At 51.1% G+C, this 70,849-nt stretch overlaps 5 gene segments (V, D, J or C); 3 read left to right on the top strand and 2 right to left on the bottom strand.

The window, feature by feature from the left end:
- Positions 1-2,823, top strand: part of LOC128933593 (Ig heavy chain V region 914-like) — a gene marked incomplete at its 5' end in the record, with an annotated part of 8,629 nt that extends 5,806 nt beyond the window's left edge. The window contains 1 exon segment of the V gene segment in view: positions 2,804-2,823. Coding sequence covers positions 2,804-2,823 — 20 coding nt within the window.
- A 2,954-nt stretch (positions 2,824-5,777) lies between these two features.
- LOC128933592 (immunoglobulin heavy variable 3-23-like) lies at positions 5,778-6,134 on the top strand (the record flags this gene model as incomplete). The annotated part of the segment is given in 1 exon segment: positions 5,778-6,134. A coding segment is annotated over 1 exon segment (357 nt), but the record flags the coding sequence as incomplete, so codon positions are not given.
- A 10,450-nt stretch (positions 6,135-16,584) lies between these two features.
- Positions 16,585-25,317, top strand: LOC128933591 (Ig heavy chain V region 914-like). The segment is given in 4 exon segments: positions 16,585-16,617; positions 17,001-17,128; positions 18,426-18,601; positions 25,286-25,317. Coding segments are annotated over 4 exon segments (369 nt in total).
- Positions 25,318-39,862: 14,545 nt separating this feature from the next.
- On the bottom strand, positions 39,863-42,232 carry LOC128933590 (Ig heavy chain V region 6.96-like; the record flags this gene model as incomplete). The annotated part of the segment is given in 3 exon segments: positions 39,863-39,904; positions 40,588-40,659; positions 41,876-42,232. Coding segments are annotated over 3 exon segments (471 nt in total), but the record flags the coding sequence as incomplete, so codon positions are not given.
- Positions 42,233-43,226: 994 nt separating this feature from the next.
- On the bottom strand, positions 43,227-47,719 carry LOC128933589 (immunoglobulin heavy variable 3-21-like). The segment is given in 5 exon segments: positions 43,227-43,255; positions 43,384-43,712; positions 43,827-43,849; positions 46,239-46,355; positions 47,600-47,719. Coding segments are annotated over 5 exon segments (618 nt in total).
- Positions 47,720-70,849: the final 23,130 nt, after the last annotated feature.

Genomic DNA, 70,849 nt, shown 5'->3' with positions numbered 1-70,849 from the left:
GGGCTGAAAGTGCTCATCGTATTGACGATGGCCTTGCTGTCCCCATCCCCATCTCCGTGTCCCCACCCTGTCCCCATTGCCCAGACCCTTCCCCCACACCTCCAGCCCACACCCAGCCCTTGACCATTGATCCCAACCTTGCTCTGCCTCGGCCCCAATTCTCACCCGCTGACTCCAAACCACAACTCCCGACCCCAAATCTCCTCTTTCTGCCTCAAACCTTTGCTCTGAAGGTCAGGGATTGAGGCCAAGGGTCCCGATTTTGGGACAAAGGTTGAGGATTCGTGTCAGCAGCTGTGGCTGGGAGCGCAAAGTGGGGTTTTGGGGCAGAATTGGGCGATTTTGGTGCAAACTTAGTTGGATTTGGGGCAGAACCAGTTTGGGGGTTTGGCTTAATGGTTGGTGTCGTGGAACTGGGGGAGATCTGGGACAAGGGGTCAAGAATGCGGTGAAGGGCTCAGACCCAGGGGAAGGGTCGTGGGACTGGGGAGAGGAGGGGACAATGAAATGGGGGCTTGGATCCACCATGGATGCCATCCAAATTAGCACCAGGACCCAAATAACCAGCATAAGCACGTTTGGCACAGAAATAGGATCCGGAACCCTCGTCCTTGAGGTTGTTCATGGTCAGCGCCACCGACTCTGCCCGTTGTCCCTGGAGATCGTGAAGCGGCCCTGCACCGATGGCCCGTAGTAGGCGCTGCCACAGTGTTGATCCGCGCGAGCAAATCCAGCGCCTGCCCGGGTCTCTGGCGGATCCAGTTCATGTCGTAGCTCCCGAATCTGAACCCGGCCCCTCGGCAGAAGAGGCACAGGGACCCCCCGGGGGGCTGGAGGTGCCCCCCGCACTCCAGCAGGGTCACGGCCACCCGGAGCCCTGCGGGACAAAGGGGAGATGGGGATGGGGCCAAATCTCAACCCTTGACCGAAATTCTGATTATTGGCCCCAAATTCTGACCCCTGGGCCTTCTCATCCTTCTCCACTGTGGGTCCCGACTCTTTTCCAACTGGCCAAACACACTTTGAAGCCCTGGACCAATCAGGTTTCTCATCCCCATCTCCCCTTTGTCCCGCAGGGCTCCGGGCGGCCGTGACCCTGCTGGAGTACGGGGGGGACCTCTAGCCCCCCGGGGGTTCCCTGCGCCTCCTCTGCCGATGGTTCGGGTTCTGTTTTGGGGGTTTTGGCAAGCACTGGGTGCGCCAGAGACCCGGGCAGGGGCTGGAATGGCTTGCAGGGATCAGCAGTGGCGCTTACACCGACTACGCGCCATTGGTGCAGGGTCGGTTCAGGATCTCCAGGGACAACGGGCAGAGCTCGGTGACGCTGACCATGAAAAACCTCAAGGACGAGGATTCCGGATCCCATTTCTGTGCCAAGGGTTCTGGTGCAACTGCTCCTGATAATGATGCCTATGCTATTGGGCCCGCCCCCATCGCTGTGTCACCACTTGCCCTCACTTGTCCCAGACCCTTTCTCAAACCCCAGCCGCTGACCCAATTCCTGTCCCCGTGCCCCAACCCTGCCCTGGCTCTGCCCCGCATTCTCAGCTCCTGGCCCCACACCTCAGCTCGCGGCCCACTCGGGGCCATTTTGGCTCCTGAACTCTTCTTTGCCATTCTGACCCTGCCCTCCACGGATGGAACGTTCCAGGTGACTCCACCCTTGCACCCCTCTGCTTCTCTGATCATGGAGCCCCTGGCTCGAGATCAATTTGAACAATTTAATTTCCCCAAAATTTCATGTGTAATTTGGGTAAAAAAAAGGGGGTTTTCTCCAGAGACAGGATTCCAGCCCAGCCCCAATGAGCAGCACCAGACACCGCGGCCGCTGAGGGAGAAGTGAAGCCCCAGGTGGGAGCGAGGGAGGGAGGGAGGGAGGAGAAGACGCCGCGATTTTGGGGCTCCGCAGCCTCCCCCCACTTCCTCCCTGGCGGGTGCCAGGGCCCGGCCGGGGCAGGAAAGGAAACAGAAAGTTCCTGGTTTTGGTCACTGTGAACATCTGTGTTTTCCAGAGGGCAGCTCAGCCTTGGGGCGCAGCGGCAGAGCGCCGGCTGCACAAAAAGCTTTGTGTGCAAAGGGCCCTGGAGCAATCCCCGTGCCACACTGGGACGGAGGGGAACTGAGGGAGATTGGGGAGAAATTGGCAAAACTGGGGGGAAATTGGGAATTGGGGAAGTGACGGTGGAGTTTGGGGGAAAGTGGTCAAGATTTGAGAAACTGGGGTGGGGATTTTGGGGAAGGATCAGAGAATTCTGAGCTATTTGGGAAGAGAGAGGAGAGGGCTTGGGACCACAACCACCATCAACACCATAAGCATAAGCGCCATTACCACAGCCACTGGTGTAACATTTGGCACAGAAATAGGATCCGGAATCCTCGTCCTTGAGGTTGTTCATGGTCAGCGTCACCGAGCTCTGCCCGTGGTCCCTGGAGATCGTGAGCCGGCCTTTGATCGACGGCGCGTACCAGGCACTGCCAGCAGTGTTGATCTCTGCAACGTACTCCAGTGCATTCCTTGGTGTCTGTTCATACCAGCCCATCCCAAAACTTTTGAAACTGAACCAGGACCCTTGGCACAGCAACGTCAGGGACCCCCCGGGAGGCTGGAGGTCCCCCCCCCTACTCCAGCAGGGTCACGGCCACCCGGAGCCCTGCGGGAAAAAGGGGAGATGGGGATGAGGCCAAAGCTGAACCCTTGACCCAAACCCTGACTCTGGGCCCGAAACTTGGACCTTTGGACCACCCCATCCTAGTTGTCCTGCTCCGGCTGCCCCTCTAAGCTGGGTCCCACCCGATTTTCCAGTTTTACACAAGCCACTTTGAGGCCCTCAGCCAATCAGGTTTCTCATCCCCATCTCCCCTTTGTCCCGCAGGGCTCTGGGCGGCCCTGACCCTGCTGGAGTACCGGGCGCACCTCCAGGCCCCCGGGGGGTCCCTGCGCCTCCTCTGCTGAGCGTCCGGGTTCACTTTCGGGAGCTACGACATGAACTGGGTGCGCCACAGACCCGGGCAGGGGCTGGAGTGGGTCGCGGGGATAAACACCGGTGGAGGCACCTGGTACGCGCCATCGTTCAGGGGCAGGTTCAGGATCTCCAGGGACAATGGGCAGAGATCAGTGACGCTGACCATGAACAACCTCAAGGACGAGGATTCCGGATCCTATTTCTGTGCCATATTTGCTGGTGCCAGTAATTGGTGTGCTGCTCCAGTTTATCCTTTTGGCCTTTTCCCCGTTCCCCACACCCTTCCCCCATACCCCAACCCCTGACGCCACTCCTCACTCTCTGTCCCAGTCCTGCTCTGGCTCTGCCCCTATGTCCTCTCTGGGCCACACTCAGCGCCCTCGATCCCAAAATGTCACCGAAATGCCTGGATTTGGGCCCAAAGTTTAAATCAGGGATCAAGAATTCAAATTTTAGCCCAAAATTCCCCATGTGAGGCCGACGGCGCAGATTTGGGTCGGTGGCTGTGACTCAGTACCTGCAGGGGAGATTTGGGGTAAAACTGGACAAGTCTGGGGGCAGTGGTTGGGATTGGAGGGCCGAGGCTCAGCTCAGAGTGAAACCGGCCCTGATTTGGGGCCAGGAGCTGAGATTTGGGGCCAAGAGCTGAGATTTGGGGCCAGGAGCTGAGATTTGGAGCCAAGAGCTGAGATTTGGAGCCAGGAGCGGAGATTTGGGGCCAGAGCAGGGCAGAGCTGGGACACGGAGACAGGAATGGGGTCAGGAGCTGGGGTTTGGGCAAAGAATCTGGAAAATGGGGACAAGTGGGAAAAGAGCAATGCGGATGGGGACAAAAGGATGCGCAGCAGGAGCCCAACCAGCACCAGCAGATTTGGCACAGAAATAGGATCCGGAATCCTCGTCCTTGAGGCTGTTCATGTTCAGCGTCACCGAGCTCTGCCCGTTGTCCCTGGAGATCGTGAACCGGCCCTTGAATGATGACGCGTATCTGGGAGTGGCGACATCACTGGTGACACTCGCCAAAAGCTCCAAACCCTGCCCGGGTCTCTGGCGATGCCAGCCCATCCCAAAATCCCCGAAATGGAACCCGAACCCTCGGCATAGGGGGCGCAGGGACCCCCCGGGGGGCTGGCGGTCCCCCCCCGACTCCAGCAGGGTCACGGTGGCCCGGAGCCCCGCGGGACAAAGGGAAGATGGGGATGGGAAACCTGATTGGTCGAGGGACTTAAAGCTGGTGTGGCCTGCTGGAAAATGGGGCAGGACCCACCTGGGATGAGGATGATGAACTCCCAGGGTCCCAGTTTGGGGCCAAGGGTCAGGATTTGGGTCAAGGGTTGAGCTTTAGCCTCATCCCCATCTCCCCTTTGTCCCGCAGGGCTCCGGGTGGCTGTGACCCTGCAGGAGTGCGGGGGGCACCTCCCGCCCCCCAGGGGGTCCCTGACGTTGCTGTGCCGAGGGTCCGAGTTCAGTTTGGGGGTTTTGCAATGTTCTGGGTGCGCCAGAGACCCGGGCAGGCGCTGGAATTCATAGCCAGCATCAACAGTGATGGTTCCAGCACCAGGTACGCAGATTCAGTGCAGGGCCGGTTCAGGAGCTCCAGGGACAACGGGCAGATCTCGGTGACGCTGACCATGAACAGCTTCAAGGACGAGGACTCCGGATCCTATTTCTGTGCCAAATATGCGGTTTGGGCTTTTGCTGCAAATCCTTTTGTCCCCATCCGCATGGGTTTTTCCCCACTTGTCCCCATTTTCCAGATTCTTTCCCCAAACCCAAATCCCTGACCCCATTCCTGTCCCCGTGTCCCAGCTCTGCCCTGCTCTGGCCCCAAATCTCAACTCTTGGCCCCAAATCTCAGCTCTTGGCACCAAATCTCAGCTCCTGTCCCCAAATCAGGGCCGGTTTCACCCTGAGCTCAGCCTCGTCCCTCCAAACCCGACCACTGCCCCCAGACTTTTCCAGTTTCAACCCAAATCTGCCCTGCGGGCACCGAGTCAGCCACAGACCAAAATCTGGCCAGGCTGGACTCACATTGGGAATTTTGGGCTAAAATTTGAATTCTTGATCCCTGATCTTAACTTTGGGCTCAAATCCAGACATTTCGGGGACATTTGGGAAAAAAGGGCACTGAGTGTGGCTCAGAGGGGACATTTGGGGCAGAGCCAGAGCAGGGCTGGGACAGAGGGACAGGAATGGGGTTTGGGGAAAGGGTCTGGGGCGTGGGGATGCAGAAAGGGATGCAGTGATTAGATCAGTTTAATCAAGATGAGCAGCAGCATTACAACAACCATCAGTACTGGTTTTGGCACAGAAATAGGATCCGGAATCCTCGTCCTTGAGGTTGTTCATGGTCAGCGTCACCGAGCTCTGCCCGTTGTCGCTCGTCAATGTGAACCGGCCCTTGACCGAGTCCGCGTAAAAGATGCTTCCACTTTGTCTGCTGATCCCCGCCACCACATCCAGCCCCTGCCCGGGTCTCTGATGGATCCACAGCATTGCAAATTTTTTGAAATCAAACCCAGAGGTGCGGAAGAGGAGGCGCAGGGACCCCCTGGGGTTCTGGCGGTCCCCCCCACACTCCAGCAGGGTCATGGCCGCCCGGAGCCCTGCGGGACAAAGGGGAGAAGGGGATGAGAAACCTGATTGGTCGAGGGACTCAAAGCAGGCGTGGCCAGATGGACAAAGGTGCAGGACTCTCCTGGGATGACAGTGATGAACTCCAAGGGTCCCAGTTTGGGGCCAAGGGTCAGGATATGGGTCAAGGGTTGAGCTTTGGCCTCATCCCCATCTCCCCTTTGTCCCGCTGGGCTCCGGGCGGCCGTGACCCTGCTGGAGTGTGGGGGGGACCTCCAGCCCCCCGGGTGGTCCCTGACATTGCTGTGCCGAGAGTCCGGGTTCAGTTTCGGTGGTTTCCACATGAGGTGGTATCGCCAGAGACCTGGGAAGGGGCTGGAGTGGCTCACGAGTATCAGCAACGATGGTGGCAGCACCGAGTACGCGGATTCCGTCAAGGGCCGGTTCAGGATCTCCAGGGACAACGGGCAGAGCTCGGTGATGCTGACCATTAACAACCTCAAGGACGAGGATTCCGGATCCTATTTCTGTGGCAGAAGTGTTGTTGGTAGTGCTGGTTGGAACGCTGCTGCAGGTATTGGTCACTCTCATGTTTAGGTTGCATTTGGCCCTGTTCCTGTTCCCCGGTCCCCACCTATCTCTATTCTCTGGACCCTTCCCCAAAACCCCAAGCCTGGACACCATTCCTGTCCCCATGTCCTAATCTTGGAGTGGTTCGGCCTGAAATCCGCTCTCTGCACCTTACCACAAAGTTTACTCAAACCTTAACCCTTGGCTTGAAGTATCCACTTTTATAACAAGGTTTTGGGGCACAAAGAGGAGATTTGGGTCAGGAGTTGTGGTTTGGGGTCAACGGGTGAGAATTGCGGCTAAGGCAGAGCAAGGTTCGGATCGATGGTCAAGGGCTGCGTGTGGGCTGGGGGTTTGGGGGAAGGGTCTGGGAAATGGGGACAGGGGGGACACACAGATGGGGATGGGGACAGCAAGGCCATCATCAATAGGATGAGAACTTTCAGCTCAACCAGCACCAGCAGTCTTGGCACAGAAATAGGTGGCGGAATCCTCGTCCTTGAGGTTGTTCATGGTCAGCGTCACCGAGTTCTGCCCGTTGTCCCTGGACATCCTGAACAGGCCCTTGACCGATGGATTGTAGTAGGTGGTGCCACCAGTGTTGTAGATGCCTGCGACGTATTCCAAACCCTGCCCGGGTCTCTGGCGGATCCAGAACATTCCATAACTCCCAAAATCAAACCCGGACCCTCGGCACAGCAACATCAGGGACCCCCTGGGGGCTGGAAATCCCCCCCGCACTCCAGCAGGGTCACGGCCGCCCGGAGCCCTGCGGGACAGAGGGGAGATGGGGATGAGGGCAAAGCTCAACATTGACCCAAATCCTGACTCTGGGCCCCAAATTGGGATCCTTGGAGTTCATCATCCTCCTCCCAGGAGTGTTCTACCCCTTTGTTCAGATGGCCACGCCCACTTAAAAGCCCTAGACCAATCAGACTTTCGATTTCCATCATCTCTCTTTTGTCTCGAAGGGCTCCAGGCGGCCGTGACCCTGCTGGAGTGCGGGGGGGACCTCCAGCCCCCCGGGGGGTCCCTGCGCCTCCTCTGCCGAGGGTCCGGGTTCAGTTTTGGACGAGCCAGTCTTATGTGGATCCGACAGTGGCCTGGGCAGGGCCTGGAATACATTGCAGGGATTGACTATGATGGATACACCAGATACCCGTCATCGTTCAGCGGCCGAGTCAGCATCTCCAGGGACAACGGGCAGAGCTCGGTGACGCTCACCATGAACAACCTCAAGGACGAGGATTCCGGATCCTATTTCTGTGCCAAAACTCCTGAGGGTTATAATGCTGTTGTTGATGATCGCAGTGACGCTGCTGGTGCTGGTTATGGAGCATTTAGCCCCGCCCCCTTGGTTGCATCCCTAATTGTCCTGAAACCCCAGACCCTCCCCCCAGATACCAGCCCTCGTCCCCGCTCTTGTTGGCTGAATTCGTGTCCCCAGCCCCGGGCCCAGCGCTGACCTTTGGGGCAGAGTTTGGGGGAATGTCAATGGCCAAGGGTTGGGGTTTGGGGCTGGAGAGGGGAAAGGGAAATGGAGAAATGCTCACGGGCCGGGTCAGGGGGTGGGAGCTGGGGAAGGGTCTGGGGAATGGGGACAGGTGGGGATGCAGTGATGGGGATGGGGTCAAACAGCAGCACCCAAACCAGCACCGAAAGTTTTTGTGCAGAAATAGGATCCGGAATCCTCGTACTGGAGGTTGTTCATGGTCAGTGTCACCGAGCTCTGCCCGTTGTCCCTGGAGATCGTGACCCGGCCCTTCACGAATGGTGCATAGTGGGTTCTGGAAAGATCGTAGCTGATCTCTGCCACGAACTCCAGCCCCTGCCCGGGTCTCTGGCGGATCCAGTACATGTTCACATTCCTGAAACTGAACCCGGACCCTCAGCAGAGGAGGGGCAGGGACCCCCCGGGGGCTGGAGGTCCCCCCCGCACTCCAGCAGGGTCACGGCCGCCCGGAGCCCTGCGGGACAAAGCGGAGATGATTAAAAATGAGAAATATGATTAGTCTAGATAGGGAAAAGGTTTGCGTGCTCCAGAAAAAAGGGGCGGAGCCCACCTGGGAGGGGCAGCAGGAGCAGCAGGGACAGGAGCCGGAGGGAGCTCAAGGCCAAGGCCGGGATTTGCTGGAGTTGGGGTCCCAGGGGGGTTTGCAGGTTCTTAACGTGGTATTGCGTTTGAAATCAATGTGGAACCCTGAGGAGAAGGTGTCCAATTAATTAATGAGATTGTTTAATTCCAGTTTTTGAGGAATCTCAGGATAACCAAAAAATCTGCTGGAGATTTGGGACCGAACGAGGGGAGTTATGAGTGAAATTGGTGAAGATTTGGAGATGGGCTCCAAGCGGCCGTGACCCTGCTGGAGTGCGGGGGGGACCTCCACTGACGTTGCTGTGCCGAGGGTCCAGGTTCGATTTCGGGAGTTTTGGGATGGGCTGGATGCGCCAGAGACCCGGGCAGGGGCTGGAATTTGATCGCAAGGATCAGTGACAGTGGAGGTTACACCGAGTATGTGCCATCGGTCAAGGGCCGGGTGACGATCTCCAGGGACAACGGGCAGAGTTCAGTGACACTGACCATGAACAACCTCAAGGACGATGATTCTGCCGTTTATTTCTGTGTCTCCTGGTGGTGGTGGTTCTGCTCCTGTTGATTATATTGACGGTGCTCGTGATGTCCCCATCTCCTCGTGTCCCCCCCCGTCCCCGTTGCCCAGACCCTTCCCCCAAACCCCCAGCCCACACCCAGCCTTTGGCCATTGATCCCAACCTTGTTCTGCCTCGGCCCCAATTCTCACCCGCTGACCCCAAACCACAACTCCTGACCCCAAATCTCCTCTTTGTGCCCCAAAACTTGATTCTGAAAGTGGATACTTCTGGTCATGGGTTAAGATTTCGGTCAAATTTCTGGTCAAGAGTGGAGAATTTGGGGCACAGCCAGGACAGGGTTGGGAGATGGGATCAGAAATGGGGTCATAGCAGAGTTTGGGAGAAGGGTCTGGGGAACCGGGACAGGTAGGGACACAGCCATGGGGATGGGGTGAATACCATCAGCAGCAGCACCCGAAGTATCATAGGCAGCTTTCCCGCAGAAATAGGATCCGGAACCCCCATCCTTGAGGTTGTTCATGGTCAGCGTCACCGAGCTCTGCCCGTTGTCCCTGGAGATCCTGAACCGGCCCTGCACTGATGGCGCATACCAGGCGTGGGCACCGCTAGCGTCGATCAGCGCCAGCCTTTCCAGCACCTGCCCGCGCCTCTGGCGGGTCCAGGTGATGGAGTGAGTCCCGAAACTGAACCCGGACCCTCAGCAGAGGAGGCGCAGGGACCCCCCAGGGGGCTGGAGGTCCCCCCGCAGTCGAGCAGGGTCACAGCCGCCCGGAGCCCATCCCCAAACCATCCTGGTTATTGCCAAACTCCCCTGGTTTGCTCCCAAATCTCTACCAGAGATCTCCTGTATAATAAGTTGCCTCAAATCATACAATTCTCCCCTATCCACTTGTTAGTAATTGGAAACCTCCTCCTGATTCTTCTCCACTGATGGTGCAATTTAAAACTCATTAATGACCGCCAAAATCCACCGGGACGCCAACCCCAGCACAACACGGCCACTGCCTCGAGTTCCCTGGAGCTCCTGGCCGTGCAGCTGCTGCTGCCCCTCCCAGGTGGGCCCCGCCCATTTTTCCAACAGCCACACCCCTTTCCCCTTCTGGAGCAATCATATTTCTCATTTTCAATCATCTCCCCTTTCTCCCGCAGGGCTCCGGGCTGCCGTGACCCTGCTGGAGTGCGGGGGGGAACTCCAGCCCCCCGGGGGCTCCCTGCGCCTCCTCTGCCGAGGGGCCGGGTTCGACTTCGGTGGTTCTGATCTGCACTGGATCTGCCAGAGCCCTGGGCAGGGGCTGCAGTGGGTGGCCGCCATCGACAGCCACGGTGGCACCGACTACGCGCCGTCACTGCGGGGCCGGGTCGCGATCTCCAGGGACAACGGGCAGAGCTCCATGTCCCTAACTGTGAACAACCTCAAGGACGAGGATCCCAGATCCTGTTTCTGCGCCAAGGAGTCCAGCACTAACATTGCTGCTGGTGCCCTTGAATTCATTGACCTGTGCCCATCCCTGTGTCCCCACCTGTCCCCATTGTTCAGGTCCTTCCGTCCGACCCATTACCCCATCCCTGACCCCCACCGACCCAAATCTGGCCCATTTTCCCAAATCTTCAGCATTTGCACCCAGGTTTGGTGACCTTGGCTGAGACTTGTAGCCAGGAGCTGAGGTTTGGGGTCAAGAGCTGAGATTGGGGCAGAGCCAGCTCAGAGCTGGGACACAGGGACAGGACTGGGGTCAGGGGCTGGGGATTGGGGGAAGGGTCTGGGGAACGGGGACAGGTGGGGACAAAGAGATGGGGAGGGGGTCAAAAGGATAACCAGCAGCAGCCCAACAACCAGCACCAGCACATTTGGCACAGAAATAGGTGGCGGAATCCTCGTCCTTGAGGTTGTTCATGGTCAGCGTCACCGACCTCTGCCCGTTGTCCCTGGAGATCGTGAACCGGCCCTTGACCGAATCCGCGTAGCCAGTCCAACCAGCATTGTTGGTGATCCCAGCGACGTACTCCAGCCCCTGCCCGGGTCTCTGTCGATACCAGCCCATCCCAAAACTGCCGAAACTGAACCCGGACCCTCGGCAGAGAAGGCGCAGGGACCCCCCGGGGGGCTGGAGGTCCCCCCCGCACTCCAGCAGGGTCACGGCTGCCCGGAGCCCTGCGGGACAAAGGGGAGATGGGGATGAGGCTGAAGCTCAACCCTTAACCCAAATCCTGACTCTGGGCCCCAGATTGGGACCCTTTGAGTTCATCATCCTCCTCCCAGGTGAGTCCCTTCCCTTTTTACAGCTGACACTGCCACCCAGTAATGCCCTCAGCCAATCAGGTTTCTCATCCCCATCTCCCCTTTGTCCCGCGGGGCTCCGGGCTGCCGTGACCCTGCTGGAGTGCGGGGGGGACCTCCAGCCCCCCGGGGGGTCCCTGACGTTGCTGTGCCAAGGGTCCGGGTTCAGTTTTGGGGGTCACTCCATGCAATGGATCCGCCAGAGCCCCGGGAAGGGGCTGGAATGGGTCGCAGGGATCCACAGCTCTGGGGGTTACACCTACTACGCGCCGTCGGTCAAGGGCTGGGTCAGGACCTCCAGGGACAATGGGAAGAGCTTCACAGCCCTGACCATGATCGACCTGCAGGACGAGGATTCCGGATCCTATTTCTGTGCCAAAGCCGCTGGGGCGGATGGGGATGACCATGATGCCAATGCTATTAACTCCACCCCTATTTTTGTATCCCCAAATGTCCCCAAACCGCAGACCCTTCCCCAATCCCTGGCCTCATCCCCACTCTCGGTGACTGAATTCGTGTCCACAGCCCCGGGCCCAGCGCTGATCTTTGGGGCAGAGTTTGGGGGAAGATCAGCGGCCAAGGGTTGGGGTTTGGGGCCGGAGAGGGGAAAGGGAAATGGAGAAATGGTCACGGGCTGGGTCAGGGGCTGGGAGCTTGGGAAGGGTCTGGGGAACTGGGACAGGGCGGACGCAGTGATGGGGAAGAGGTCAATACAGCAGGGATCGTTATCACCAGCACAACCAGCAAAACCCTTGGCACAGAAATAGGTGGCAGAATCCTCGTCCTTGAGGTTGTTCATGGTCAGCGTCACCGAGCTCTGCCCGTTGTCCCTGGAGATCGTGAACCGACCCTTGACCGATGGCGCGTAGGAGATGTAGGAACCATCGCTGTAGATGCCTGCGAGCCACTCCAGCCACTGCCCGGGTCTCTGGCGCACCCAGCTCAATGGGTAACTCCTGAAATCGAACCCGGACCCTCGGCAGAGGAGGCACAGGGACCCCCCGGTGGGCTGGAGGTCCCCCCCGCACTCCAGCAGGGTCACAGCCACCTGAATCCCTGCGGGACAAAGGGGAGATGGGGATGAGGAGACGCATTGTTTATGGACCCAAAGTGGGCACCGCCATGCCAGAAAAAGAGTGTGGGATCCACCTGGGAGGGCCAGCAGGAGCTGCAGGAGGAGGATGGGGAGGTCCCAGGGTCCCAATTTGGGGCCAACATCAGGGTCTGCAGGCAAGAATCAACATTTGGGTGGATTCGTTCCCTCATCCCCATCTCCCCTTTGTCCCGCAGGGCTCCGGGCGTCCGTGACCCTGCTGGAGTGGGGGGGGGACCTCCAGCCCCCCGGGGGTTCCCTGCACCTCCTCTGCCGAGGGTTGGGATTCAGTTTCGGGAGTCTTGCCCTACAATGGGCCTGACAGAGACCCGGGCAGGGGCTGGAGTTCGTCGCCTACATCCGCTGTGGTGGCAGCACCTGGTACGCGGATTCGGTCAAGGGCCGGTTCATGATCGCCAGGGACAACGGGCAGAGTCTGATGACGCCGACCATGACCAACCTCAAGGTCGAGGATTCCGCTCTTTATTTCTGTGCCAAAAATTGGGATGATTGTTGTGCTCCTGCTGCTGGTGAGGATATTGATTGTGGTGATGTTGGTCATGGTGGTTTTGGCCCTGCTCCCATTTGGACTCCCCCCTGTCCTCAAACCCAGACCCTTTCTCCAAAACCTCAGCCCTTGACACTTGTGACCATCGGCCTGAGAATCCCTCTGGGGCAGTCCAAAATCTGCAACCCTGTCCCCAAACCCAAGCTGCGGGCATTAAATCTTGAGGATTCAGCACAAAAATTGGCAACAAGGGTGAAGGGGTGGGGCCGAGAGATGGGAGTTTGGGGGAGAATGGGGGAGATTTGGGACAGAGCCAGTTCAGAGCTGGGACACGGGGACAGGAATGGGGTCAGGGGCTGGGGACTGGGGGAAGGGTCTGGGGAACGGGGACGGGGGGACATAGCAATGGGTGCAGGGTCAATACAATAGGCACCAGTATAACCAGCACAGCCCGCAGCACCCTTGGCACAGAAATAGGATCCGGAATCCTCGTCCTTGAGGTTGTTCATGGTCAGCGCCACCGAGCTCTGCCCATTGTCCCTGGAGATCCTGAACCGGCCCTGCACTGATGGCGCGTAGCCGGCGCTACGACCATTGTAGCTGATACTGGCAATGTATTCCAGCCCCTTCCCGGGCCTCTGGCGCATCCATCCCATTGCAACACTCCCAAAACTGAACCCAGACCCTCGGCAGAGGAGGCGCACGGAACCCCCGGGGGGTTGGAGTTCCCCCCCGCACTCCAGCAGGGTCACGGCCGCCCGGAGACCTGCGGGACAAAAGGGAGAGGGGGATGGGAAATCTGATCGGCTGCGGACCTGAAGTGAACATGGCCATGCCAGAAAAAGTGTGTGACACCCATCTGGGAGAGGCAGCAGGAGCAAAACAACCAGGATGGGATGGTACATGGTTCACAGTTTTGGGCCAAGGGTCAGGATTTGGGTCAAGGGTTGAGCTTTGGCCTCATCCCCATCTCCCCTTTGTCCCGCAGGGCTCCGGGCGGCTGTGACCCTGCTGGAGTGCGGGGGGAACCTCCAGCCCCCTGGGGGGTCCCTGACGTTGCTGTGCAAAACATCTGGCTTCAATTTCACAAAATCTGCAATGTTCTGGATCCACCAGAGACCCGGGCAGGGGCTGGAATTCATGACGGGGATCAACGGCGATGGTTCCACCCCCAGATACACACCATCGGTGCAGGGCCGGGTCAGGATCTCCAGGGACAACGGGCAGAGCTCGTTGACGCTGACCATGAACAGCCTGAAGGACGAGGATTCCGGATCCTATTGCTGTGCCAATGACGCCTATGATGGTTGGGGTTGGGAGGCTCATGCTGCTGGTTCTAATTTTGGTCCCGTCCCCATCCCCGTTCCCCAGGTCCTTCCGTCCTACCTTTGACCCCATTTTTGACCCCCACAGACCCAAATCTGGACCATTTTTCACAAATCTTGACCATTTGCACCCAGGGTTGAGAGCCTTGGTTGAGCCTTGGAGCCAAGAGCTGAGGTGTGGCGCCAAGAGCCAAGATTTGGGGCAGAACCAGCTGAGTTTGGAGCCAATGGTCACAAGTGAACCCTGCTGAGATCTGGGGCACACAGGGCAGAGTATTGGGGATGAACCTTTGAGAATTATTTCAAATTCTGAAAGCGCCATGGAAATGTGTGAGGTGAGACAATGATTGGGGAGATAGGGGAAAATGGTCAAGATTTGTTGCCAGCACTAAGGATTTGGGAGTAGAATGTGGGGTTTTGGGATGTTTGTGGGCACAGTATCGAGGAGGGGCCACCACTGGCATCGTCATCATAACCAGCAACAATATTAGGACCACAACCACTGCTGTAATATTTGGCACAGAAATAGGATCCGGAATCCTCGTCCTTGAGGTTGTTCATGGTCAGCGTCACCGAGCTCTGCCCATTGTCTCTGGAGATCGTGACTCGGCCCTTGACTGAATCCGCGTAGCCGGAGTTGCCACCATTGTTCCTGATCCACGCGAGCCATTCCAGCCCCTGCCCGGGTCTCTGGCGCACCCAGAACATGTCGTAGCTCCCAAAACTGAACCCGGACCCTCGGCAGAGGAGGCGAAGGGACCCCTCGGGGGGCTGGAGGTCCCCCCCCCTGCACTCCAGCAAGGTCACGGGCGCCCGGAGCCCTGTGGGACAAAGGGGAGATGGAGATGAGAAACCTGATTGGTCCAGAAGGGGAAAAGGGGCGTGGCTTGAGGAAAAAAGGTGTGGAACCCTCCTGGGATGGGCAGCAGGATCAGCAGGGTCACGAGCCGGAGGGAGCTCAAAGCCGTGGCTGGGATGTGCCCGGGTTGGGGTTCCGGGGGGAATTGGTGGTTGTTAACAGTGTATTAACTGTGTAATCAATGCAGAATGCTCAGGATGAGGTGTCTAAGTAATTAAAGAATTGATTGGGGTTAATTGCAGGGTTTGAGGCATGTTGAGATATGGAAATCTCTGGTGGGGTTTTGAGACCAAACCAGGGGAGTTTTAAGAGAAATTGGTGAAGGTTTCGGGATGGGCTCCGGGCTGCCGTGACCCTGCTGGAGTGCAGGGGGGACCTCCAGCCCCCCGGGGGGTCCCTGCGCCTCCTCTGGCGAGGGTTCGGGATCGATTTCGGGAGTAATGGAATGTTCTGGATGCGTCAGAGACCCGGGAATGCGCTGGAGTGGGTCGCGGGGATCTACGGTAATGGTGGTTACACGGCCTACACACCATCAGTCAAGGGCCAGTTCACGATCTCCAGGGACAACGGGCAGAGCTCGGTGACGCTGACCATGAACAACCTCAAGGAAGACGATTCCGCTGTTTATTTCTTTGCCAAATGTTACAGGAGTGGTTTTGGTGGTGATGCTGCTGCTCATGGTGTTGATGGTGGTTGTGGTCCCAAGCCCTCTCCTCTCTCTTCCCAAGTAACTCAGAATTCTCTGATCCTTCCCCAAAATCCTGGCTCTTTTTCTCACATCTCAGATATTTTCCCCCAAACTCCACCATCACTTCCCCAATTCCCAATTTCCCAACAATTTTGCCCATTTCTCCCCAGTCTGGCCCTTCCCCTCCGTCCCTGTCTGCAACAGGGATCACGCCAGGGCCCTTTGCACACAAAGCTTTTTGTGCAGCCGGCGCTCTGCCGCAGCGCCCAGAGGCTGAGCTGCCCTCTGCCAAACACAGATGTTCACAGTGACCAAAACCAGGAACTTTCTGTTTCCTTTCCTGCCCCGGCCGGGCCCCGGCAGCTGCCGGGGAGGAAGTGGGGGGAGGCTGCGGAGCCCCAAAATCGCGGCGTCTTCTCCTCCCTCCCTCCCTTTGTCCCACCTGGGGCTTCACTTCTCCCTCAGCGGCCTCGGTGTCTGGTGCTGCTCCTTGGGGCTTGGCTGGAATCCTCACTGGGAGTTCTGGTCATGGTGATGATGCTGGTGGTGGCACCAAACCGCCATTCCTGGCTCCCCAAATGTTCCAATATCTCCAAATCCTGCCCCAAATCCCAAACCTTGACCCCATTCTTGACCTTCTCCCCAGTGTCCACCATCATTGCCCCAACATTCAATTATCCCCCAGTTTTTCCCATTTCACCCAAATCTCCCCCAGCTCCCCAGGACCTGATTGGAGGAGGCCTAACCTGCAGGCCAAAGGTGAAGGTTTGGGGCCAATGGTTGAGTTTTGGGGCAGGAGCAGGGGAGGGTTTGGGGTCAGTGCTGACCATTGGGGCAAATGGGGGAGATTTGGGACAAAGGGTGAAGTGCTGAGGTTTGGGGGGAGGATCTGGGTTTGGGGACAGGGGGGGAACTTAAAGATGGCGACTCAGAAAAAACTACCATGACCAACATCACCACAAACAATATCGTCACCAGCAGCAGGAGCACAACAATCATCCCAATTTTTGGCACAGAAATAAACAGCGTAATCCTCGACCTTGTGGTTGGCGATTGTCAGCGTCATCAGACTCTGCCCGTTGTCCCTGGCGATCATGAACCGGCCCTTGACCGATGGCGCGTACCACGTGCTGCCACCGTTGCGGTGTAGGTGACGAATTCCAGCCCCTGCCCGGGTCTCTGACGGACCCATTGTAGGGCAAAACTCCCAAAACTGAACCCAGACCCTCGGCACAGCAACGTCAGGGATCCCCCGGGGGGCTGGACGTCCCCCCCGCACTCCAGTAGGGTCACGGCCGCCCGGAGCCTTGCGGGACAAAGGAGAGATGGGGATGAGAAACCTGATTGGTCGAGAGTCCCCAAGTCATCCTGGCCAGTTGGAAAAATCTATAGGATCCATTCTGGAGGGTGACCAGGATCAGGAAGAGAATTACAAAGGGTCGTCCCAGTTTGGGGCCAACAGTCAGGATTTGGGTCAATGTTGAGCTTTGGCCCGAACCCCATCTCCCCTTTGTCCCGCAGGGCTCCGGGTGGCCGTGACCCTGCTGGAGTGCGGGGGGGACCTCCAGCCCCCCGGGGGGGCCCTGACTGTGCAGTGCTGCACCTCTGGGATCGATTTTGGGTGTCAGCCCATGAGCTGGGTCCGTCAGAGACCCGGGCAGGGGCTGGAGTTGCTCGCGGGGATCAGCACTGGTGGCAGCACATGCTATGCGCCATCGGTCAAGGGCCGGGTCACGATCTCCAGGGACAACGGGCAGAGCGCGGTGACGCTGACCATGAACAACCTCAAGGACGAGAATTCCGGATCCTATTTCTGTGCCAAACGTGCTACTAGTGGTTGTTGTAGTCCTGGTGCTTACAGTGAAGGTGACAGTTGTGGATCCACCCCCCTCTCAGTGTCCCCCCCTGCCCCCAATCTGAGACCCGCCCCCCAAACGTCAGATCTTCACCCTTTGTTCCCATTTTGCCCCAATGATCAGCACTGACCCCAAACCCTCCTCTGCTCCTGCCCCAAAACTCAACCATTGGCCCCAAACCTTCACCCCTGGGCTCCAGGTCAGGCCTCCTCCAATGAGGGCCTCGGAAACTTGGAGATATTTGCATTAAATGGGCAAAATTGTGAGAAAGCCGCGAGTTGGGGCAGCAGGGGCCAAGTTTAGGGGAAAATATTGAGCATTTGAAGAGAAAAGCTGGACTCTGGAGGAAGGATCACTGGGAATGGAGACATCTGGTGACCATCATGGAGGGCGGGACCACTGCCGGAATTGTCGATAAAAGCAGCAGAACCATAAGTGTAACCACTCTAAGCATGTTTGGCACAGAAATAGGATCCGGAATCCTCGTCCTGGAGGTTGTTCATGGTCAGCGTCACCGAGCTCTGCCCGTTGTCCCTGGAGATCCTGAAACGACCCTTTACCGATGATGCGTATGCGGTCCAACCACCATTGTAGCTGATACTTGCAACCAACTCCAGCCCCTGCCCGGGTCTCTGGCGCCCCCAGAGCATGTCGTAGCTCCCAAAACTTAACCCAGACCGCCGGCAGAGGAGGCACAGTGACCCCATCGAGGGGCTGGAGGTCCCCCCCGCACTCCAGCAGGGTCACGGGCTGCCCAGAGCCCTGCGGGACAAAAGGGGAGATGGGGATGAGAAACCTGATTGGCTGAGGGCCTCAAAGTGGGCAAGGCCAGCTAGAAAAAGGAGCAGGACCCACCTGTGAGGAGGATGATGAGCTCCATGGGTCCCAATTTGGGGCCCAGAGTCAGGATTTGGGTCAAGGGTTGAGCTTTGGCCTCATCCCCATCTCTCCTTTGTCCTGCAGGGCTCCGGGCAGCTGTGACCCTGCTGGAGTGCGGGGGGGACCTCCAACCCCCAGGGGTTCCCTGACGTTTCTGTGCCGCGCATCTGGGTTTGATTTCGGGAATTTTGGAATGATCTGGATCCGTCAGAGACCCAGGCAGACACTGGAATACATCGCCAGCATCAGCAGCACTGGCGGCGGCATCGGCTACGCGCCGTCGGTCAAGGGCCGGTTCAGGATCTCCAGGGACAACGGGCAGAGCTCGGTGACGCTGACCATGAAAAACCTCAAGGACGAGGATTCCGCCGTTTATTTCTGCACAAAACGTGCCAGTAGTAGTTACGGTTCTGAGAGTGCTGCTGCTATTGGGAGCAGCACCGTCAGTGTTCCCACCGCCATGGTTGTGACCAACTGTCTCCACAGTGACCCTTCCACCAAATCCCAGCCCCTGACCCCATTCCTTTCCCCGTGCCCCAACCCTGCCCTGGCTCTGCCCCACATTCGCAGCTCCTGGCCCCACACCTCAGCTCGGGGCCCACTCGGGGCCATTTTGGCTGCTGGGCTGGCCCCGGCCCCTCTGCCAGGATCCCTGGGCTGAACTCGCCCAGCTCTGCCCAAATCTGCGCTGCTGGCCCCGAGCAGCCACCACTCACAAAAATCCCCAATTCTGATCCAAATCAGGGCCCCGGGCCTCAAACCCCAAACTTCAGAGCAAAGTTTTGGGGCACAAAGAGGAGATTTGGGGTCAGGAGTTGTAGTTTTGGGTCAGCGGGTGAGAACTGGGGCCGAGGCAGAGCAAGGTTGGAATCAATGGTCAAGGGCTGGGTGTGAGCTGGGGGTTTGGGGGAAGGGTCTGGGCAACGGGGACAGGGGGGGCCACGGGGATGGGGACACAACCATCATCATCATCTTAATTAGCAACAGCACCACCACCACCAGTACCAGCAGATTTTCCGCAAAAATAAACGGAGGAATCCTCGTCCTTGAGGTTATTCATGGTCAGCGTCACCGAGCTCTGCCCGTTGTCCCTGGAGATCATGAACCGGCCCTGCACCGACGGCACGTAGTCGGTGCTGCCAGCATTGATGTTGATACTGGCAATTTATTCCAGCATCTGCCATGGTGTCTGGCGCATCCAGCACATATCAAAACTGCCAAAATCAAACCCAGAGTAGAGGCACAGCAACGTCAGGGACCCCCCGGGGTACTGGAGGTCCCCCCCGCACTCCAGCAGGGTCACGGCTGCCTGGAGCCCTGCGGGACAAAGGGGAGATGGTGAGGAAAAAAAAAAACTACCCAAATTTTAATTCTTGCATGCAGACCCTGATGTTGGCCCCAAATTGGGACCCTTGGACCTCCCCATCCTCCTCCTACAGCACCTGCTGGCCCTCCCAGGTGGATCCCACACCCTTATTCTGGCATGGCGAGGCCCACTTTGGGTCCAAAAGCAATCCATGTCCTCATCCCCATCTCCCCTTTGTCCCACAGTGCTCCAGGCGACTGTGACCCTGCTGGAGTCCGGGGGGAACCTCCAGCCCCCCGGGGGGTCCCTGATGTTTCTGTGCCAAACATCTGGCTTCAATTTCACAAAATCTGCAATGTTCTGGATGCGCCAGAGACCCGGGATGGGGCTGGAATACGTCGCGGGGATCAACGGTCATGGTTCCACCCCCAGATACGTGCCATCGGTCAGGGGCCGGTTCAGGATCTCCAGGGACAACGGGCAGAGCTCGGTGACGCTGACCATGAACAACCTGAAGGACAAGGATTCCGGATCCTATTTCTTTGCCAAAAACGCCTATGATGGTTGGCGTTGGGAGGCTCATGCTGCTGGTTCTAATTTTGGTCCTGTCTCCATCCCCGTTCCCCAGATCCTTCCCTCCTACCCTTGACCCCATTGGTGACCCCCACAGACCCAAATCAGCCCGTTTTCCCCAAATCTCGACCATTTCCACCCAGGTTTGAGAATCTTGGTTGAGCCTTGGAGCCAAGAGCTGAGGTTTGGTGCCAAGAGCCGAGATTTGGGGCAGAACCAGCTGAGTTTGGCACCAATGGTCAGAAGTGAACCCTGCTGAGATCTGGGGCACACAGTGTAGGGTTTTGGGGATGAATCTTTGAGAATTATTTCAAATTCTGAAAGCGCCATGGAAATGTGTGAGGTTAGAATATGATTGGGGAGACTGGGGAAAAGGGTCAAGATTTGTGGCCAGCACTAAAGATTTGGAGGTAGAATGTGGGGTTTTGGGATGGGGGATGTTTGTGGGCACAGCATCGAGGAGGGGCCACCACTGGCATCGTCATCATAACCAGCAGCAATATTAGGACCACAACCACTGCTGTAACATTTGGCGCAGAGATAGGATCCGGAATCCTCTTCCTTGAGATTGTTCATGGTCAGCATCACCGAGCTCTGCCCGTTGTCCCTGGAGATCGTGACCCTGCCGTTCACTGAATCCGCGTAGCCGGAGTTGCCACCATCATTCCTGATCCACGCGAGCCATTCCAGGCCCTGCCTGAGTCTCTTGCGCACCGAGAACATGTCGTAGCTTCCGAAACTGAACCCAGACCCTCGGCAGAGGAGGCGCAGGGAGCCCCCGAGGGGCTGGAGGTCCCCCCGCACTCCAGCAGGGTCACAGCTGCCCGGAGCCCTGTGGGACAACGGGGAGATGGGGATGAGGTCAAAGCTCAACCCTTGACCCAAACCCTGACTCTGGGCCCGAAACTGGACCCTTTGGACCACCCCATCCTAGTTGTCCTGCTCCGGCTGCCCCTCTAAGGTGGGTCCCGCCCGATTTTCCAGTTTGACACATCCACTTTGAGGCCCTCAGCCAATCAGGTTTCCCATCCCCATCACTCCTTTGTCCCGCAGGGCTCCGGTCGGCCGTGACCCTGCTGGAGTGCGTGGGGGCCCTCCAGCCCCCCGGGGGGTCCCTGCTCCTCCTCTGCCGAGGGTCCGGGTTCATTTTCGGCAGTTTTGAAATGGAATGGATCCGCCAGAGACCCGGGTAGGGGCTGGAATGGGTCGCGGGGATCAGGTGCGATGGTGCTTACACCGAGTACGCGCCATCATTCAAGGGCCGGTTCACGATCTCCAGGGACAACGGGCAGAGCTCGGTGACGCTGACCATGAACAACCTCAAGGACGAGGATTCCGCTGTTTATTTCTGTGCCAAACGCACTTGGGCCTTTGCTGATGCTTATCATTTTGTCCCCGACCCCGTGCCCTTGCTCCCCTCCGGTCCCCATTCCCCTGGCCCTTCCCACAAACCCCAAGCCCTGACCCTGTTCCTGTCCCCTTGTCCCAACCCTGATAAGACCCAGATATCAGATTTGGGCTGATTCCTGTGCCTTGCAGGCCAATCTGGATAAATCTTGGAGACAGAGTGCCCCAAAACCCAATCTGCACAGAGATGCCACCATCTCAGCAAGCTCAGTGATTTCAGCTCTTTAGTGATTCTCAGCTCCCTCAGGATTTCAGCTATTTAGTGATTTCAGCTCTTTCGTGATTATCAACTTTCTCAAGATTTCAGCTCTTTCGTGATTCTCAGCTCTCAGGATTCCAGCTCTTTGCTCACTCGCTGGGGCGCCTTTGGCTGGGGCAGAACCAGACAGACAGAGAGGAGCAGGAGAGGTCCTGGTGGTTCCACAGCCATGGTTCATTGAGGGATCTGTGAGGGGTTGCAGTGACAGCTCTTCTCCTGTCAGATGGGCTAAACCAGCCCCTTTTATAGGGTACAGGGGGATCCAAACGTGTCCAACAGTGAGGGTCAGGGAGAAGTCACCAATGGGGTTACAGAGATAAGCTCTGGTGTGAGAGGCAGAAGACAGGAGATTATCGTGCTGTTCCATCATGACTGAACAGTTCCAGCTGTTACGTCTCAATCCTGCATGGAGCTCGGGCAATCTCTGTGGACTCTGCTAAAGGACATGGTGTCAACACGATAGGCAACAGTGTCCCAGCCAGTACCATCATCAACAGATTTGGCGCAGAAATACGAACCGGAATCCTCAAACTTGAGGTTGTTCATGGTCAGTGTCACCGATCTCTGCCTGTTGTCCCTGGAGATCGTGAACCGGCCCTTGACAGACGGCGCATAGGCAGTGGTGCCACCACTGGTGATCCCCGTAAGCCACTCCAGCGCCTGTCGGGGTCTCTGGCGGATCCAGAGCATGGTGGAACTGCCAAAACTGAACCCGGACCCTCGGCAGAGGAGGCGCAGGGATGCCCCTGGGGGCTGGAGGTCCCCCCCACACTCCAGCAGGTCACGGCCACCCGGAGCCCTGCGGGACAAAGGAGAGATGGGGACGGGAAACCTGATTGGTCAAGAGTGCCCAACTTCACATGGCATGCTTCAAAAATGGAGCAGGACTCACATGGGTGGAGGATTATGAACTCCATGGTTCCCAGTTTGGGGCCCAGAGTCAGGATTTGGGTCAAGGGTTGAGCTTTGGCCCCATCCCCATCTCCCCTTTGTCCCGCAGGGCTCCGGGCCGCCGTGACCCTGCTGGAGTGCGGGGGGACCTGCAGCCCCCTGGGGGGTCCCTGACGTTTCTGTGCCGCGCATCTGGGTTTGATTTTGGCAATTTTGGGGCGGGCTGGATGCGCCAGAGACCCGGGCAGACGCTGGAATACATCGCCAGTATCAGCAACACTGGTGGTTGCACCTACTACACGCCGTCGGTCAAGGGCCGGTTCAGGATCTCCAGGGACAACGGGCAGAGCTCGGTGACGCTGACCATGAACAACCTCAAGGACAAGGATTCCGCCGTTTATTTCTGCACTAAATGTGCTAGTAGTAGTTATGGTGCTCATGTTGCTGCTTTTAGTGAGAATTCCGGCAGTGGCCCCAGCCCTAGGATGGTCGCCAGATGTCTCCACTCCCTGTGATCCTTCCTCCAGAGCCCAGCTTTTCTCCTCAGTTGTTAAAGAGTTTTCCCCAAACTCGGCCCCTGCTGCCTCAACCCTACACTTTCCCCCTGTTTTGCCCCTTACACCCAAATCTCCCCCAGCTCCCTGGGCCCTGATTGGAGGAGGCTTGAACTGGAGGCCAGGGGTGAAGGTTTGGGGCCAATGGTTGAGTTTTGGGGCAGGAGCAGGGGAGGGTTTGGGGTCAGTGCTGACCATTGGTGCAAATGGGGACAAAGGGTGAAGATCTGAGTCAATGGGTGAGGTTTGGGAGAATGGTCAGAGGGTTGGGGACATCTGGGGACCCAACAACAAAGGCCGGCCTGAAACCAGCACCAATACCATAAGCCTGGTAATTACAACCAGCAAAATAACACTTCGCGCAGAAATAGATGGCAGAATCCTCATCCTTGAGGTTGTTCATGGTCAGCGTCACCGAGCTCTGGCCCTTGTCCCTGGAGATCGTGAACCGGTCCTGCACGCATGGCGCATAGTAGGGGTAAGCAGCACTGCTGATCCCCGCGAGCCACTCCAGCCCCTGCCTGGGTCTCTGTCAGACTCAGAGCAGGTCAGAACTGCCGAAACTGAACCCGGACCCTCGGCACAGCGACGTCAGGGACCCCCCGGGGGGCTGGAGGTCCCCCCCGCACTCCAGCAGGGTCACGGCCACCTGGAGCCCTGCAGGACAAAGGGGAGATGGGGATGAGGCCAAAGATCAAGCCCTTGACCCCAATGTCCCAACTATCCGCCCCAGGTTGTGACAATTTGTTTTTCTCCTCCTGCTCCTGTTCACCCTCCCAGGTGGGTCCCGTCCCTTTCTCCAGCTGGCCACACCCACTTAGGGTCCTCAGCCAATCAGGTTTCTCATCCCCATCTCCCCTTTGTCCTGCAGGGCTCCGGGTGGCCGTGACCCTGCTGGAGTGCAGGGGGGGACCTCCAGCCCCCCGGGGCGTACCTGCGCCTCCTCTGCCGAGGGTCTGGGTTCGATTTTTGGAGTTTTGGGATGGGCTGGTATCGACAGACGCCGAAGTGTGCACTGGAATGCCTCGCAAGTATCACCAGCAATGGTGGCAGCACCTGGTACGCGCCTTCGGTCAAGGGCCGGTTCACGATCTCCAGGGACAACGGGCAGAGCTCAGTGACGCTGACCATGAACAACCTCAAGGACGAGGATTCCGCCGTCTTCTTCTGCGGGAAATCTTACAATACTGGTGGTCCTGGTGCTGCTGCTCATGGGGACCTGCGAAGTCCTGGTCTCATCCTCATCACAGCATCACCTCCTGTCCCCATTCCCCAGACCCTTCCCCAGCTCCCAGCCCCTCACCCAGCCCATGACCATTTCTCCATTTCCCTTTCCCCTCTCCGGCCCCAAACCCCAACCCTTGGCCGTTGATCTTCCCCCAAACTCTGCCCCAAAGGTCAGCGCTGGGCCGGGGCTGGGGACACGAATTCAGTCACCGAGAGCGGGGACGAGGGCTGGGATCTGGGGGGAGGGTCTGGGGTTTGGGGACAATTAGGGACGCAACAAAGTGGGGGGGCTAAATGCTCCATAACCAGCACCAACAGCATCACTAAGATCAGCAACAACAGCATTATAACCCTCAGGAGTTTTGGCACAGAAATAGGATCCGGAATCCTCGTCCTTGTGGTTCATGGTCAGCGTCAACGAGCTCTGCCCGTTGTCCCTGGAGATGCTGACTCGGCCGCTGAACGATGATGGGTATCTGGTGTATCCATCATAGTCAATCCCTGCAATGTATTCCAGGCCCTGCCCAGGCCGCTGGCGGATCCACATCTGACTTGTTCGTCCAAAACTGAACCCGGACCCTCAGCAGAGGAGGTGCAGGGAACCCCCGGGAGGCTGGAGGTCTGCCCCGCACTCCAGCAGGGTCACGGCCGCCCGGAGCCCTGTGGGACAAAGGGGAGATGACTGAAATCGAAAGTCTGATTGGTGTAGGGCTTTTAAGTGGGCGTGGCCAGCTGGACAAAGGGGTAGAACACTCCTGGGAGGTGGATGATGAACTCCAAGAATTCCATTTTGGGGCCCAGAGTCAGGATTTGGGTCAATGTTTAGCTTTGTCCTCATCCCCATCTCCCCTTTGTCCCGCAGGGCTCCAAGCGGCCATGACCCTGTTGGAGTGAGGGGGGGAACTCCAGCCCCCAGGGGGTTCCCTGACGTTGCTGTGCCTAGGGTCCGGGTTCAATTTTGGGGATTATGGAATGTACTGGATCCGCCAGAGACCCAGGCAGGGTTTGGAATACGTTGCATGCATCTACAACACTGGTGGCACCACCTTCTACAATCCATCGGTCAAGGGCCTGTTCAGGATCTCCAGGGACAACGGGCAGAGCTCGGTGACGCTGACCATGAACAACCTCAAGGACGAGGATTCCGCCACCTATTTCTGTGCCAAGAGTGCTCGTGGTGGTTGGGCTGAAAGTGCTCATCGTGTTGACGATGGCCTTGCTGTCCCCATCCCCATCTCTGTGTCCGCCCTGTCTCCGTTGCCCAGACCCTTCCCCCAAACCCCCAGCCCACACCCAGCCCTTGACCATTGATCCCAAACTTGCTCTGCCTCGGCCCCAATTCTCATCCGCTGACCCCAAACCACAACTCCTGACCCAAATCTCCTCTTTGTGCCCCAAAACCTTGTTATAAAAGTGGATACTTCAAGCCAAGGGTTAAGGTTTGAGTCAACTTTTTGGTAAGGTGCAGAGAGCGGATTTCAGGCCGAACCACTCCAAGATTAGGATATGGGGACAGGAATGGTGTCCAGGCTTGGGGTTTTGGGGAAGGGTCCAGAGAACGGAGATAGGTGGGGACCGGGGAACAGGAACACAGCCAAATGCAACCGAAACATGAGAATGACCAATACCTGCTGCAGCATTCCAACCAGCACTACCAACAACACTTCTGCCACAGAAATAGTATCCGGAATCCTCGTCCTTGAGGTTGTTCATGGTCAGCGTCACCGAGTTCTGCCCGTTGTCCCTGGAGATCCTGAACCGGCCCTTGACGGAATCCGAGAAACTGGCACTGCCACCATACTTGCTGATACTTGCGACTGCTTCCAGCCCCTGCCCGGGTCTCTGTTGATACCAGCTCATGTGGAAACCACGGAAACTGAACCCGGACCCTCGGCAGAGGAGGCGCAGGGACCCCCCGGGGGGCTGGAGGTCCCCCCCGAACTCCAGCAGGGTCACGGCGGCCCAGAGCCCTGCGGGGCAACTGGGAGATGATGGAAATGACAATTCTGATTGGTCCAGAACGAGAAAAGGGGCATGGCTTGCAGAAAAAAGGGGCAGGACCCACGTGAGATGGCAGTCAGGATGAGGATGTGGTGCCAGAAGTGTCAAAATTTGGGGCCAAGAGTCAGGATTTGGGTCAAGGGTTGAGCTCTGGCCTCATCCCCATCTCCCCTTTGTCCCGCAGGGCTCTGGGCGCCCGTGACCCTGCTGGAGTGCGGGGGGCACCTCCAGCCCCCCGGGGGGTCCCTCCGCCTCCTCTGCCGAGGGTCCGGGTTCAGTTTTGGGAGTTTTGACATGGAATGGATTGGCCAGAGACCCGGTCACGGGCTGGAATTTGTTGCCTACTTCAGCAACACTGGTGGTTACACCTACTACGCGCCATCGGTGCAGGGCCGGTTCAGGATCTCCAGGGACAACAGGCAGAGCTCGGTGACGCTGACCATGAACAACCTCAAGGACGAGGATTCCACCGTTTATTTCTGTGCCAAATCTGCTTATGCTGGTGCAGCTGCTGCTTATATTGACCATGCCGGTTTTGGCATCACCCCTGTCTGAGCGTTTTGGCATCATCCCTGTCAAAGGGGAGATGGAGAACAGAAACCTGATTGGTCAAGAGCGCCCAAGTTGGCATGGCACACATGAAAAAGTGGTGGGACGCCTGTGAGAGGAGGATGATGAACTCCAAGGGTCCCAGTTTGGGGCCAAGAGTCAGGATTTGGGTCAAGGGTTGAGCTTTGGCCTCATCCCCATCTCCCCTTTGTCCTGCAGGGCTCGGGGCAGCTTTGACCCTGCTGGAGTGCGGGGGGGACCTCCAGCCCCCCGGGGGGTCCCTGTGCCTCCTCGGCCGAGGGTCGGGCTTCGATTTTGGACAAACCAGTTTTATTTGGGTTCACCAGAGGCCTGGGCAGGCGCTGGAAGGGGTTGCGCGGATTGACTACGAAGGGGACACCTACTGTGGGGATACAGTCAAGGGCTGGGTCGCGATCTCCAGGGACAACGGGCAGAGCCCGGTGACGCTGACCATGAACAACCTCAAGGACGAGGATTCTGGATCCTATTTCTTTGGCAAAACTCCAGAAGGGAAATATGCTCTCGCTGCTGTTGATGGTTTTGACCCCTTTCCCATGGCTGTGTCCCCACCTGTACCTGTTCCCCCGACCCTTCTCCCAAACTCTGCCCCTGACCCCATTTCTGACCCCATCTCCCAACCCTGTCCTGGCTCTGCCCCAAATTCTCCACTCTTGGCCACAAACTTGACTGAAATCTTAACCCACGACCAGAAGTATCCACTTTCAGAATGAAGTTTTGGGACACAAGGAGGAGATTTGGGGTCAGGAGTTGTGGTTTGGTGTCAGCGGGTGAGAATTGGGGCCGAAGCAGAGCAAGGTTGGGATGAATGGTCAAGGGCTGGGTGTGGGCTGGGGGTTTGGGGGAAGGGTCTGGGGAACGGGGACAGGGGGGGACACCGAGATGGGAAGAGCACGAGCACCATCAATATAATCAGCACGAGCAGCACCACCACCACCAGGAGCTTTGACACAGAAATAAGTGGCGGAATCCTCGAACTTGAGGTTGTTCAGGGTCAGCGTCACCAAGCTCTGCCCGTTGTCCCTGGAGATCGTGACCCGGCCCTTGACCGATGGCGCATACTCGGTGTAACCTCCACTGTCACTGATCCTTGCAACGTACTCCAGCCCTTGTCCAGGCCCCTGTCGATACCAGCCCATCCCAAAACTGCCGAAACTGAACCCAGACCCTTGGCAGAGGAGGCGCAGGGACCCCTCGGGGGGCTGGAGGTCCCCCCCGCACTCCAGCAGGGTCACGGCCGCCCGGAGCCCATCTCCAAAACCTCACCAATTTCCCTCATAACTCCCCTGGTTCGGTCCCAAATCTCCACCAGAGGTCTTGGGTATCCTGAAGTTCCTCAAAACCTGGAATTAAACTGAATATTCTCCTTAATTAATTGGAAACCTTCTCCTCAGGGTTCCAAATTGATTTCAAAAGTAATACCACGTTAACAACGCCCAAATCCCCCCGGGAACCCAACCCCGGCACATCCCGGACTTGGCTTCGAGCTCCCCCTGGCTCCAGGTCCTGCTGCTCCTGCTGGCCCTCCCAGGTGGGCTCCGCCCCTTTTTACACAAGCCACGTCCCTTTCCCCCTTCTGGACAAATCATAATTCTCATTTTTAATCATCTCCCCTTTGTCCCGCAGAGCTCCGGGCGGCCGTGACCCTGCTGGAGTGCGGGGGGGACCTCCAGCCCCCCGGGGGATCCCTGCGCCTCCTCTGCTGAGAGTCCGGGTTCAGCTTCAGGAGTTTTGAAATGGATTGGGTTCGTCAGAGACCCAGGCAGGGGCTGGAATGGGTCGCGGGGATAAGGTATGATGGGGGCAGCACCTGGTACGTGGATTCTGTCAAGGCCCGGTTCAGGATCTCCAGGGACAACGGGCAGAGCTCGGTGACGCTGACCATGAACAACCTCAAGGACGAGGATTCCGGATCCTATTTCTGTGCCAAATGTGCTTTTACTTCTGGTACTGGTTGGGGTGCTGCTGCTTTTGTTTATCATTTTCTTCCTGTCCCCGTGCCCCAGACCCTTCCCTCCAACCCCTGACCTCACTCCTGAGCCTTTGTCCCAACCTTGCCCTGGTCTAGCCCCAAATCTCAGCTCCTGGCCCCAAATCACGGCCGGTTTCACCCTGAGCTCAGCCTCGTCCCTCCAATCCCAACCACTGCCCCCAGACTTGTCCAATTTTACCCCAAATCTCCCCTGCAGGCACCAAGTAACAGCCACTGACCCAAATCTGGCCCATTAGCCTCACATAAGGAATTTCGGGCCAAAATTTGAATTTTAGACTCCTGACCTTAACTTTGGCCCCAAATTTTGAGAAACTGAATGCAATTTGAGAAACGAGGGCACTGAGTGTGGCCCAGAGGGGACATTTGGGGCAGAGTCAGAGCAGGGCTGGGACAGAGGGTCAGGAATGGGGTCAGGGGTTGGGGTTTGGGGGAAGGGTCTGGGGAATGGGGCACGACCATTGGGGAGGAGCCAATAGCATACGCAGTATTAGCACCAGCACCAGCACCCTTGGCACAGAAAAAGGTGGCGGAATCCTCGTCCCTGAGGTTGTTCATGGTCAGCGTCACCGAGCTCTGCCCGTTGTCCCTGGAGATCCTGAACCAGCCCTGCACCGATGGCGCTTAGGCGGTGCTGGAACCACTGCTGTAGATGCCTGCGAGCCATTCCAGCCCCTGCCCGGGTCTCTGGCAGATGCAGAGCATGTCAGAGCTGCCGAAACTGAACACGGACCCTCGACAGAGGAGGCGCAGGGACCCCCCGGGGGGCTGGAGGTGCCCCCCGCAGTCCAGCAGGGTCACGGCCGCCCGGAGCCCTGCGGGACAAAGGGGAGATGGGGAGGAGGAGCTGGATTGGCTGTGGACCCAAAGTGGGCACCGCCATGACAGAAGAAGGGTGTGGGATCCACCTGGGAGGATTGGTAGGTGCTGCAGGAGGAGGATGGTGAGGTCCAAGGGTCCCAGTTTGTGGCCAGCATCAGGATCTGCATGCAAGAATCAATATTTGGGTTGCTTTTTATCCCCATCCCCATCTCCCCTTTGTCCCGCAGGGCTCCGGGCGGCCGTGACCCTGCTGGAGTGCGGGGGGACCTCCAGCCCCCCGGGGGGTCCCTGCGCCTCCTCTGCCGAGAGTCCGGGTTCAATTTTGGGAAATTCGGGCTCGGCTGGGTTCGCCAGAGACCCGGGCAGGGGCTGGAGTGGGTCACAGCGATAGACAGTGATGGATACAACTGGTACCCACCCGTGTTCAAAGGCCGGGTCACGATCTCCAGGGACAATGGGCAGAGCTTAGTGACGCTGACCATGAACAACCTAAAGGACGAGGATTCCGGATCCTATTTCTGTGCCAAATGTGCTTATGGTGGTTGGATTGATGGTCCTGCTGCTGTTGAACCTTTAGATGGCATTGCCTGCCCCCTTTCCCCCCCGTCCCCATTCCCCAGAGCCTTCCCCCAAACCCCAACCCCTGACCCCATTCCTGACCTGTCACAGAGATTTTTTCATAAAATCCTTTCATTTAGGATTTGTCCTTTCTGGGATGCTGGGGCCCCAGAAGAAAAACTTAAACAATAATTATCTGCTGGTGTGGAATGTAATAGGAGCATCTGTGATTGGTCTTCTGTGAGTGTTTTGATTTGCTGACCACTCATGGGAGAGTTTGTCCTTGCTTTCTGCAGGACACAGAACTTTGTTATTTTCTTCTTTCCTATGCTATTCTTAGCTTAGCAGCTTCTGCAACTTCTCTCTTTATTCCTTTTAGTATAGTTATAATGTATTATATATCATATATCAATAAATCCAGCCATCTGATCATGAACCAAGATTCTCGTCCACTTCTCTCACCCTGAAGACCTTCATCAGGTCGCTGTAATAGCTGACCGTGAACAACCTCAAGGACGACGATTCCGGATCCTATTTCTGCGCCAAATGAGTTACTAGTAGTTTTGGCGGTGGTGTTGCTGCCTTTAGTGACAATTCTGGCAGTGGTCCCACCCCGCATGGTGGTCACCAAATGTCTGCAATCCCAACAGATCCTTCCCCAATTCACAGATCTTCTCCTCAAATCTTCACGATTTTCCCCCAAAGTCTGCACCAGCCGCACCAACTGTCCACTTTCCCCCAGTTTTGGGCATTTCAGCCAAACCTCCCTGTGAATGTCTGCCCGAAATGAACGGGTGACGAATGATTTTTGGGTGCAAAAATAATCAACAAAGGCACAGGGGTTCTGCCGTAACAAATCAACAAGGTGCAATTTTATTGATTATTACCACAGCTAAATATGCGTTTGGTTAAGGGATCCGGGGAAGAGAAGGGTAAGACAAGGAAAAAAGGAAGGAAAGAAGGTCAGGGAATGGGGTATAGCTACCAAAACGTGAGGTCTTCGAGGTCCCGCCGCCGAAACTCGCTGGTACACATCTTGGGGAGTACTCAAAGGACAGTCTGACCGAACCCCAATATATATACTGTTCTTGGTTGGGGGAAGGGTAGCTGAAATTAGGTTTCTATGGAGGGGAGAAGTCCATTGTTTTCATGGCCGAATGCTCACAGGTACATTAGGTTTTTCCCCCTCCCTGAGTTGGGAGGGGATACAGTCCCAGTCTCTGGAAGGAGGTTGCCATGGGGGTGCCATGGGGGTGCCAATAGGGTGCCAGAGGGGTTCTTGGTTCCTTGATGAGGGGATTCGCATCCCTGTTGGTCCATCACGGTGGTTGAAGACAGGCAAGAGGGGTCTTCTCATGGAGCGGGGGGGGGAGCCACCCCAGAGCTCAGTCCAGCCAGATAAGGGGTTTGGAAGAAAGTCCAGTTCAATTGTCCAGAAAAGGGCAGCATGCCCCCTTCGAGTACAGCATGGCGTGTTCTGCAAACATCACTTGTGAGCACACTAGATAAGCAGGAGACTTTCTTTCCCAACTGGCTCAGCAGTTTTAACCCTTCGGTAGTTCTCATGACAATTGTGAGGCAAAAAATGAAGGATTTTCGGATGGACTTCTACACAGGACCAGTAAAGTTAGGAGCAGCAAAACTGAAAACAGATAAGAAAAAGAAGGTAAGATAGGGAACAACCTCATCTAAATAAGGCTATTAGTGATTGCTAATTAGTTTTCTATGATTACGGCAATTTCACATCTGTGGGACTCTGCCTTGTGGGATGCTGTAGCTCCATGGGACCCTGCTTCGTGGCATGCTATAGGTGTTGAAGAAAAAGAACAGCGATTACAAGATAAGATACATTTTGTATTAAAGAAGGAGCTTGAATTGGTAGCTGTATATAGTAAGAAAGCTGAAGAGGCTTTGCAATCACCACCATTGAACTGGTTGGATTGGATCACACAGACAAATTTTAATACTGATCCTTTCCTATATACACTTCCTTGTTATGTTTGCAAAAAGAATAATAATAAGTGCTATGCTTGGGTAGCTTTGCATTGTGCTGATTGCAATAAGGTTTGTTGGTATTCACAGAGGACAGTAGGAATTTTATGGTGTCACCCTTGTTTTGGGAAGTGGATTCGATATTCTTCCTGGTATAGAGCTCTTGAGCAAAGTACTGGCCTGTCAGGAAGGACAGGATTACAACTTTATGAGAGTGCAGAACAAGTGGCCATAGCATATATAAGGTGGAAATTACAGCAAGTACTTAGAGAGCTTGAAATTACTACATCCTCACGCATCATAGCAGCTCGCTGTAAAGCTGATTTGCCTTTAAACTTACCTCACGCTATACCTATAAGCAAGGATGCTGATTTGGAATTAGACCAGTGTATTCAAAAATTGACTCAGCCTCACAATAGACATTCTAACAAACCAGCAACGAAGAAAGGAAAAACAGAGAAAGCAGAGAGAAAAATGAAGCTTGTTCTTATTATACTGCTCAATGCCGTAGCAAGTGAAGCAGTAGGAATAACGCATTTTAGTTAGCCAAGAGAGAATTTGTGGGTAACACTTGCTAATCAAATTAATCAATCATCGCTTTGTCTTAGTCTTGGAGGAATTACTAACCCATTTCGAACATGCCTGGTAGGACTTCCGGTGTGGTCTCCAGGAGAATTTTGTGGTTTGATAAATAATCAAACCTTATGTATGTCTAACATGTCAAACATCACATTGCCAGTGCAGCAAGGGTATACTGCAGGTCAGAGTGATGGCTATCGCCAATGCTTACTAATCCAATCACTTAACACCTTTTTGCATTCTCCTCCTGAGGAATTGGATCTTTTTGGAAGTGCAAATGCCAGTATGCCTAACACTACAGCTGGAGGATAGTTTAGTTTCAAACCCTTGGATGTTCAAAATTTAAATCAACCTAAAGAAACATGGGCCACCTTAGATTCATCCCTGAATTTGAGTGAATTCTCTCCACAGTATTACAGTCAATGTAACAGTACAAAAATCACGGCACCAATGAAATTACCTACAGGAATATTTTTAATTTGTGGAGACAGGGCGTGGAATGGTGTACCAGCTAAGCCACAGGGTGGACCCTGTTATTTGGGAAAATTGTCCTTGTTTCACCCTAATGTATCCTTGCTAATGCAGCTCAGTCAAACATCAAACAGGAAAAAGCGTAGTATACATGACTTGGACTGCAGCCAGATAGGAGATCCAAAGTTTTGGGGTACATTCAGGCAAGTAGTAGTTTCAACTATTTTACCAGGAGGATCTGCCAATAAGGCTATAAATTTAGCAAAGCAATTAGGGTGCTGGGCAAAAAAATGAGCTGAACAAGACATCCCAAATTCTAGCCATGCTAACCACAGATGTGCAGAGTGTTAACCATGCTGTTTTGCAAAAGAGCTGCTGTAGATTTTTTGCTCTTAGCACAAGGGCATGGATGTGAAGAGTTTGAGGGAATGTGTTGCATGAATCTGTCTGATCATTCGGTGTCCATTCACACTAAGATAAAAGAATTGCAACAAGGACTTCACAATCTCAAGGAAGAAGAAGGTTTAGGAATTGATGAGTGGCTTAAAAACTTAGGACTTGGGCCATGGCTGAGGAACCTTGTGATCTATGCTATAGGACTACTGGGTGTAGTTTTACTGTTTTTGCTTATTTTGCCTTGTGTCTTTAATTGCATTCAAAACATGGTCAGTCGTATGATAGCAAAAATGCAGACTAGTCTTCTTGCTCAAGAAGAAAACGGGGGAAATGTGGAGGATTTTATTAAGAGTTGGTTAGCTGAGAAAGGCCATACTGACATAATGCCACTGGTTAAGCTGAAAGAGGGAGGTCAGCAGTCTCTGATTCAGTGACTGCTGACAGGCAAGAATGCCGGATGGTCTTGCTGCAACATGAGGAAAGGGAGGTGAGATTAGTCCTGAATATCTGCAGAATGTAACAGAAGAATAAGCACAAGAATGTAGAAGTAGGTGTAGTTGCTGATATGTAACTAACCAATCCTGAGCTCAACTTTTGCAATATGTATGAAGCTTATTAAGAACCATATTTAACCCGCCGTATTCGATCAATAAATTGGACTTGGATGAACCAATTGGTGTCTGGGTCTCCTTCCTCCGACATGCCAGTAATCTCCCGGTTGTGGCCCGACTTGCAGCTTTCCCATTTGCATTTGTCTCCTAACTACTGGATTATTTTTCAAACATACCGGGCACATTGCATTAACTCTTTTTGCCATTGTTAACATCTGATTAGAGATTATCTCATTTTTCAAAAATTTTACCAATACTTCTGCCCCCCAATGACATTTGTTATGTTCTGATTCCAAAATAAATTTCATTATGCGAGTAGGTACCACTATTTGTCCCAGTGGTGTAACATACCACCCAAGTTGATTCCTCTGTGCCCCTAGCAAGTTTATTAGTTTTCCATCTTCCATTGACTATTTGGGCTCCTGATTCAGGTATGGGGTAGCCGGATTCGTTCTTACCGGTACCAATGCCATTTGAGTCCATATTTCCCGTGCCACTTGCCGTGCTGTAACATCAGCAAATCGGTTTCCTCTGTAAACGTCTCCTTCTGCAGTCTGATGTCCTCTAACATGCATAACTGCAACTGCTTTGGGACTATGTACTGCATCCAGTAGCTGTAGCACTTCTTCCCGGTGCTTGATGTTGGTTCCTTGTGAATTCAATAGCCCCCTTTCCTTCCATAACGCCCCATGTACATGAACCACACCAAAGGCATATTTAGAATCTGTCCAGATATTAACCCTTTTGTCCTTGCTCAAATACAGGGCTCTGGTGAGTCCAATCACCTCTGCCTTCTGGGCCGAAGTTCCAGGTAACAAAGCCTTTGCCTCTATTACCTGATCCAATGTTACCACTGCATACCCGGCATAGCGAGTGCCATTCTCGACAAAACTGGATCCATCAGTGTATAGTTCCCATTCAGGGTCTTCCAATGGTTCATCCTTTAAGTCGGGTCTGCTGGCATATACTTGTTCAATTACGTCTACGCAATCGTGCACCAGTCCCCCAGCCTCCTGGTCACTGCGTAAAAACTCTGCTGGATTAACATGATTAGTAGTCTTTATTTCAATATCATCCTGTTCTCTCAGGGTAGCCTGGTATTGCAACATTCGACTGGATGATAGCCAGTGACCCCCCTTTTGCTCCAAAACAGCCATGATCATATGGGGAACAAACACTTTAATTTTTGCCCCCAAAGTCAATTTCCGGGCCTCTTGAATAAGAATTATTGTTGCCGCCACAGCTCGTAAACACGAGGGCCACCCGGAACTTACCGAATCCAGTTGTTTAGAGAAGTATCCCACTGGCCTCTTCCAGGATCCCACCTTCTGGGTGAGGACCCCCAATGCCAGTTTTTGCCTCTCATTCACGTACAACTGGAATTCCTTGGTCAGGTCAGGGAGTCCTAGGGCTGGGGCCTCCTTTAGTGCCTGCTTCAATTCCTGGAAGGCCTTCTTTTGCTGTGTTGTCCACTCCAGCCGATGCTGCTTCAAGGCCTCATACAGCGGCTTGGCTAGGAGACCGAAATTCATGATCCACAGTCGACACCATCCCACCATTCCTAGAAAAGATCTCAATTCCTGATGGTTACGAGGCAAAGGAATAGCACATATTGCCTCTATTCGGTTTACTCCCAAACGTCTCTGCCCTTGTGTGATCTCACAACCGAGATAAATAACGCTATTTTTAACCAGTTGAGCTTTTTCCTTAGAAACCCGATACCCTGCTTGGCCCAGCATGTTGAGTAATTTAATTGTTAATTCCACACACATTTCCCTTTCCTTAGTAGCCAGAAAGATGTGGTCCACGTACTGCAGGACTACATACAAGGATGGGGATATTGTTACCTGGGTTATCTTCCATTCCTCCAGCTCCTTGGCCAGTTGATTTCAAAAAATAGTGGGGGACCATTTAAATCCTTGTGGGATTCTGGTCCATGTAAGCTGCTTCTTTCTCCCAGAATCAGGACTCTCCCACTCAAAGGCAAAATATTTCCTACTCTCTACTGCCAGTGGGATGCAGAAGAAGGCATCTTTGAGGTCAATCACTGAGAACCATTTAAACTCCTCCGATACAGATGTTAACAAGGTATAAGGATTAGCAACAACTGGATGTATGTCTTTCACTATTTCATTAATAGCCCTTAAGTCCTGTACCAAACGGTACTTACCATTAGGTTTCTTTACTGGAAAAATTGGAGTATTATACTCCGATTCACATTCCTGTAATATTCCTTGAGCCAAAAATTGTTTAATTAATGGGGCTACTCCCCTCCTTGCCTCAAGCTTCAAGGGGTATTGCTTTACCCTCACTGGTTGGGCCCCTTCCTTTAGTTCCACCTTTACTGGCTGCGCAGCTTTAGATTTTCCGGGAACCCCTGACTCCCATACCCAGGGTACTACAGCCTGCTCAATTTCTTCTGGAATAGGAGAGGCATCCACTTCCTTGATCACAAAAATGCCTGCTATTTGTTCCTCAGGTATTTCCAATTTCACCCTTCCCCCTTCAAATATTATTTTCACATTAAGTCGGGACAACAGGTCTCTGCCAAGAAGGGGTGTGGGGCAGTTTGGCATATACAAGAATTGGTGATCTAATTCCTTCCCCCCAAACCTAAGATTTAAAGGTTGTAAAAATGGTTGCTCCTCTAGCTTCCCTGTTGCCCCCACCACCTGTACTGTTGTGTCACTCAAAGGTCCCAATAGTCTATTAAGTACAGAATAGGTTGCTCCAGTGTCTACCATAAATTCTTGATCCTTTCCATCTATCTCTAAAACTACCCTAAGATCCTTTTCTAGTCAGCCTTGATTCTGATAGTTTCCCAAAACTAGTGCTTGAGCGACTTCTGCTGGTCCTCCCGTGAATCCTCCCACAGGAGCATTCCCCATTGGACCTGTCCTTAATCCTATGTTTCCCATGCCCATACCTCCTCTAACCGGGCATTCATTTTTCCAGTGTCCTAACTGTCGGCAAAACGCACACTGGTTTGGATCCAACCTCCCCGTATTAGGTGCAAACCCAAATCCTCCCCGACCTCTTGCCAGCCCCCTTTGTCCGTGATTAGCTCCTCCCCGACCTCGACCCCTAATGGGTCTTCCTCCTGCCCCTGTCTGTTGCATTACAGCCAGAATACTAGCTTGTTGTCTTTTTGCAGTTTCTTTTTCCCTGTCGTTGTATACCTTCCACGCTACCTCCAACATTTTGTCCAAACTTCGAGTGTCCTCTCCTTCCAACTTTTGTAACTTTTTCCTAATATCTTCTTGTGATTGCCCCATAAACAACAATGCCAATTGAAGTTTTCCTGATTGATCCTCTACATCTAAATTAGTAAACTTCCGAGCCATGTCTTTTAATCGTTCTAAAAAGGCAGACGGTGACTCATTCTTGTCCTGCTTGACCGAATACAGCTTAGACCAGTTCATAGTCTTAGGTATTCCTGTCCTAATTCCTTCCACCAACAATTCCTGATATCGTTTTACAGCCCTTATTCCTCCCGTAGAGTTTGGGTCCCACCTTGGTTCCTCACTAGGTACCAATTCATCAACTGTTTCATTTAGTTGTCTCAACTGTATCTCCTCACGAGCCTTTTCTCTAGTGGCTTTAATAACTATTTCCTTTTCTGTGGAATCCATTATAGTATCTAATAATACCTGTAAATCATTCCAGTCTGGATTCTGAGTCTTTATTACCATTTTAACCACCCTTGCCACCCTTTCAGGGTCCTCCCGATAACTCCCCGCTGATTGCTTCCATATTACCAAATCCCCGGGGGAGAAAGGCACCTTTATAAGTATCCTTTCTCCCTGTGGTCCCACAGCTTCCCTTAATGGCGCAATTAACTGTGGCCCCTTCTGCCCCTTCCTCCCCTTGCGAGTCCGCCCTGCTAACGGAGTTCTTTTAACACTCTCATTCCTTTCACCATCACCACCACCACTATCACTCTAACTAGATCCCGTTTTTATAGCTATATCCGCAGGGGGAGCAGGGGGCACATTAGGAGCAACCGGAGCCCTCAGGCGTGCTATACAATAAGACAAATCTTCCTCAACTGAAGGATACAAATTACGCTCCTTTCTTTCTTTACATCCCACACACTCCCTTTCATCATTCACTTCTAAAACGAAAATACCACACTCCTTTTGCCATTCATCTTTCCGGTACAAAACGAAAAACAAATCCAAATATGGTATTTCATCCCATTTCTCATTTCTCCTTAAAAATTGCATCAAAGATTCCATTATCTCCAATTCCAGTGTACCATTCACCGGCCATCCCGCTTGCCCAATCTCACATTCAGGCCAACAATGATTACAATAATCTATCATTTTACTTTTATCCAATTCTTGATAATACCCCTCACTTTTCCACCGTTTCAATATACAACCTAATGGTGTATTTCCAGGTATTTTACCATTGGCTTGCGCAAAGGTTTTAAAAGTTTTAAAAGACATCATATTACAGCCTTTAATTCCACCTTTAGTTCCAGTAAACCAATACACCTTAAACCAATATACCTTCTCGCCGTCCTTCCCAAACAAAAACAGGAGGCGAGTTCCGGTCCTGCATCCTTAGACGTCTTATGGCCGGAGCCTAGGCTTTTTACCAACCACCAAATCCAAATCCAATTATCACCTTTTTCCAATATAAAGCACCTTCAGGCTTACCTTGGCAGTTGCCCAACAGGCGCGGGGTCGGGCACAACCGATGTCTCCCCGAGAAATGCTCGGTGCCGGCTTGGAGTGGATCGGCACGCGGAACCGCCCCAGCTGCCTTTGGAGTCCTGCCACGGTCGCCAGAAAAACTGTTGACCGATTGATAAATGACACAAAACTCGGATAAGTTTTGTGGGTGCTTTATTACGGGCCCGGGGTGCTGAGGGACTCACGTCCCAAAAACCCAAGCCCCCGATTTCACATATGGGTGCTTCCCTCTTATATATGCGATTCACAACAAAGTCTCCAAGAAACAGTTCCCTTGTGATACATTCCTTAGTTCACAGGCAAGATCATAAATCTTCTGCTTATCTTATTCTAAGAGCATTGTATGCTGCCTTCAGACAAGTTAGCATTCTTACACTCCTGCACTAGTTTAATTATTTACTAAATTCCTAAGACTACCTGCTAAGTTACACACAAACCAAAAACACACACTATCAACGGCTGCAAAACTGCAAAACTGCTTTTAACAAACCAATTCACACACAACTCATAACTAAACTATAATTACACATTTTGCGCAATTTCATTTCTTTTCCAACACGGGCAGCCGTGACCCTGCTGGAGTGCGGGGGGGACCTCCAGCCCCCCGGGGGGTCCCTGCGCCTCCTCTGCCGAGGGTCTGGGTTCAGTTTTGGGAATTTTGGGATGGGCTGGATCCGCCAGAGACCCGGGCAGGGGCTAGAATACGTCGCAAGGATCAGTGACAGTGGAGGTTACACCGAGTACGCACCGTCAGCCAAGGGCCGGTTCAGGATCTCCAGGGACAAAGGGAAGAGCTTGGTGACGCTGACCATGAACAACCTCAAGGACGAGGATTCCGGATCCTATTTGTGTGTCAAAGCTCCTGGTGCTGGGGGTGCTGCTCCTGCTGATTATAGTGACGATGCCCTTGCTGTCCCCATCTCCTCGTCCCCCCCGTCCCCGTTGCCCAGACCCTTCCTCCAGACCCCCAGCCCACACCCAGCCCTTGGCCATTGATCCCAACCTTGCTCTGCCTTGGCACCAAATCTCACCCCCTGACATCAAACCACAACTCGCGACCCCAAATGTCCACTTTGTGCCCCAAAACTTGATTCTGAAAGTGGATACTTCAAGCCAAGGGTTAAGGTTTGAGTCAACTTTGTAGTAATGTGCAGAGAGCGGATTTCGGGCCGAACCACTCCAAGATTGGGACATGGGGACAGGAATGGGGTCCAGGCTTGGGGTTTTGGGGAAGGGTCCAGAGAATGGAGATAGGTGGGGACCGGGGAACAGGAACATGGCCAAATGCAACCTAAACATGAGAGTAACCAATACCTGCAGCAGCGTTCCAACCAGCACTACCAACAACACTTCTGCCACAGAAATAGGATCCGGAATCCTTGTCCTTGAGGTTGTTCATGGTCGGCGTCACCGATCTCTGCCTGTTGTCCCTGGAGATCGTGAACCGGCCCTTAACCGATGGCGCGTAGTCGGCGTAAGCACCACTGCTGTGGATCCTTGCGACATATTCCAGCCCCTGCCCGGGTTTCTGGCGAATCCAGAATATGTCATAGCTCCCGAAACTGAACCCGGACCCTCGGCAGAGGGAGCGCAGGAACTCCCCGGGGGGCTGGAGGTCCCCCCGCACCCAAGCAGGGTCACGGCCGCCTGGAGCCCTGCGGGACAAAGGGGAGATGGGGATGAGTCCAAAGCTCAACCCTTGACCCAAATCCTGACTCTGGGCCCCAGATTGTGGCACTTTGTCCTTCTCCTCCTCACACTGGTCACCCTACCGTGTGGGTGCAATTCCTTTTCCCAGCTGGACTTGCCCAATGCAGGCCCACAGCCAATCAGGTTTCTCATCCCCATCTCCCCTTTGTCCCGCAGGGCTCCGGGTGGCCGTGACCCTGCTGGAGTGCGGGGGGGACCTCCAGCCCCCCGGTGGGTCCCTGAAATTGCTGTGCCGAGGGTCCGGGTTCGATGTCGGCGGTATCACCATGTTCTGGGTCCGCCAGAGACCCGGGCAGGGGCTGGAATGGGTCGGGAGCATCAGGAAGGAGGGCTGGAGCTCCATGTACGCGCCTTCGGTGCAGGGCCGGTTCACGATCTCCAGGGACAACGGGCAGAGCTCGGTGACGCTGACCATGAACAACCTCATGGACGAGGATTCCGGATCCTATTTCTGTGCCAAATCTGCTGCTGCTGCTGTTGGTGGTTATAATGTTGGTGCTATTGGCCAGCTATTGGGACTCACCTGCCCCCGTTTCCCAGACAATTCCCTCCAACCCCTGACCCCACTCCTGCCCTTTGTCTCAACTTTGCCCTGCTCTGAACCCACATCTCAGCTCCTGGCCCCAAATCTCAGCTCCTGGCCCCAAATCTCAGCTCCTGGCCCCAAATCAGGGCCGGTTTCACTCTGAGCTCGGCCTCGTCCCTCCAATCCCAACCATTGCCCCCAGACTTGTCCAGTTTTCCCCCAAATCTCTCCTGCAGGCACCAAGTCACAGCCACAGATCCAAATCTGGCCCATTGGACTGACATCGGGAATTTCGGGCCAAAATTTGAATTTTTGACTCCTTACCTTAACTTTGGCCCCAAATTTTGAAAAATTAAACATAATTTGAGGAACGAGGGCACTGAGTGTGGCCCAGAGGGGACATTTGGGGCAGAGCCGGAGCAGGGCTGGGACAGAGGGTGAGGAAATGGGGTCAGGGGCTGCGGTTTGGGGGAAGGGCCAGGGGAACGGGGACAGGAGGGGGCCCAGCCATGGGGGAGGAGCTAATAGCATAGGCAGTATTAGCACCAGCACCAGCACGAACACTCTTGGCACAGAAATAGGTGGCGGAATCCTCGTCCTTGAGGTTGTTCATGGTCAGCGTCACCGAGCTCTGCCCGTTGTCCCTGGAGATCCTGAACCGGCCCTTGACCGATGGCGCATAGGCGGTGCTGGAACCACTGCTGTAGATGCCTGCGAGCCACTCCAGCCCCTGCCCGGGTCTCTGGCGGATCCAGTACATGTCAAAATTCCCAAAACTGAACCCGGACCCTCGGCAGAAGAGGCGCAGGGACCCCCCGGGGGGCTGGAGGTCCCCCCCACACTCCAGCAGGGTCACGGCCGCCCGGAGCCCTGCGGGACAAAGGGGAGATGGGGATGAGGCCAAAGCTCAACCCTTGACACAAATCCTGACCCTTGGCCCCAAACTGTGAACCATGGACCATCCCATCCTGGTTCTTTTGCTCCTGCTGCCTCTCCAAGTTGGGTCCCACACGCTTTTTCTGGCATGGCCATGTTCACTTCTGGTCAGAAGCCAATCAGGTTTCTCATTCCCATCTCCCCTTTGTCCCGCAGGGCTCTGGGCGGCCGTGACCCTGCTGGAGTGCGGGGGGGACCTCCAGCCCCCCGGGGGGTCCCTGCGCCTCCTCTGCCGAGGGTCCGGGTTCAGTTTTGGCAGTTTTGCCATGCACTGGATACGCCAGAGACCCGGGCAGGGTCTGGAGTGGGTCGCTGGGATCAGGAACGATGGTTCGAGCACCGGGTATGCGGATTCAGTCCAGGGACGGTTCAGGATCTCCAGGGACAACGGGCAGAGCTCGGTGACGCTGACCATGAACAACCTCAAGGACGAGGATTCCGGATCCTATTTCTGTGCCAAACGTGCTTATGCTGATAATTGGGGCCCTCCTGCAATTTGTAAATGCACCATTGGTGGATCCATCTCCATCGCTGTGTCCCCACCTGTCCCCAAAGCCGAAGACCCTTCCCCCACACCCCAGTCCCATCATCTGACCCTTTGTCCCAGATCTGCCCCATTTCCACCCATGGTGACCAAAGACGCCAAACCCCATCTGGCGGTGCCCCAAACCCAACTGAGTTGGTGCCAGAATTTGCCAAATTTCAACCAAAATCTCAGCCCTTTGGGCACTTTGAGGGGACCAGGGCGAGATTTGGGGCCGAGAGTTGAGTTTGGGGCCAGACCCAGGGGAGGGTTTGGGGCCAATGGGCAGCGTTGGGGTAACGGGGGCAGGGCAGGGACAAAGGGTCAGGGAGAAGGTTTGGGGCCAGTGGTTGAGTTTTGGGGCAGAACCAGGCGAGGGTTTGGTGTCAGTGCTGACCATTCATGCAAATAGGGACAAAGGGTCAAGATCTGAGACAAGAGGTGAGGTTTGGGACGAAAATCGAAAATTTGGAGATCCAATGATAGGACAGGAGCAAAAACTAGAAGTTTGATGCTATCAACAGCATTGTCACCATGATTAGCAAAAGCCCAACAACCAGCACAAAAAGCCCTGGCACAGAAATAGGATCCGGAATCCTCGTCCTTGAGGTTGTTCATGGTCAGCGTCACCGAGCTCTGCCCGTTGTCCCTGGAGATCCTGAACCGACCCTTGACCGATGGCGCGTAGCCGATGTTTCCACCAGTGTTGGTGATCCCCGCGAGCCACTCCAGCCCCTGCCCGGGTCTCTGGCGGATCCAGCCCAGCCCAAATTGGCCAAAACTGAACCCGGACCCTCGGCAGAGGAGGCGCAGGGACCCCCCGGGGCGCTGGAGGTCTCCCCCGCACTCCAGCAGGGTCACGGCCGCCCGGAGCCCATCCCCAAATCTTCACTGGTTTCACTCATAACTCCCCTGATTTGGTCCCAAAACTCCACCAGAGTTTTCCATATCTCAACATTCCTCAAACACTGCAATTAACCCCAATCCATTCTTTAATTACTTGGACACCTCATCCTGAGCATACTGCATTGATTACACAGTTAATACACTGTTAACGACCTCCAATTCCCCCCGGGACCCCAACCCGGGCACATCCTGGCCACGGCCTCGAGCTCCCTCCGGCTCCTGGCACTGCTGATCCTGCTGCCCCTCCCAGGTGGGCTCCGCCCCTTTTTTCCAGCTGGCCACGCCCCTTCTTGCCTGCTTGCTAAATCAGGTTTCCCATCCCCATCTCCCCTTTGTCCCGCAGGGCTCCGGGCGGCCTTGACCCTGCTGGAGTGCGGGGGGGACCTCCAGCCCCCCAGGGGGTCCCTGCGCCTCCTCTGCCGAGGGGCCGGGTTCAGTTTTGGACAATTTGGGATGGGCTGGATGCACCAGAGACCCGGGCAGGGGCTGGAATACATCGCGGGCGTTGACAGCGATGGATACACCAGATACCCGTCTGTATTCAAGGGCCAGGTCACGATTTCCAGGGACAACGGGCAGAGCTCGGTGATGCTGACCATGAACAACCTCAAGGACGAGGATTCCGGATCCTATTTCTGTGCCAAATGTGATGATGGTGGTTTTGCCAATAGTGATGGTTCTGTTGGTGTTGCATTTGTTGCTGGCTCTGGCCTTGGCTCCAAATCCCTCCACTTTGTTACCAAATGAACCAGAGTCCTGTGATCTCTCCTCCAAATCCCTCACATTTCCATGAAATCTCGGCCATTTTCCCCAAAACTCCACCCCTGCTGCCCCAATTTCCGACTTCCCCCAGTGTTTCCCATTTCACCCAAATCTCCCCCAGCTCCCAGGTCCTGATTGTAGGAGGCCAGATCTGGAGTTTAGGGGTGAAGATTTGGGGCCAATGGTTGAGTTTTGGGGCAGGAGCAGGGGAGGGTTTGGGGTCTGTGGCCACTGTTGTTGCAAATGGAGTGAAAAGGTCAAAGAGTGCATCAAGAAGAGACGTTTGGGATGAAAATCAGAGCTTTGGCAAAAAAATGAAGGGAGCGGGGCAAAAAGCATTGCCTGAAGGCTATCACCAACATCGTCACCATTGTGACCAGCAGCCCAGCAACAACTACAATTAGGAATGGCACAGAAATAGGATCCACAAACCTCGTCCTTGAGGTTGTTCGTGTTCAGCGTCACCGAGCTCTGCCCGTTGTCCCTGGAGATCCTGGACCGGCCCTTGACTGAATCCGCGTAGCCGGTGTTCCCACCAGTGTCGGCGATCCCTGCGACGAATTCCAGGCCCTGCCCGGGTCGTTGTCGCATCCAGCCCATCCCAAATAGCCCAAAATTGAACCCGGACCCTCGGCAGAGGAGGCTCAGGGACCCCCCGGGGGGCTGGAGGTCCCCCCCACACTCCAGCAGGGTCACAGCCGCCTGGAGCCCTGCAGGACAAAGGGGAGATGGGGATGAGGCGATGCAAAAGTCAGGAAGAGCTGTGCAATAAATTAACGGGTGGGTCGGAGATAATTGCAGTGTTGAAGGCACATAACAATACTGGAAACCTCTGTTGGAGAATTGAGGCCAGACAAAGGGAATTTGGGGCAAAACTGGTGAAGGTTTGGGGATGGGGGATCGGCCGTGACCCTGCTGGAGTGCGGGGGCGACCTCCAGCCCCACGAGGGGTCCCTTCGCCTCCTCTGCCGAGGGTCCGGGTTATGTTTTGGGGATTATGCCATGCACTGGATTCATCAGAGACCTGGGCAGGGGCTGGAATGGCTCGCGGGGATCAGCAGCCCAGCTGGTTCCAGCACCGCCTACGCCCCGTCGGTGCAGGGCCGGTTCACGATCTCCAGGGACAACGGGCAGAGCTCGGTGACGCTGACCATGAACAACCTCAAGGATGAGGATTCCGGATCCTATTTCTGTGCAAAGGAGAGTGGTGGTGGTAACCCTGCTGCTCCTTATATTGACCGTGCCAGTGGTGGCACCACCCCTGTCTGAGCCCCCCCTATCCCCAACCCCAGACCCTTCCCCCAAACCTCAGCCCTTGACCCTTTGTCCCCATCTGCACCAGTGGTCAGCACTGACCCCAAACCCTCCCCTGCTCCTGCCCCAACACTCAACCATTGGCCCCAAACCTTCACCCCTGGCCTCCAGTTCAGGCCTCCTCCAATCAGGGCCCGGGGAACTGGGGGAGATTTGGGTGAAATGGGCAAAATTTGGGGAAAGTCGAGAGTGGGGATAGCAGGGGCACAGTTTGGGGGAAAAGGGCTGATATTTCAGGAGAAGGGCTGGGATTTTGGGGAAGGAACAGAGAATTCTGTGATACCTGGGAGCACAGAAAAAAGGGCTTGGGACCACAACCAGCATGAACACCATGAGCATAAGCGCCATTACCAGAGCCACTGCTGTAACATTTGGCACAGAAATAGGATCCGGAATCCTCGTCCTTGAGGTTGTTCATGGTCAGCGTCACTGAGTTCTGCTCATTGTTCCTGGAGATCCTGACCCGGCCCTTGACTGATGGCGCATAGTCGGTGCTGACACCATTGCCGTAGATCCCAGAGAGCCACTCCAGCGTGTTCCCAGGGCTCTGACGCATCCAGAACATTCCATAACTCCCAAAACTGAACCCAGACCCTCGGCAGAGGAGGCGCAGGGACCCCCTGGGGGGCTGGAGGTCCCCCCGCACTCCAGCAGGGTCACGGCCGCTCCCCCATCCCCAAACCTTTAGTTTAGTTTTGCCACAAATTCCCTTTGTCTGGCCCCAAATCTCCAAGAGAGAAGCCCAGTATCATACAGTGTCTTCAAGCCTGCAATGAGCCCCAGTTCACCCATTAATTAATTGGACAGCTCTGCCTGAGTTTTGCATCACCTCATCACCATCTCCCCTTTGTCCCGCAGGGCTCCGGGCGGCCGTGACCCTGCTGGAGTGCGGGGGGGACCTCCAGCCCCCCGGGGCCTCCCTGCGCCTCCTCTGCCGAGGGTCCGGGTTCAGTGTTGGCAATTTTGGGATGGGCTGGATGCGCCAGAGATCCGGGCAGGGTTTGGAATTTGTTGCAAGGATCAGTGACAATGGAGGTTACACCGAGTACGCGCCGTCAGTCAAGGACCGGTTCAGGATCTCCAGGGACAACAGGCAGAGCTCGGTGACGCTGACCATGAACAACCTCAAGGACGCGGATTCCGGATCCTATTTCTGTGCCAAATCTGATGACGCTGCTGCTGCTCCTACTGCTGGTTATATTGACACTGCCGGTGCTGTCCCCATCCCCATCTCCATATCCCCCCAACGTCCCCGTTGCCCAGACCCTTTACCCAGACCCCCAGCCCACACCCAGCCCTTGACCATTGATCCCAACCTTGCTCTGCCTCAGCCCCAATTTTCACCCGCTGACCCCAAACCACAACTCCTGACCCCAAATATCCACTTTGTGCCCCAAAACTTTCCTCCGAAGTTGGCAGTCAAGATTTGGGTCAAAATTTTGGTCAACTTTGTTGTCAAGAGCAGAGAATTTGGGGCCGAGCCAGCGCAGGGTTGAGACATGGGGTCAGGAATGGGGTCAGGGGCTGATGTTTGGGAGAAGGGTCTGGGACAGTCGGTCTGGGTGGGCCAAGAGCATGGGTTGAACACGATCAGCGTTAGCAGCCCAATTGCTGTAGGCACCCTTGGCCTACAAATAGGATCCGGAATCCTCGTCCTTGAGGTTGTTCAGGGTCAGCGTCACCAAGCTCTGCCCGTTGTCCCTGGAGATTGTGAACCAACCCTTGACTGATGGCGCAAAGTAAATGTTGGAACCATCGCTCCTGATGTAGGCGACGAATTCCAGCCCCTACCCGGGTCTCTGTCGGTCCCACTGCATGGCAATACTTCCGAAACTGAACCCGAACCCTCGGCAGAGGAGGCGCAGGGACCCCCCGGCGGCTGGAGGTGACCCCGCACTCCAGCAGGGTCATGGCCGCCCGGACCACTGCGGGACAAAGGGGCGACGGGGATGAGGCCGAAGCTCAACCATTCACCCAAGTCCTCAATCTTGGTCACAAATCGGGACGCTTGGAGTTCATCATCCTCCACCCATGTGCGTCCTGCCCCATTTTTGAAGCATGTCATGCGAAATTGAGCACTCTTCACCAATCAGGTTTCTTATCACCATCTCCCCTTTGTCCCACAGGGCTCCGGGCGGCCGTGACCCTGCTGGAGTGCGGGGGTGAACTCCAGCCCCCCGGGGGATCCCTGCGCCTCCTCTGCCGAGGGTTCGGGTAAAGTTTCGGGGGTTTCTCCATGTTCTGGATGTGCCAGAGACCCGGGCAGGCTTTGGAATACGTCGCAAGCATCTACTACATTGGTGCCAACACCCACTACGCGCCATCGGTCAAGGGCCAGTTCACGATCTCCAGGGACAACGGGCAGAGCTCGGTGATGCTGACCATGAACAACCTCAAGGACGAGGATTCCGCCGTTTATTTCTGTGCCAAATGTTACAGCAGTGGTTGTGGTGGTGGTGGTGCTGGTTATGGTGTTGATGGTGGTTGTGGTCCCAAGCCCTCTCCTCTCTGTTCCCAAATATCTTAGAATTCTCTTATGCTTCCCTAAAATCCCCACCCCTGTTTCTCAAATCTTGACCATTTCCCCATAAATTCCACCCCTGCTGCCACAGCTTTTGGTTTCCCCCAATTTTGCCCATTTCTCTCGAATCTCCCCCAGTTCCCCTCCATCCCAGTGTGGAACGGGGATCGCTCCAGGGCCCTTTGCACACAAAGCTTTTTGTGCAGCCGGCGCTCTGCCGCAGCGCCCCGAGGCTGAGCTGCCCTCTGCCAAACACAGATGTTCAAAATTACCAAAACCAGGAACTTTCTGTTTCCTTTCCCGCCCCGGCCGCGCCCCGGCAGCTGCCGGGGAGGATGTGGGGGGAGGCTGCGGAGCCCCAAAATCGCGGCGTCTTCTCCTGCCTCCCTCCCTCCCTCGCTCCGACCTGGGGCTTCACTTCTCCCTCAGCGGCCTCGGTGTCTGGTGCTGCTCCTTGGGGTTGGGCTGGAATCCTCTCTGGGAGCTCTGGACATGGTGACGATGCTGGTGGTGGCACCAAAACCCCCATCCCTGGCTCCCCAAATGTCCCAAAATCACCAAATCCTGCCCCAAATCACAACCCTTGACCCCATTCTTGACCTTCACCCCCAGTGTCCACCATCTTTGCCCCAACTCTCGACTTTCCCCCAGTTTTGCCCATTTCACCGAAATCTCCCCCAGTTCCCGTGCCCAGATTGGAGGAGGCCTGAACTGGGGGCAAGGGGTGACGGTTTGGGGCCAATGGTTGCGTGTTGGGGCAGGAGCAGGGGAGGGTTTGGGGTCAGTGCTGACCATTGGGGCAAATGGGGACAAAGGGTCAAGGGCTGAGTCAATGGGTGAGGTTTGGGGGAAGGGTCTCGGTTTGGGGACAGGGGGAGACACTGAGAGGGGGCTGGATCCACAACTGTCACCTTCACTATAAGCACCAGGACTGCAACAACCATTATCAGCATGTTTGGCACAGAAATAGGATCCGGAATCCTCATCCTTGAGGTTGTTCATGGTCAGCGTCACCGAGCTCTGCCCGTTATCCCTGGAGATCGTGACCCGGCCCTTGACCGATGGCGCGCAGCCGGTGTAGACACCATTGCTGGTGATCCGTGCCACCCATTCCGCCCCTGCCCGGGTCTCTGGCGCATCCAGCACATGTTAAAACTGCCAAAATCAAACCCGGACCCTCGGCAGAGGAGGCGTAGGAACCCCTCAGGGGGCTGAGGTCCCCCCCGCACTCCAAGAGGGTCACGGCCATTCCCACATGCCCAAACCTTCACCGCTTTTGCCCCATACTCCATTTGTCTGGCTTTAAATATCTAACAGAGGTTTCCTGTATGGAGAAGTGCCTTCAACACTGCAATTAGCCCCAGTCCACCCATTAATTAATTGGGCAGTTCTGCCTGAGTTTTGCATCGCCTCATCCCCATTTCCCCTTTGTCCCACAGGGCTCTGGGCGGCCGTGACCCTGCTGGAGTGTGGGAGGGACCTCCAGCCCCCCGGGGGGTCCCTGACGTTGCTGTGCCGAGGGTCCGGGTTCGATTTTGGGAGTTTTGGAATGTTCTGGGTGCGCCAGAGACCCAGGCAGGCGCTGGAATTCGTTGCTGGGATCAATGCTGATGGTGTCAACACCTTCTACGTGCCGTCGGTCAAAGGCCGGGTCACGATCTCCAGTGACAATGGGCACAGCTCGGTGACGCTGACCATGAACAACCTCAAGGACGACGATTCAGGATCCTATTTCGGTGCCAAGCGTATTTCTGGTGGCAATGCTGATATTGCCGGTGCTTTTGGCCCTGTCCGCATATTTGTGTCCTCAGCTGTCCCCAGACCTCTCCCCTGTGCTCACACATGGCCAGCGTCACCGAGCTCAGCCCGCTGTCCCTGGCCGTGCTGACCCAGCCCTTCACCGATGGAACGTTCCAGGTGACTCCACCCTTGCACCCATCTGCTTCTCACAGCATGGAGTCCTTGGCTCGTGATCAGTTTAAACAGTTTCATCTCCCCTATGTTTCAGGTGTTTTTGGTTAAAAAAGGGTTTTTTCTCCAGAGCTCGCTGAGAGGATTCCAGCCCAGCCCCAAGGAGCAGCACCAGACACCGAGGCCGCTGAGGGAGAAGTGAAGCCCCAGGTGGGAGCGAGGGAGGGTGGGAGGAGAAGACGCCGCGATTTTGGGGCTCTGCAGCCTCCCCCCACTTCCTCCCCGGCAGCTGCCGGGGCCCAGGCGGGGCGGGAAAGGAAACAGAAATTTCCTGGTTTTGGTCATTGTGAACATCTGTGTTTGGCAGAGGGCAGCTCAGCCTCGGGGCGCTGCGGCAGAGCGCCGGCTGCACAAAAAGCTTTGTGTGCAAAGGGCCCTGGAGTGACCCCCGTTCCGCACTGGGACGGAGGGGAAGGGACAGACTGGGGAGAAATGGGCAAAATTGTGGGAAACCAAAAGCTGGGGCAGCAGGGCGGAGTTTCTGGTAAAAAGGTCAAGATTTGAGAAAGAGGAGTGGGGATTTTAGGGAAGGATCAGAGAATTCTGAGATATTTGGGAAGAGAGAGGAGAGGGCTCGGGACCACAACCACCATCTACACCATAAGCATAAGCGCCATTACCACAGCCACTGCTATAACATTTGGCACAGAAATAGGTGGCAGAATCCTCGTCCTTGAGGTTGTTCATGGTCAGCGTCACCGGGCTCTGCCCGTTGTCCCTGGAGATCGTGACCCGGCCCTGCACCAATGGCGTGTAGTAGGTGCTGGAACCAGTTTTGTAGATTCCAGCGAGCCATTCCATCCACTGCCCGGGTCTCTGTCGGATCCAGAACATTCTAAAATTCCTAAAACTGAACCCGGGCCCTCGGCAGAGGAGGCGCAGGGACCCCCCGGGGGGCTGGAGGTGCCCCCCGCACTCCAGCAGGGTCACGGCCGCCTGGAGCCCTGCGGGACAAAGGGGAGATGGGGATGAGGCCAAAGTTCAACCCTTGACCCAAATCCTGACTCTGGGCCCCAAACTGGGACCCTTGGAGTTCATCATCCTCCACCCAGGTGGGTTCTGCCCCTTCTTCCAGCTGGCCACAGCAGCTTTTCGGCCCTTGACCAATCAGGTTTCTCATCCCCATCTCCCCTTTTTCCCGCAGGGCTCCGGGCGGCCGTGACCCTGCTGGAGTGCGGGGGGGACCGCCAGCCCCCCGGGGGGTCCCTGCGCCTCCTCTGCCCAGGGTCCAGTTTCGATTTTTGCAGTTTTAGGTAGGGCTGGTATCGACAGAGACCCGGGCAGGGGCTGGAAGTAGTCGCAATTATAAGCAGTAGTGGCAGCACCTACTATGCGGATTCAGTCACGGGCTGGTTCAGGATGTCCAGGGACAACGGGCAGAGCTCGGTGACGCTGACAATGAACAACCTCAAGGACGAGGATTCCGGATCCTATTTCTGTGCCAAAATCGCCCATGATGGTTGGGGTTGGGAGGCTCATCCTGCTGGTTCTTATTTTGGTCCTGGCCCCATCCCTGTTCCCCAGGTCCTTCTATCCAACCCTTGACCCCATTGTTGATGCCCATGGACCCACATCTGGCCCGTTTTCCCCAAATCTCGACCATTTGCACCCAGGTTTGGGGACCTTGGTTCAGCCTTGGAGCCAAGAGCTGAGGTTTGGGGCCAGGAGCTGAGATTTGGGGCAAAAGTTTGAGATTTGGGGCCAAGAATGAGGATTTGCGGCCAGAAGTGAAGATTTGGGGCCGAGATTGAAGATTTGTGGCCAAGAGGCAAGATTTGGGGCCCAGAACGAAGATTTGGGGCCCAGAACAATGATTTGGGGCCCAGAACGATGATTTGGGGCCGGGAGTGGAGATTTGGGGTCAGAAGTGGAGATTTGGGGCCCAGAACAAAAATCTGGGGCCAGGAACGAAGATTTGGGGCTAAGAACAAAGATTTGGGGCCAGGAATGAAGATTTGGGGCCACAGGCTGAGATTTGGGGCTACGAGTGCAGATTTGGGGCCAGGAGCTGAGATTTGGGACCAGGAGTGGGGATTTGGGGTGAAGAGTGAGGATTTGGGGTGAAGAATTTAAATTTTATTTAATTTTATTTAATTTTATTTATTTTATTTTATTATTTATTTTATTTTATTATTTTATTTTATTTTATTTCATTTTATTATTTTATTTTCTTTTCTTTTATTTTATTATTTTATTTTATTATAATTTATTTTATTTTAATTTTTTTAATATATTATTTTATTTTATTTTCATTTATTATTTGATTTTATTTTACTTTATTTTATTTTATTTTGATTTATTTGATTATTTGATTTGATTTGATTTGATTTGATTTTACTTCATTTTATTTCATTTTATTTTATTTCATTTTATTATTTTAATTTATTTTATCTGATTTTATTTTATTTTTCTTTTTATTCCTCTTTTAGTTTAATTTAATTTTTATTTTATTTCATTTTATTTCATCATTTTATTTTATTTTATTTTATTTTACTTTACTTTATTTTGGATTTTTTTTATTTTATTATTTTATTTTATTTTATTTTTTTTTTATTTTTTTATTTTATTTTATTTTACTTTATGTTTTTATTTTACTTTATTTTATTTTATTTTATTTTATTTTATTTTTTTATTATTTTATTATTTTATTGTATTTTATTTTGTTTTATTTTGTTCTATTTTATTTTATTATTTTATTTTATTTTATTTTATTTTAATTTATCATTTTGTTTTACTTTATTTTACTTTATTTTATTTAATTTTATTTTAATTTATTTTTTTTATTTTATTTTAATTTATTTCATTTTATTTCATTTTATTTGATTTTAATTCATTATTTTATTTTATTTTTTTTTATTCCTATTTTAGTTTCATTTAATTTTATTTTTCTTTTATTTGTTTTTTCTTTTATTTTCTTTTTCTTTTTTTATTCTCATTTAAGTTTGATTTCATTTTATTTTTATTTTATTTCCATTTTCTAACTTAATTTTATAGTGATTTTATTTTTCAATTTAGTTTAAACTTTAATTTCAATATAATTTTATTTCTATTCGTAATTTTTATTTTGGATTTTCATTTAAAACGCATTTGAACTTATTTAAATTTTAATTACAATTGTAAGTATAATTTTATTTTTTAATTTCATATTAAATTTATTTCTCTTTTCATTTTCTTGTTCTTTTCCAATTAAATTTCAATTAAATTTAAATTTCAATTAAATTGAAATGAAATAATCATTTTATTTTAATGATTATTTTATTTGGAATTTTATTTTTTACTATAATTCACTTTGAGTTTATTTTATATTTTTAATATCAATTTTAATTTTCTTTTTTCTCTTCATTTTAATTTCTTATTGCATTTTCCATTATAATTTTGTTTCTAAATTTATTTGAAGTTAATTTCCTATTTCCTATTCACATCATTTTAATTTTATTTTTTTATTGTGTTTTCAATTTTATCTTAATTTCTAAATGGAATTTCAGCCTCAATTTTACCTTTAAGTTCCTTTTTAATTTATATATTTATTTTATCTTGTTTAATTTTATTTTACTTTAATTTTTTTTATTTCTTTTTTATTTTTAATTGATTTTCGATTTTGATTTATTTCACTTTAATTTAAAATATGTTTATTGATAACTTTAATTTTATTTAAAAATTTATATTTTTATTTCCATTTTTAATTAAGTCATATAGTAAATTTTGTCGGTAAGTTTATTTTTATTTAATTTCATTTAAAGTTTAATTTTAATTTTAATTTTCCTTTTAATTTTTATTTTTATTGAATTTTAATTCTTGCCAATTTTGGAACTTTTAATTCCGATTTTTGTGATTTTCTGTTATTATTGGTTTCCAGGTGAATTTTTAAATTTAATTACGATTTTATTTAATTTAACTTAATTTAATTAATTTTAGTTTAATTTAGATTATTTCTATTTTATTTTATTTTAATTGAGTTTATTTTCGTTTAATTTAATTTATTTGAAGTTTTATTTCCTTTTTGTTTAACAAAGTTGAAGTAAATTAAATTATTATAAATTTAAATGAATTTCAATTTAAAGCAAATTTATTTTATTTCTTATTTAATTTTATTTTATTTTTATTGAGTTTATTTTAGTATAATTTAATTGATTTGAGGTCTTATTTTGTTTTATTTCCTTCTTATTTTACAAAGTTTCGGTAAATTAAATTGTTTTAAATTTAAATGAATTTAAATTTCATTTAATTTATTTCATTTTATATCTTATTTTAGTTTATTTTAGTTTTATTGAGCTTATTTTTGTTTAATTTAATTGATTTGAAGTTTTATTTTGTTTTATTTCCTTTTTATTTAACGAAGTTGAAGCAAATTAAATTATTTTAAATTTAAATGAATTTCAATTTAAAGGAAATTTATTTTATTTTATTTTTTTTTATTTTATTTTATTTTTATTGAGTTTATTTTAGTTTAATTTAATTGATTTGAGGTCTTATTTTGTTTTATTTCCTTTTTATTTAGCAAAGTTTCAGTAAATTAAATTATTTTTAATTGAAATGAATTTGAATTTAAAGTGAATTTTTTTTTTAATTCAATTTTAATTACATCCATCATTTATTTGTTAACTTTGTTTATTTGAGGTTTATTAATGACAATATTTTTAATTTATATTGTTATTTTTATAATAATAACAGTAATAATAATAAAAACAACAACAATAAAAATATTAATAATAATAGTAATAATAGTAATAATAATAAAATAAAATAATAATTATAATTAAAATAATAATAATATAATACTAAAACAATAAAATATTTATTTTATTTTATTTTATTTTTATTGTTTTAAATTCTATTTTTAATTAATTACTTCCATCATTAATTTGTTAACTTTGTTTATATGAGGTTTATGAATGGCAATATTTTTAATTTATATTTTTATTTTGGTAATAATAATAATAATAATAATAATAAATTAATAAAATATAATAATAATAGTAGTAACAATAATAATAAAATACAACAACAACAACAACAACAACAATAATAATAATAATAATAATAATAATAATAACAATAATAATAATAAATAATTATAATAATAAATATAGTAATAAATATAATAATAGCAAATATTATAATAATAATAATAACACAGTAAATTTTTTTTTTAATTGGTTTTATTTCTATTATTTTTATTTCTGATTCTAATATTTGGCCAGGTTCCTTCCTCGCAAACATTTATTAACATCGATTAAAGTCAATGACCGTTTATTAATTGCTATTAATTAATATTATTTCAATCAAAAATTAAAGAATTCCATTTTCTTCTGGGTTTCCTTCATTCTTTCGTTTTTTCCCTTTGGGGATCAATGAAAGAAAATGGAATTAAAGGGAATAAAATTGTAATCAAATAAATGGAAAATTGAAAAAAAAATCAAAATTAAATGGAAAATTCAGTGAAATAAAATAAAATAATTCAATGTAATTGATGTTGTTTTTATTTTATTTTACTTTATTTTATTACAAGCTATTCGTTTATCATTATTCGCATTTTGATTTAATTGATTTTATTAAGATTTATTTTTATTATTTTCATTAATCACAAAAAATTTATTTTATTTATATTTGTTTTTATTCATTACAGCGTATTCTTTATACGCGTTTATGCGAATGGATTTTTAAAATATTGAAATTAAAATGAATTTGAATTAAAATTAAAATGAAATCATTAATTAAAATTTTAAAAATTTTGAATTTTAAATGAACCAAAATTGAATCTAGAATTAAATTTAAATTAAATTAAAATACATAAAAAAATAGAATAGAATAGAACAGAATAAAATAAAATAATGTAAAATAAAATAAAATAAAGTAAAAAAAAATTAAAATAAAATAAAATAATGAAATAAAAAAATATAATATAATAAATTATAAAAAAAATAAAATAGAATAAAATAAATAAAATAAAATAATAAATTAAAATAAAATAAAATAAATAAAATAAAATAAAATAAAATAATAAATTAAAATAAAATAAAATAAAAAAAAGTAAAATAAGATAAAATAAAGTAAAATAAAATAAAATTATACATTAAAATAAAATAAAATATTAAAAAAATAAAATAAAATAAAATAGAGTAAAGTAAAATAAAATAAAATAATATCTTAAAATAAAATAAAATAAAATACGATTAAAAATAAATGGGAGAAAAGAAAGTAATCAGAAAAAAACAATGAAACAAATATGAAAAAAGAGAAATCCAATAGGAAATAAACAGAATAAGGGGAATTAATAATTTGTATTTTTAAAATAAAAAATTGAATTTAATCCGAAAGAAAGGGCGAGATTCAGAATTGAAAAAATGGAATGAAAATAAATTTATAAAAATAGAAAACGGCAAAACCGGAGGCAGGAAATTGATGCAAATTAGGGAGGAAATGGGGGGAAGAGAGAAATAATAATCAATTAAAGCAGAGGAATTAAAAATAAATAAAGGAGATTAATTGAAATCAATTTGATAAAATAAAATTCATTCAAGGAAGGGATGAAAATCCAGGAATTAAATCCCAAAATTCGATAAAATACAAGAATAGGAATTTAATTTAATTTAATTTAATTTAATTTATTTTAATTTAATTCGATTTTATTTTTTAATTAAATTTTAATCTTATCAGTGATTTATTATTATAAAAAATTAAAAATCAATTTATAGGAAATTGAATTATTAGAAAATTGATATTGAGAGAAATTAATTTATAACAATTTTTAGATTTTTAAAAAATGAAAATACAAATTTATATTGGTAGAATTTATTAATTTATGATAATCGGAATAAATAGAATAAATTGGTATATCCTTATTAATTTAAAATTTTATAGTTTTTATTTATAAAATGTATCAACGTATATTAATGTAAATTAATGCAATAAATTAATTGGCTTTAGTAATTGAAGTAAATTTTTAATTCAAACATTTATAAATGTATATTAATTTGAAACAATAAAATACATTTATAGGTTTTTATTGATCGAGAAAATTTGTAATTGTTTATTCATAAAATAATTACATTTTTATTTTTTAAACGAATAAAACATATTAATAAGCTTTCATTAATTGAAATAATACTTTTATTTGAAAAATTATAAATTGATATTAATTGAAATAAATAATTAGAAAAATTAAAATTTGTCCTAATTAAAAATAAGTTTATATTACTTGAAATTAATTTAATTACACTACACAAACCCCAATTAAATGAAATAAAACTGCAATTGATTCCAATTAAACTTAACAAACCAAACGCCAAAAAAAGTAATCAAAATAGCGATAAAATCCCAAATCAATTAATTATAATTAAAAATTAATTAAAATAAACCCAAATCCGCCGTTTCCCGCCTCCTCCTCAACAGCGGCCGCTGATTGGTCGAGATAAAAGGGCGGCGACCAATCAGCGCCGTGCGCGGGAAGAGCGCCCTTGGAAGGGAAAATCTGCCCAGCGACGGCTTCTGATTGGTCCGGAGGCGCCCCGGGGAACCAATCAGAGGCAGGGATCCCCGAGACACGGCCGCGAATTCACTGAGGGCGCCCCCAAACCCCCCGAAAATCGCCCCAAAATCCCTTTAAGGACACTTAAAATCCCCTCAGAACTCACAAAATCGCCCCAAAATCTCTTCCAGGAGCCCAAAAATGCCCTCAGAATCCCAAATTCCCCTTAAAATCTCTTCAGAAACCCCAAAATTCGCCCAAAATGCTCTCAGAGCTCCAAAATCCCCTCAGAAATCCGAAATCCCCAAAAATCCCTTCAGAGCCCCCAAATCGCCCCAAAATCCCCTCAGAGACCACCCAAAAAAAATCCCCAAATCACTTCCAGGACTCCAAAATCCCCCCAGAAACTTCAAATGACAAAAAAATTCCTTTCAAGACCCCAAAATCCACTCAGAACACCCAAATTTGCCCCAAAATCCCCTCAGAGACCCCAAATCGCCACAAAATGCCCCCAAAAATTCCCTCAGAGACCCCAAAACTGCCCCAAAATCCCTTCCATGACCCCAAAATCCCAAAATCCCTTTCAGGACCCCCCAAAATCCCACTCAGAACCCACAAAATCCACCCAAAATCCTCCTGGGACCCCCTCAAAATCCCCAAATCTCCCCAAAATCTTCTGGGCCCTTTCAAAACAATCCCCCAAAATCACCCAAAAACTGCTCGGGACCCCAAATCTGCCCGAAATCCCCCGAAATTCCCCCTCAAGACACCCCAAAACCCTCCTGGGACCCCCTAAAAATCTCCAAATCTCCCCCATAAATCCCAAAACGCTCCAAAAAAACCCCAAACGCCCCCCAAAACCTCCTCCCAAATGCCCCCAAAATTCAAAATCCCCCCAATATCCCAAATTTCCCCCCAAATTTCCCCCCCAAAAAATTGGGAAAAATCCCAAATCCCCCCCAAAATTCGCTAAAATCCCCCCCAAAATCACCAAATTCCCCCAAATTTCCCCAAAATTCCCCCCGAAAAACCCCAAATCCCCCCCAAAATTCGCTAAAATACCCCCAAAATCACCAAATCCCCCCAAATTTCCCCAAAATTCCCCCCGAAAAACCCCAAATCCCCCCCCAAATTTGCTAAAATCCCCCCCAAAATCACCAAATCCCCCCAAATTTCCTCAAAATCCCCCCCAAATTCCCCCCGAAAAATCCCAATTCCCCCCCAAAAATCACTTAATTTCCCCAAAATCCCCCCCCCCCAATTTTCCAAAATGCCCCAAATCCCCCCAAAACCCGCGAAATTCCCCCCAAAATGCCCGGAATCCCCCTCAAATCCCCCTTACACATTTCCCTCTATCTCATGTCTCTGTCGTTTGATGTACAGACAACGGCAGCAACACCCAAGGAACGGTGACATTTCCAAATCATTCTCACCCCACAATCAGATCTCCCTGAACAACAACACCGTGTCCTTCCATCTTTTTGCATTACCCACCACGTGCAACCGGTTTGCTGAGCAAAGACAACCCCACCAATGGGTTTGTCTGTATTTGAGGCAGGATTGATCCAAACTGTGTTCCCTAAAAAACCTCTGACATGAACCACCGGTGTGGGATCTCAGCGCCTCAGGACTGAGGTGCAGAGTGACCGAGACCACCCTTGGTGGGCTCAGGGGTCCTGGAATGTCGCCAGAAGCGTCTGGTGGCTGGACTTTGATCCTGCACGGGAGACGATGCCTGTGTGAGGATGGGAGGATCTCACCGGGGTAAATGGTGAAGGGATGAGTTAATTAGAGTGTAAAACACAGGGTTTAGGATTTCTGTACAGGGGGGGTCTGGAGAAGTAAGATGGAGGAATTGGGGCGTGTCCTGTCCTTCTTCTTCTTCTTCTTCTTCTTCTTGGCCTCCATCTTCTGTGGTGGCGGTGGCACTTTGGGATTGGTTATTACTAAAAGTGCACCGGTCAATAAGGGTGAAAGGTATTGGAAAGAAGAGGTAAATATTGTATACGTAATTTTGAGTATAAAGATAAGTGACCGCCCCGGGGGCTCGCGGTGTGCACCTGTATGAGGATGGGAGGATTTCACGGGGATAAATGGTGAAGGGATAAGTTAATTAGAGTAGTGTGCACCTGTATGAGGATGGGAGGATTTCACGGGGATAAATGGTGAAGGGATAAGTTAATTAGAGTAGTGTGCACCTGTATGAGGATGGGAGGATTTCACGGGGATAAATGGTGAAGGGATAAGTTAATTAGAGTAGTGTGCACCTGTATGAGGACGGGAGGATTTCACGGGGATAAATGGTGAAGGGATAAGTTAATTAGAGTAGTGTGCACCTGTATGAGGATGGGAGGATTTCACGGGGATAAATGGTGAAGGGATAAGTTAATTAGAGTAGTGTGCACCTGTATGAGGACGGGAGGATTTCACGGGGATAAATGGTGAAGGGATAAGTTAATTAGAGTAGTGTGCACCTGTATGAGGATGGGAGGATTTCACGGGGATAAATGGTGAAGGGATAAGTTAATTAGAGTAGTGTGCACCTGTATGAGGATGGGAGGATTTCACGGGCATAAATGGTGAAGGGATAAGTTAATTAGAGTAGTGTGCACCTGTATGAGGATGGGAGGATTTGAGTAATTTTGAGTATAAAGATAAGTGACCGCTCCGGGGGCTCGCAGTGTGCACGTGGCTGGCTCGCTGTGCGGACCTCTGTCGGGCAGAGAGAAAAATCTTTTAGATAAACAACCAATAAACACTGAAGTCCGAGAAAGACCTGAAGCCTCTTCTCGTCCTTTGGAGCGCGGGCTGTCCAAGGCCATCTCTGAGCCTTTCCAGGCCATAAAACAGCCGAGGAAGGGACAACTGGGACTTTGTCTCCTTCTATTCCATCCAGGGAATCAGACTGGGCAGGACCTGCTCGGTTGGTGGAACCTCGGGTGTTGACTAACCAGGCGGCCTTTGCCAAATGCTGCTCCCAATTTTTGAAAGATCCCCCACCCAAAGCTTTTAGTAGTCCATTGCACCTCTCCACTTTCCCTGCAGCTGGTGCGTGGTAGGGGATATGGTACACCCACCCAATGCCGTGTTCCCTAGCCCAGGTGTTGGTAAGGCTGTTCTTGAAATGAGTCCCGTTGTCCGACTCGATCCTCTCAGGGGCGCCATGTCTCCACGGAACTCGCTTTTCCAGGCCCGGGATGGTGTTCCGGGCTGTGGCATTGTTGGAAAAGAAAATGAAATTTAGCAAAATGCGTAGTTATAGTTTAGTTATGAGTTGTGTGTGAATCGGTTCGTTAAAAGCAGTTTTGTAGCCATTGATAGTGTGTGTGTGTTGGGTTTTGTGTGTGACCTAGCAGGTAGTCTTAGGAATTTAATAAATAATTAAACTAGTGCAGGAAATCTTAGGAATTTAATAAATATTTAAACTAGTGCAGGAAATCTTAGGGATTTAATAAATATTTAAACTAGTGCAGGAAAGTAAGAATGCTAACCTGTCTGGGGGCAGCATACAATGCTCTTAGGACAAGATAAGCAGAAGATTTATGATTTTGTTTGTGAACTAAGGAATGTATCGCAAGGGGACTGTGGCTACACAAGGGGAACTGTTTCTTGGAGACCCTGCTGTGAATCGCATGTATAAGATGGAAGCACCCGTACGTGAAATGGGGGGCTCGGGCTTTGGGACGTGAGTCCCCCAGCTCCCCGGGCCCTTAATAAAGCACCCACAAAACTTATCCGAGTTTTGTGTTGTTGGAAAAGAAATGAAATTTAGCAAAATGTGTGATTATAGTTTAGTTATGAGTTGTGTGTGAATTGGATTGTTAAAAGCAGTTTTGCAGTTTTGTAGCCGTTGATAGTGTGTGTGTCTTGGGTTTGTGTGTAACCCAGCAGGTAGTCTTAGGAATTTAATAAATATTTAAACTAGTGCAGGAAATCTTAGGGATTTAATAAATAATTAAACTAGTGCAGGAAATCTTAAGAATTTAATAAATAATTAAACTAGTGCAGGAAATCTTAGGAATTTAATAAATATTTAAACTATTGCAGGAAATCTTAGGAATTTAATAAATATTTAAACTAGTGCAGGAAATCTTAGGGATTTAATAAATATTTAAACTAGTGCAGGAAATCTTAGGAATTTAATAAATAATTAAACTAGTGCAGGTAGTCTTAGGAATTTAATAAATATTTAAACTAGTGCAGGAAATCTTAGGGATTTAATAAATATTTAAACTGGTGCAGGAAAGTAAGAATGCTAACCTGTCTGGGGGCAGCGTACAATGCTCTTAGAATAAGATAAGTGGAAGATTTATGATTTTGTTTGTGAACTAAGGAATGTATCGCAAGGGGACTGTGGCTACACAAGGGGAACTGTTTCTTGGAGACCCTGTTGTGAATCGCATGTATAAAAGGGAAGCACCCATATGTGAAATCGGGGGCTCGGGCTTTGGGACGTGAGTCCCCCAGTTCCCCGGGCCCGTAATAAAGCACCCACAAAACTTATCCGAGTTTTGCGTCATTTACCAATCGGGCTGCAGCATGAGACACAGGGTGGGTTTCCAACCATCCGGTGGCGGCTTCCACCATGGTCAGCACGTAGCGCTTGCCCTGGTGTTGCGGTGTGCTGTAATGTCCCATTTAAGCCTTCCAAGTCACCTCCCAGGTGTGCCTGTACCTCTCTCCCTTCCCCCTCGCCCCCTTGCTGAGTGAGTCCTGTCAATCAGGCTTAACATTCCAGCAAGGCGTCGTGTGGTTGGTCAAGTTCAAAGGATGCCCCTCAGGCCTGGGGGTCATTGGCCTGTCTAGGTGTCATCCCCCTCCTGAGACCCCGCCCCTCTCACCTGGTTGGGTGGCTCACCTGTTCCCTCCCCTCCCCCTGTCCCTGAGCTTAAAAAGGTAATCAGTCCATGCAGTCGTGATTCTGTTGGAGCAGTTGCCCCCGTTCAGACCTCTGTAACCATGGAATAAACCTCTGGACATTAAACCCTCCAGCAGAATCCATCTCCTTTTCCTCTTCACCATCGCCTGAAGCTCTTCCTCCTGAGGTAAACGGAGTTCCTGACAAGCCTGGACTTGTTCAGTGCCCAGCTGCAACCTCCAGCAGCCAAGGTATCTCTGGGGTGATTTACACCACGGCTGCTGCCTTTGGCCCAGCAGCAAGGGACAGACTGGCCCAGGCACTAACTGGTAATATTGGGATTCGTATTCCAATACCCTGGCGTGTCTGGGGCAGTGTGATGGAGTCAATCTGCCAGGCCTCCCCATACTTGTACTTGGACCACCGCCCACCGTACCGCAGGGGCTTCACTCGCTCGGCCTGCTTGATGGCAGCACACGTCTCACAGTCATGGATAACCTGAGAAATGCTGTCCATGGTTAGACCCACCCCTCGGTCTTGTGCCCACTTATAGGTGGCATCTCTGCCCTGGTGGCCTGAGGCATCATGGGCCCATCGAGCTAGGGATAACTCTCCCTTATGTTCCCAATCTAGGTCTATTTTGGACACACCTATCTTTGCAGCTTGGTCTACCTGCTCATTGTTCTGGTGCCCCTCATTGGCCCTGCTCTTGGGGATATGAGCATCGACATGGCGGACTTTCACAGGTGGCCTCCCTACCCTGGTAGCAATGTCTTTCCACTCATCAGCAGCCCAAATTGGTTTCCCTCTACATTGCCAGTTGGCCTCTTTCCACCTCTCCAGCCATCCCCACGGAGCATTGGCCACCATCCAGGAATCAGTGTAGAGGCAGAGCTTTGGCCACTTCTCTCTCTCAGCAATGTCCAGGGCCAGCTGAACAGCTTTGAGTTCAGCGAGTTGGCTCCATCCACCTTCTCCTTCGGTAGCTTGTGCAACCTGTCCTGTGGGGCTCCACACGGCTGCTTTCCACTTCCGGTTCATCCCTACGATGCGACAGGAGCCGTTCTCGAGGGATGGGCAGTTATAAGTCCAATTGTGTCAGGAACTCACGTCTTAAAAAGGAACTCGCTAGGCCGCGGCGAAATATTTAGTATGGATAACATTGCAACTGGACCAGCGAAGAGATTTTTGCTCTTATTTCCAGCACATCAGTCTCAGAACGCAAAAAGGAGACATGAACAGCTCACTGATCCGCCCCAAAATGTCTCCTCTAAGAGGGCTCATACAGCAACACATGAAATCATCTCAGTCTGCGTTTTCAGCCAATCACACAGAGAAAACACATATTGACGAGCATTCTATCTAATCTTATAAAACACACGTAATGGTAGCTAAAACAAAGACTGGTTCATAAGAGACGAAGAACAGAGTTCTATTCATGCTAACCTTCTGAAGATATACATTAAATAACTTTGCTGCCATCTTAAAGCCAATTCTACAGAGGCCTGTTGTTGTTTGTCACGTCTACTGCTTGGGAAACTTTTCTGCTTGCATGACAAACTTTTCTGCAGTGCTAAAAAAACTCCAATCTAAAACCCACATACCTTTCTTTAACCACTTCTTAAAAATCCTCTAACCTTATAAATTCCAATGACCGTCAGTGAAAAGAGCGCAGCGCGTTTCCTCCGGGAAAGCTTGGTTATATGGAGGAGCTTCTTCGGTCCCTGTCGCCGGTCTCGTTCTCCATCTGTGACACCAAAATTTTCACCTTTGGGCCAATTTGTGATGACCTCCAAAACTCCAGGGCTGTTCAGTTTACCTGTCTCTGTTACAGTGTCTCTGTCCCTCTGGGAGCCTCTCAGGCACCCCCAGCCAGTCCCGAGTTGGCAACCCCGACGCGGCCGACGGCGGGGAGACGCTGTCCCAAGCCCCAAGGGTATGGTGGTCACCTTTGCAGCAGGAGAGACGCCAGAGACATGGTGTCCTGGTTTAGGGCAGATTTGTTAAAGGATCTGGAAAGGAGGGGGCCCCTCCAGAAAGCAAAACCCACACGGCCCCTCCGCCCAACCGGTTCGGGAAAAAATTCCTTGGAGAGAGGTGGAAAGAACCTGTTTATTTCAGGCGCAGCACCCCCCCGCAAGCAAAATGAACAATACCCGATGACACCGCTCTGACAAAGATGGCAAAATCAGAAAGTCTCTTTCGGGGGTGGTCGCTCTGTTCTCAGTCCCTCCGGCGCTGGGCCAGCTGCTGCAGCCGAACCTTCGGTGTTCCCAGGTCCCAGTGCGGAGCAGGTTCGAGATGGTCACAGGAACAGGAGAGGAGAAACAGTCCGGGAAGGGATTTGGACTGTTTAGCTGAACCAGCTAATGAGCAGAAGCAGAAGCGAGAGCAGAAAAGGGGGCGAGCAAAGCAGCAAGCTGAAAGCAAGAAGTGAAAACAGCCGCAAGTACTGCTCGTCTCTGTGTCCCTGATAAGAGAAACCCAAACAAAACTTCCACTCTTCAGAGCCGCTCTTGAAGGCACAGAACAGATGGATGGGGATACGAGCATCGTGACGTCACCCCAGGACAATCTGAAAATGAGGGCCCCCCTCCAGAAAGCAAAACCCACACGGCCCCACCGCCCAACCGGTGCGGGAAAAAATTCCTCGGAGAGAGGTGGAAAGAACCTGTTTATTTCAGGCACAGCACCCCCCAGCACACAAAATGAACAATACCCGATGACACCGTGTCGCAGACGCTTTTCCACAGAAATCCTTTCTTTCAGATTTCTGCATTTTCTGGGAAGCTGAGGGCCCCCAGAAAGAGAATGTAAACAATTGTTATCAGCTGCTGTGAAATGCAATGGGATGCACCTGTGATTGGCTCATGTTCCCGTGTTTATAATTAATGGCCAATCACAGGAGCAAGCTGGGGACAGAGTCCCTGGACACAACTTTGTTATGTTTTCTTTCTTGCTATTCTTAGCTTAGCAAGCATCTGCAAACCTCCCTTTTTATTCTTTTTAGTACAGTCATAATGTATTATGTATCACATATCAATAAATCCAGCCTTCCGATCAAGAAACAAGATTCTCGTCTTTCTCTCGCCGTGGAGACCTTCAACAGGTTCGCTGTAATAACGTCGCTCTGAGAAAGATGACAAAATTGGAAAGTCTCTTCTGGGGGTAGTCGCTCTGTTCTCAGTCCCTCCGGCGCTGGGGCAGCTGCTGCAGCCGAACCTTCGGTGTTCCCGGGTCCCAGTGCGGAGCAGGTTCGATGTGGAGAGTTTAGTTCAAGAATCGCTTAAAGAAAAAGGCCATGAGAGATACGATTGAGAGAAAAGTAAAAGGGAAAAGTAAAGCAGTTCCTAACGCAGTTCTCAGCCTTCTGATTTCTATAAACAATTCAACTCTCTTTATAAACAATAAAGTTCTCAGGCGGTCTTCCCATAACAAGCAGAACACCTGCTCTGGGAAAAGCTGGCACCCTGGGAACCGATGTGGAAGTTTTGGGAACCCTTCATATCACAGTGGGAACGTTGGTTCTGTTTTTAATAAACAATTGTAGGTATTCTAAAACAAAAGGAGTGGTTAGAGTTTTCTCTGTCAGCCTATCATGAACTTGGATTACAGAATACGCATGAAATTCGTTAACACTGTTATTTAAGGGGATTGATTGATCAATAAATCGGAGTTCAATGCATCAATCGGATGGTCCTTCTCCCTTCACTTCAATAGTTCGAGATGGTCACAGGAACAGGAGAGGAGAAACAGTCCAGGAAGGAATTTGGACTGTTTAGCTGAACTATCTAATAAGCAGAAGCAAAAGCGAGAGCAGAAAAGGGAGCATGCAAAGCAGCAAGCTGAAAGCAAGAAGTGAAAAACAGCCCCAAGTACTGCTCGTCTCTGTGTGCCTGATAAGAGAAACCCAAACAAAACTTCCACTCTTCAGAGCCGCTCTTAAAGGCACAGAACAGATGAATGGTGATATGAGCATCATCACGTCACCCCAGGACACCTGCGAAAGTCCGCCATGCAGATGCCCATGCCCCCAAGAGCAGGGCCAATGAGGAGCAGCAGAACCATGAGCAGGTGGACCAAGCCGCAAAGATAGGGGTGTCCAACATGGACTGAAGAAGCTCCTCCATATAACCAAGTTTTCCCAGAGGAATTGTGCTACGCTCTTTTCACCGACGGTTCCTGTCGCATGGTAGGGATGAACCAGAAGTGGAAAGCAGCCATATGGAGCCCCACACAACAGGTTGCACAAGCTGCCGAAGGAGAAGGTGGATCGAGCCAACTTGCTGAACTCAAAGCTGTTCAACTGGCCCTGGACATTGCTGAGAGAGAGAAGTGGCCAAAGCTCTGCCTCTACACTGATTCATGGATGGTAGCCAATGCTCTGTGGGGATGGCTGGAGAGGTGGAAAGAGGCCAACTGGCAACGTAGAGCGAAAACCAATTTGGGCTGCTGATGAGTGGAAAGACATTGCTACCAGGGTAGGGAGGCTACCTGTGAAAGTCTGCCATGTAGATGCCCATGTACCCAAGAATAGGGCCAATGAGGAGCACCAGAACAATGAGCAGGTAGACCAAGCTGCAAAGATAGGGGTGTCCAACATAGACCTAGAGTGGGAACATAAGGGACAGTTATTCCTAGCTAGATGGGCCCATGATGCCTCAGGCCACCAGGGCAGAGATGCCACCTATAAATGGGCACGAGAGCGAGGGGTGGATCTAACCATGGACAGTATTTCTCAGGTTATCCATGACTGTGAGACGTGTGCTGCCATCAAGCAGGCCGAGCGAGTGAAGCCCCTGCGGTACGGTGGGTGGTGGTCCAAGTACAAGTATGGGGAGGCCTGGCAGATTGACTCCAACACACTGCCCCAGACACGCCAGGGCAAGCGCTACGTGCTGACCATGGTGGAAACCACCACTGGATGGTTGGAAACCTACCCTGTGTCTCATGCCACAGACCGGAACACCATCCTGGGCCTGGAAAAGCAAGTCCTGTGGAGACATGGCGCCCCTGAGAGGATCGAGTCGGACAACGGGACTCATTTCAAGAACAGCCTTACCAACACCTGGGCTAGGGAACATGGCATTGAGTGGGTGTACCATATCCCCTACCATGCACCAGCTGCAGGGAAAGTGGAGAGGTACAATGGACTACTAAAAACCCAGTTGAAAGCTTTGGGTGGGGGATCTTTCAAGAATTGGGAGCAGCATTTAGCAAAGGCCACCTGGTTAGTCAACACCCGAGGTTCCACCAACCGAGCAGGTCCTGCCCAGTCTGAGTCCCTGAATGTAATAGAAGGAGACAAAGTCCCAGTGGTACATATCAGAGGTTTGTTAGGGAAGACTGTGTGGATCAACTCTGCCTCGAGTAGAGACAAACCCATTCGTGGGGTTGTCTTTGCTCAGGGACCAGGTTGCACGTGGTGGATAATGCAAAGAGATGGAACAACACGATGTGTACCTCAGGGAGATATGATTGTGGGGTAAGAATGATATGCAATATCACTGTTCATTGGATGTTACTGCCATTGTCTGTACATTAAACCATACAGACATGAGATAGAAGGAAATGTGTAAGAGTTGAAGGTCTGGGCAAGTGGAAGATGGAGAAGGAAATGTGTAAGTGTCGAAGGTCTGAGCAAGTGATAGATGGAGCTTTAAGTGACTAAAGTGAAAAGGGGGAATCCTGCAGCTCTGTAATATAGGGCCTGGATTCAGTGGTCCAGTGTGGGGATGTGATGAAGGCATGATGGGTATTGCTTGTAATTTTGGGGAAACAGATGGAAATTTTGTATGAATAATGCATGATGTGTTGTAGTATGTTGATGATATGGGGATAACGGGTGGAATGTCCTGGGGTGACGTTATGATGCTTGTATCCCCATTCATCTGTTCTGTGCCTTTAAGACTGGCTCTGAAAAGTGGAAGTTTGTTTGGGTTTCCCTTATCAGGGACACGGAGACAAGGCAGTACATAGGGCTGCTTTTCCCCTTCTAGTTGGCAGCTTGTTGCTTTTGCTTGCTTGCTTTTCTGCTCTTGCTTCTGCTCTCACTTTTGCTTCTGCTTATTAGCTAGTTTAGCTAAACAGTCCAAATTCCTTCCCGGACTGTTTCTTCTCTCCTGTTCCTGTGACCATCTCGAACCTGCTCCGGACTGGGACCCGGGAACACCAAAGGTTTGGCTGCAGCAGCTGGCCCAGCGCCGGAGGGACTGAGAACAGAGCAACCACCCCCGAAAGAGACTTTCTGATTTTGTCATCTTTCTCAGAGCGGTGTCAGCTGGTATTGTTCATTTTGTGTGCAGGGGGTGCTGTGCCAGTCAAATAAACAGGTTCTTTCCACTTCTGTCCGAGGAATTTTTTCCCGAACCGGTTGGGCGGAGGAGCCGTGTGGGTTTTGCTTCCTGGAGGGGCCCTCCTTTGCAGATTCTTTAACAAATTTGCCCTAAACCAGTACAGAGGCTCATCCGGCTAGTTCTAATTTTGGTCCCATCCCCATCCCTGTTGCCCAGGTCCTTCCCTCCTACCCTTGACACCATTGTTGACGCCCACACACCCAAATCTGGACCATTTTTCCCAAATCTTGACCATTTGCACCCAGGGTTGAGAGCCTTGGTTGAGCCTTGGAGCCAAGAGCTGAGGTGTGGCGCCAAGAGCCGAGATTTGGGGCAGAACCAGCTGAGTTTGGAGCCAATGGTCACAAGTAGACCCCGCTGAGATCTGGGGCACAAAGGGCAAGGTTTTGGGGATGAACCTTTGAGAATTATTTCAAATTCTGAAAGCACCATGGAAATGAGTGAGGTGAGACAATGATTGGGGAGATTGGGGAAAATGGTCAAGATTTGTGGCCAAAGCTAAAGATTTGGGGGTAGAATGTGGGGTTTTGGGGTGTTTGTGGGCACAGTATCGAGGAGGGGCCACCACTGGCATCGTCATCATAACCAGCATCAATATTAGGACCACAACCACTGCTGTAACATTTGGCGCAGAAATAGGATTCGGAATCCTCGTCCTTGAGGTTGTTCATGGTCAGCGTCACCAAGCTCTGCCCGTTGTCCCGGGAGATCGTGACCCGGCCCTTGACTGAATCCGCGTAGCCGGAGTTGCCACCATCGTCACTGATCCACGCGACCCACTCCAGCCCCTGCCCGGATCTCTGGCACACCCAGAACATGTCGTAGCTCCCGAAACTGAACCCGGAGCCTCGGCAGAGAAGGCACAGGGACCCCCCGGGGGGCTGGAGGTCCCCCCCCGCACTCCAGAAGGGTCCCGGCCACCCGGAGCCCTGTGGGAAAAAGGGGAGAGGATGGAAATTAAAAGTCTGATTGGTCAAGGGCCTCCAAGTGGGTTTGGACAGCTGAAAAAAGGGGCAGGACCCACCAGGGAAGAGGATGATGAACTCCAAGGGTCCCAATTTGGGGCCAAGAGTCAGGATTTGTGTCAAGGTTTGAGCTTTGGCCTCATCCCCATCTCCCCTTTGTCCCGCAGGGCTCCGGGTGGCCGTGACCCTGCTGGAGTGCGGGGGGACCTCCAGCCCGCCGGGGGGTCCCTGCGCCTCCTCTGCCGAGGGTCCGAGTTCAGTTTTGGAAATGTCGACATGAGCTGGGTCCACCAGAGACCCGGGCAAGGGCTGGAAGGGGTTGGAGTGGTCAACAAGGGTGGATCCAGCACCTTCTACGCATCATCGTTGAAGGGCCGGGTCGCGATCTCCAGGGACCACGGGCAGAGCTCGGTGACGCTGACCATGAACAACCTCAAGGACGAGGATTACGGATCCTATTTCTGTGCGAAACATGCTGCTAGGAGTTCGGGTACTCTTACTGGGTTTTGTGTTGTTGATACTGACCCTGATCTCATCTCTGTGTCCCCACCCATTCCCAAAACCCCAATCCCTGACCCCGTGTCCCATCCTGGAGTGGCTCTGCCCAAAATTCTCACACTGATTTTGGCTACAAGGTTCACACAAACCTTAAACCTTGGCCTGAAATATCCGCATTCAGTATAAAGTTTTTGGGCACACAGAGGAGATTCGAAGTCTGGAGGTATGGTTGGGGGTCAGTAGATGAGAACTGGGATCAAGGCAGAGCAAGTTTGGGATCACTGGTCAGGGGCTGGGGACGGGTGGAGACTTCAACAAGGGAGTAGGGCTGCTCTGTTGTCATTGTCACCATGGCCAGCACTGTTACCTCAACTGCCATCAGCAGATCTGGTGCAGAAATAGGA

This window comes from Melozone crissalis, unplaced genomic scaffold (assembly GCF_028551555.1).
Source record: "Melozone crissalis strain CALT ecotype California unplaced genomic scaffold, PUWL_Pcris_2 ptg000011l_1, whole genome shotgun sequence".
NCBI lineage: Eukaryota > Metazoa > Chordata > Aves > Passeriformes > Passerellidae > Melozone > Melozone crissalis.
Note: the sequence above shows the minus strand (reverse complement) of the source record. Positions and strands in the feature narration are given on the sequence as shown.